This window comes from Triticum urartu, chromosome 6A (assembly GCF_056163025.1).
Source record: "Triticum urartu cultivar PI428250 chromosome 6A, HENAU_Tu73, whole genome shotgun sequence".
NCBI classification, from domain to species: domain Eukaryota; kingdom Viridiplantae; phylum Streptophyta; class Magnoliopsida; order Poales; family Poaceae; genus Triticum; species Triticum urartu.
In genome coordinates, this window is record NC_141878.1 from 514845915 (window position 1) to 514918003 (window position 72089).

General features: G+C 46.3%; 2 protein-coding genes across 2 annotated transcripts; one reads left to right on the forward strand and one right to left on the reverse strand.

Moving 5' to 3' along the window:
* Positions 1-437: 437 nt before the first annotated feature.
* Positions 438-1139, reverse strand: LOC147966006 (uncharacterized). The gene has a single exon (XM_087530689.1). It carries the CDS (start codon positions 1137-1139, stop codon positions 438-440), a length of 702 nt encoding a protein of 233 aa, XP_087386815.1.
* Positions 1140-11201: 10062 nt separating this feature from the next.
* On the forward strand, positions 11202-18860 carry LOC125514557 (microtubule-associated protein 70-2). The gene is made up of 11 exons (XM_048679895.2): positions 11202-11598; positions 11718-11803; positions 14203-14268; positions 14343-14513; positions 14674-14844; positions 14943-15098; positions 15198-15344; positions 15875-15946; positions 16037-16567; positions 16650-16837; positions 18354-18860. Exons 1-11 carry the CDS (start codon positions 11427-11429, stop codon positions 18391-18393), a joined length of 1800 nt encoding a protein of 599 aa, XP_048535852.1. The 5' UTR covers positions 11202-11426; the 3' UTR covers positions 18394-18860.
* The last annotated feature ends 53229 nt before the right edge of the window (positions 18861-72089 follow it).

Sequence of the window (72089 nt, forward strand, 5' to 3'; positions counted from 1 at the left end):
TTGCAGTTTTTAAAAAAGCCAGAAATTCTAAAAACGTTATTTTTTTTGGAAATTGTCCACAATGTTTTGAAAATATTTACTTTTCCTAAAAGATGCGTCTAATATTTAGTAATAATTAAATTTGATAAATTTTCCAAAAATTGCTAATATTTTATATTAATGTTTTTTCTAAAAACTGAGAAAATATTTCGAAAATATTTTTTAATTCTTGAAACTTTTTAGAATTTCAGGATTTTCCCCAAAAACTAGAACGTTTTTATAAATAATTCTAAATTTTAAATACTTTTTGTGAACAATTTTTTTTCGAGGAACCGGCAAGAGCACTGCCTTTTCATTACAGACGAAAAAGAGGGTTTATGTACAAAGATGACAGGTTTTTCCAGGGAAACCTGACGAAACCCCTATAAGGACCGTTGTGGTATGCTAAGTGAACCAAATCACCCAATGTCAGTCGCCACTTGTGCCCTGCCAAAGGCGCAAGCCTGCATTCTTATGTCGTCGAGCGCGATGGCCGCCACCTCCAGGTGAGTGAGGCGGGTGCCGATGAATATCCGACGGTTGCGCTCCTTCCAGATATTCCAAATGGTGTAGAGGAAGTGACCGCTACGCTGGCGTCTTTCGTCCTTGGACAGGGGACATATGAGCCGATCCCACCAGTCGGAGACTCCCATGGGAGGTGGAATTGTCATCGTGTTCGTCGGCGCCTCCCCGTTCCATGCCTGAACATGCGACCAAAACGCAATCGCTAATGGGCAGTCTTTGCAGAGGTGAGTTGCCATCTCTGGTGCTCCCAGACACAACGGGCATGTAGGATCGTGCGGCCATCCGCGAATAGCGAGCATGTCGATCGTGAGGATCTTGCCATGGAGCACCAGCCAGGAAAAGAGCTTGCATTTGGGTTCCGTGTGTGCCTCCCAAATCTTCGTCGGCGAGAACCTGGGGAAGGAGCCGGAGAATTGGGTTGTATATGCCGAAGCCGCGGAGTAGATTCCATTTGTAGTCCAACGCCAGGAGATGGAGTCCTCCCTGTCCGTAGACAGTGTAACCTGGGAGATCAGAGATGCTATTGAGATGAATTCCTGCAGGTGAATGGGGGACTGAAGGCGGGCGACCGTTCTAATCCAGTTATCCTCGTGCATCTCCTTGGACACTATTCTCTGCTTCTTGTGGCGATTTTGTATAATCCGGGAGCCAGCATCCTTAGGGGACCCTTTTCGGTCCAGTCATCATGCCAGAACAGAGCTTTGTGGCCGTTACCCAGCACGATGGAGGTGGAAGCTCTGAATAGCGCCATATCCGAGTCATCGCAGGGTAGGGCAGAGCCCATCCACTGACGGTCAGGGTCGGTCCACATTAGCCATGGCCAGCGCAAGCGGAGAACCCGACCAAACCTCTCTAGGTCTGTGATTCCCAGCCCACCTAGGGCCTTCGACCTGCACACCGTCTTCCAGTTTACTAGGGAGTGCCCTCCGGTCGCATTCTCGGAATTGTCGCCTTGCATATGAAGTTGCGAGATATCTTGCTAAGTTTATGGTTGGCCCACGCCGGAAGAGGGAGCGCAATGAGATTATGTGTGGCCATGGCGCATAGCACAAACTTTGCCAAGGAGACCCTTCCCAGCCTCGCAAGGTTCTTCCTCTTCCATCCCGGAAGTTTGCCCATTGCTTTGTCTATGAGAGGTTGCAGATGAACCCATTTGAGCCTTGAGGTATGCTGGGGAAGGCCCAAGTACTTAGAAATCCGCAATTTTTAAATTTTTCTAGACATTTGTTATTTTAGCGATCTTTTAAACAAACGGCCAGAAAACCAGTTGTACGTAAAAAAACAATGCAGAGCGCTAATGGGCCAGCCGAGTCGTTGATATGCTCTGTGCGTTTGCCGGTGATGATGCTCACTGACTGGCCGGTGGATTCTTCTTCTGCTTGCTACAGCGCTGGTCATTGCTCGTCTCTGCTATCATGGACGGTGGCTCACATGATTTTGAGCTGCCACTGCTAGCTAGTGGCCGGAGAAGTGGGGGTTCCTTTGCTGCACCTATCATATGTTGATGGAGTTGTCTACGCTGGCTGGCCGGTGCCTTTTGATCGATGGTGCAGCAGTGGTCGTGGGTAGCTTTGCCCCAGTCGGGAGACATGCACGTATCACGTATCCATCCACTCAAACCTTCACAACAACACTTCCTCGTGTGAGTCTGGTGATGACTAGCCACGCAAACACTCCTGCATGGCGCATGCATATAACATTCCGGCTATTGGTTAACTTCAAGCACAACTGCACAAGCATATCATGGTAAGCTTGTGTTCAACCGCAAAAGAATAAATAAATAAATGGTACGCTTGTGTTTTATTTTTCCGACGAAACACAAGTACATCGTGCGTGATGTGTCCAACTTCCCATCTCTCTTTTGTTTAAGTTATTATTATCACGTTGCTTGGGCCCACCTATGACAACACTGGATTATTAGGGAGCTGGAAGAATGTGGTTTTGCTGTCACTAAGGACTGATTCGTGGTTTGTGCTGTCACTAATGACTGATTTGTGATGCCAACTGTCCTACTGGCTTAAACTTTTGGTGCATGTGGCTAGCTACCTAGCTAGCTAGGGAGTGGGTAGTCCCATCACGTAGGGGGCCACGCAATCTAAGAGCAAAGCGATCTACTATCAAATTCTAATAATAAGAGAAAAGTTGCTTACCAAACAACTAGTTTTATCATTCCATTGTGTATTATTACGTGAGTATTGTTCAGACAAAGAGCCAACGGCTTTAATTCTTGGCGAACTTTTGGGAGTAGAAAATGACAAGTTGAGAATTTGGTGGCGAGTAGTACCGATCACCAGGGTGTGCAGCCAAACACGGGCCAACAACGGTAACGTGCAGCTGAAAGATCTAGGGCAGCGACCACACTAGCTAGCATGGCACGTATATATGTTGATTTCACGGGTAGCTTAGGAGGTGTTTAGTTCCAGGAACTTTTTTATGTTGGGACTAAAAAAAATCCCTAGCAAACCAAATGAAAATTCTACACTTACGGACTGAGCCGTACGGGCAGCACTTACAGGCAGATGTGTCGCCGAGTTAATGCCTCTTCCTCCGTGATTTTCAATTGTGGGGCCCGGTGCTGCCCAGTCAATTATTGCCATGTCATCCTGTTACTTGCAATCCCGTGAACTTTGCCTGTAAGTGTAGCAAAGCTCCAAACCAAATAGGGTGGGACTTTTTTAAGACTTTTTGCTAAAAGTTCTTAGAAGCACCTCCTTAAGAGTCTTTTTTAAAAAGTCTTAAGGACTAGAAAAAGTCCTAGGACTAGACAACTAAACACCATCTTAGATAGTTGGATATATCTGACAGATTGATTACAGATTGTCCCAAAATATTCTGAGATAACGTCTCACTTTAACCTGGCTATGCCTATGCATGCAAGGGATGATTGGGTGGTACTCTTCCGATGATGTGATTCCATCCTGCTTTTGCCGTCCACGCCTCGGATTCTCTTGCTCCGAGCTGGGCAGCTCGACGGATCGATCGTCGTTGTTGCACGGGTCCACGCGGGATGCCCGGGTGGGCACTTGCATTTTATGCTTTGGGGAGCTTCAGTTGTAGTAACTTGAAGCAACAGACAAGATTTTATTTTGTTGCTCTCAGTAAATTCGCAACGTTCTGCTAATTTACATGCCTTTGGTAAACAATCATGTGCCTCAAAATTTTCGAAGCGGCGGTCCATTTCAGCTTTTCCCTGGGCGCGAGACGGGGAGGCCGCAGACTCTCTACGGTGACTGCAAGTCGTGAATGGGCCGGGACCGGCGACGCCGCGGCGAGCCATGGCATGGACGGCGGAAGCGAGTCTGAGTTTTGACTGTTCGGGTTGGGGTGTAGGGTCGTCGCCAACGCTGTAGACGAGGGGGGGGGGGGGGGGTGTTAGAGGGATGGCCGCGGGCCCGCGGCGACAGCAACATAACGGTGGACAAGGGGCTGAGGCGAGCGCGATAGCGCCAGAGGCCATGGAAAGTGGGAGCAGGAGGTTAGGCCAGTGTCTGTTGACGGCACCGGAGAGGAGGAGGAGGAAGAAGAAGAAGAACAATGCATGGTCTGTTGGTGGACGTTGAATGAAGATCTAATGCTCCAAAAAAAATTGAGTAAATTCTGGTTTTTACCCTCTATTCTGACATTTTTGACACTAATTACCCTATGTAGCGAGATTTTGTCCGTTTTACCCCATTTAGCAAAAGTTCTGCCAGAATTTACCCTGTTTAGCGAGATTTTGTGTTCTGACCGACAAGTTTCAATTGTCTGGTCCAGCTGGCATGCCACATCAATGATTTTTTATTGCCTATTTTTCTCCCTGCCGAACCAGTCCTCGTAGCTTCTACCGACCAGGACAGCCTGATGGTGATCACTTGCATCGCGTCCAATGCACAACGTGCGAGTTGGCTGAGCGGCGAGCGCCATGCTCGCCTCTACTCGGTTCTCGCTTGCGTTGCTCGCCCCCAATCGTTGCTCAGGATTGTCAAGCAGTGGCGACGATGACGGCGACGGTGGCGGGTGCTGAGGTCCTGGCCATGCGCTTTCATACCTCCTCGGGCCGGGCTGTATGGCCACAACATCATGGCAAGAAATGACCTCGTGGAATCCGATGGTCCCGTCAAGTTCGCTGACGTCGGCGTAGTCTTCTGAATTTGATATACTTAAAAAACTAATCATGTATGTGACCGCATCAGGTTGTGCTTAGTTCTTCTTCCTACTTTGGCGACATAGCAGGGACCCTATTAGTCTGTGCTCAGTTGATGGCGGTTCTATGGCGACGTCTGGTCCAACAAATCAGCGATGTTGGTGAACAAATAAGCCCTCTCAGTCATACCCCATTCCACGTGATTTTGACCATCTCTATTACAGCAATTTGTGTATTCTAAAATTTTCCTGACTCATGCATTTGCTGGTTAGGCGTTTAATTCGGACAAAATTAAGATGCTTATTAGAAGATCATGTCTATATATATCACCCTTCTGTAATTGAGGTACATTGATTTAAAGTGTTTTTCAACATTTTGAATATTGGAATTCTTTTACTTCTTCAGTTTGATAAACCTTTATCAGAATATATTTTAGAGTAACCCAGATCTCCTTCAGTGGTTGTAAGGCGCATAGATGGAGGATGATTTTTGTGGTTTGTGACAGCTCCTGGAAGTGATGGAGGACAAGATGATGTTAGCATCCTAGATGGAGAGCTTTGCAAGGTGTAGGAGCTAAGAAAGGTGAAGACTGACAAGGTGTATGTGCCACTTCTACTGTTTGGTGTATTCTGAAGTTTCTGCAGTTGTGAACTAGTGAAGCTATCTATACATGTGATGTTATTCAGCTGTACTATAAGGTCCTGGTGCTATCTATAAATGGGAAGCATCATTCAACCTGTTTTCAACATGTGAACCCGGAGCAATCTGTAGTCTATATTAATAAATTTTGATAGTAGTGTATTTCCATGATCTGTTGCAAATAATAGGAGAATGATCTGATTTATAAATAATAGAAGAATACCATCAACTCCAAAAATATCAAACATGGTAACACAATTGGACCAGCGTGTCAGAATGCTCATAAAATATTAAACTGGGTAAACTGTGGCAACACTTTTGCTAAATTGGGTAAAACGGATGAAATCTCGCTAAATGGGGTAATTATTGTCAAAAATGTAAAGATAGGGGGTAAAAATCAGAATTTACTCAAAAAAATTCAAGCATCTAACCAATAGGTAGAGGTCCCCATCTACATGTTGCTGGGCATGCAAAACCTGCATCTGATCATCTAAAACCCGGCCCTTTCCGCAAGAAGGCAAACCCTCCCAACTGAACAGGCCCTCGATGTCGGTTCGATCGATGAAAGTAGCTGCTTGATCTTGAAATTAAGCAAGGCACAAAGACATGTGCTTACTCTCACTCCATCTGAGTTTGTACTACAACCCGGGTCCTCAATGATTAAGCGTTTGTGCGATCGATCGATCCATCGGTACCAGGCGCCACCCGTTTGCCGGCGACGACGTCCGAACCGTGACACTTTAATTCCTGGTTGCGATCCGCTCTGCCTGGCTCGCTCGCTCGCTCGCATGGCGCGCGAAGCATCATGCATGCGAGGTCGCCGACGTGCATCAGGCCGCGGCTCTAGACAGCGGCGACGGCCACGGCGAGGTGCCGCAGGCCGCCAAGATGCGAAGCATATGTACATCATTTACAGTTGGATTTGTCAAATCCGCCCCTTCAAACACCCGTGGACGTGACCGGGCCCGTGGACGTGACCGGGCGCGTCTTCAGATACTGACCAGTCACGCCTCAAATTTGCTCCTTTATAACCGAGTTTTTTATATTTCAGTTCCTAGATCCATACAAATTATGAAAAATAAATCTACGTACTACAACACCCTAACTACGATTTGTCGTCGGAGATGTCCACGTTGTTGGTGCGGGGCGCCGGGTCGACGGACGCGTAGGAGGGCTCCTGCTCCTCCTCCTCGACCTCATCCATGTACGCAAGCATCTCCTCCTTCTCCGAGGTGTGCTCTGCCTTCATCTCCTGCCGTCGACGGCGTCTGGCCTCTGCATCCGACTGCGAGCGGAGGGAATCAAGGATGACCTGCTACTCCGCCTGCAAATCTGTGTCCCTAACGTCCCCCACATCCTCCTCCGGCTCCTCCTCAACCTCATCCCCCTCCTCCTCTAAGTCCTCCTTCAGATCCACTACATCCGGAGGTAGCCCCGCGGCGATTTGGGTTCGCGCCTTGCCCAGATCCGCTCAAGGAGCCGCAGTTGGCGCTCCGGCGTTAGATATGATAGCTCTGTACCCGGCGGTGTAGAGCATGAATACTAGTGGTGGCGGATGTGAAGTGAAAAGTGGCGGTGTCAGCGGACGGGTGGGGCAAAATGTGCACGGATAGGGTTTCGATGCCGGCGATCGGTTTAAATAGTCGGGCTTAGGCACTACGCGGTCCGCCGGAGCATCTCCACATGACGCCCTCGGTCCGACAGAGGAGACGAGTTTCGGACCACCGGGTTTTGAAGTCTTTTCCTGTGAGATCCCAGCGTCAATCCGTACGAACACCCCGTATTCACTTCAAATTTAAACTGAATATGAGGGATATCGGTCAATCCGGATATTTGAGCCGGATTTGAGGCGCTCGGATATAGGTGCTCTTACCGGAAACAAGGCACGGCGGGGTGTAGCAGATGCGGATGCCATACCAGCGGACAACGGGACAAGAAGTCAATATGCCATCACGCGCGCGAGCTGAGCCAGCCAGAATGTCAGACGCACAGCTAGCTGGTACGTACATGCGGATCTGAGCAGCAACTAGCACATGCACACACATATGGCATAACGTACACCGGCGGCGACGGCGGCGGCGACACCCGTGTAAATGCGGCGGGGGGCATAACCGGCGTGCTTGGACCATGCATGCCGGGCGATCGATGCGGCTATATTACGTGCAACGTACCACGTACGTACGGGGAACGGATCGGGAGGTCCCGCGCGCACGTACGTGGTTACGGTCTTACGGTACGGCGTCGGGACGTTATGCTGGTTCGCCCGGCATGAACGGTCTTATTATTCGCTCCCTAGCTTTAGCTACATCCTCCCCTGGTCCATGCATGCGGCATGCAGGACCGCGCGCGTCGCCCACGGCAAACAGGAAGAACGGATCTAGCCATCCATCATCGCAGGCTCAGCCTATCAGGCACAGCGCCCACGGCCACGGCCGACCCCCCTTGTCGCCTCCCTCCCCGGAACGAATTCATGTGATCGGCAGAGCTGCCTGCCATTTTGCTTTGGCATTGGCCCGGAGCTTGACGAATAACGACGTAGGCAGTCGATCCAGGGAGTCGTGTCGGTTGATAACTTGATACTATGGTGCAACTTTTCAACCGGCAATCTCTGATCGGCTGGGCTGGGTTGGGGTGGGGTACTGGGGTGGATAAACGCTTTTGTCCACGGGCTCCCGCTGGCCTCGCTAGCTTTTTCTCTCCTCTCCTTCTCGGGCGCTGGAGGCCGCGCTGGGGTGCTCTGGTTTCTCAAGTATCGTGCCCATGTGTTGCACTGCCTGTGGCCGACTGGCTGGATGAGACGAGCATCGTGTCTTTGAAGTTTTTAACTTTCCTTGTATCCTAAAGTTGAGTGTAGCTTAGATGGTTAGATTTCTTGTGATGCAACTAGCCCTTCAGTGTTCAAGTCTTTGATCCACTTGGCACTAATATTCATATTTTTTTGAATTTATTTTAACTTTTCGGCGATGTTTGTTCATTATTGTTGTGTCGGTTCAATCCGAGATACTCATAGGGGGGTGGTGTGTACATGTGTGCGTTTATAAGGATGAGTGTATGTGGGCATCTGCGTTGTGCTGTGTTGAAAAAAAAATCAATCTCTCGTTTTCAAGTTGTCTCGACCAGCCTTTCACAATTTCTTGAGTCACTCCATCGACCCGACTTAATCCCTCAGGTCCTTTTCCCATTTGATAACCACCTTAATCAATTGTGCGGACCAATGGGACGCTAACAAGCCGACATGATCCCGCTAACCCTGACATATACTACTAGGTAGCCATGCCCCATGATGACGATATTATTATCGATAATGGGAAGTCCGGGCGTTCATCAGACGGTGCTTATGGAGTAATTAACGAACGACAAATCAAATCACGAGTGCGCCATCACTGCCAGTGCCATCTTTGACCTAGTTTATAGGCTTTCCTTCCCTACGAGCGTGTCTTGAGCAGCACACAACCTCCATACCATACGCGGCTAAACACGCATCGACAGCAACACGCGCACAACAACGTACCCACGCCACCACAGTGCACACCCAGGGTCGCTTCCGCTGCACACTAGCTAGCTTTTTTTAACACGGTATAGACACTCCCTATAAGCTAAGCATCTCCAAGAGACTGGGCCGATATATTTATAAAGTCACCGTAGACAATTCGTAGTTGGCGAAAACGTCTTCTCCCGTTTCCACTAAACGCGTGTTGCCGAAATTTCTAAAATAATACATGGTAAATACGAGCATCAAGATTTAAACTCTGATGAACTAAGGATACTACAGTGCACCCTAACCATCCAACTACGGATTGGTTCGCCTGCACACTAGCTAGCTCGCCGATCTTCCCGTTCCTTCCGACATCGTCAACACCAGACACACCACCACGGCCGTGACACCAACGCCTGTTTGGCACGGGCGAGCTCCCAGCCGCTGCAATAGCCCGGCCCTCTTGCGTTGAGAGGGACGACTGGACCGGTGCTGCACCACGTCGCTCTCCGACGCCCACCGGCAAGGCAACATGCGCGCCAAAAAGCCATGGCTGCCACATGACCGCCCTCGTTCACGCTCATTCATTGGCGATGGCAATGGCGCCTCCTTTTCTTTTTTCCCTTCGAAAGGGCGCTCACAGGTGGGTTCGAATAGTGGTGTGAGTGCTACTGCTTGGCAGTGTGTGATGTGGTGCCGGCAGACGTGTTTGCCAAGTGCGAGCTCGACCTACTGCTGGCTAGAGAGATCCACATCAATCGCTAGGTGGCTATGCCGGGGTGTGAAGTGTGATCGATATGGGAAGACCGCGGAACAGTGATCCCAGATACGTGGTACCGATGACACTGACAATAGCATTAGGTGCATGCATGGTATAGCTGCATGCCGACGGAAAAGGCAACATGAGAGTGTTTATTCAGAGGGCCAATAATCATTCTTTCCATAGAACCGCCACACTTAACAAATGGAATTTTGATACTCCCTCCGATTCACTTTTTATAAGATGTTTGGAAAATTTAATATAGACTACATACGGACTAAAATAAGTAAACAAACACACTAAAATGTGCCTATCAGAAAAAAAGGTACAATTGATATGGATAAGAGGAGTAACATCTATAAAAGTGAACAAATGGAGTATTAATTAAAGAGATACTACTAGTTAGAGAAAAATGCAAGACAGCTCACAGATAAATTTTAAAGATTTCCAAAATTTATAGGAATGTGTTGGACTACTTTTTACAAACAGCGTCGTTGAAAATTTACAATGTAAATGAATTGTAGTACTACTAGTTCGGGCAAGGATGTCACACGAGTATGTGTGTGTGACTGCACGCGGTATTGATATATGCACCCAAAAATTCCATAGAAATCATGCAACATATATTTTTTCTGAGGCAATGCAACAGATATATTTAATACTATAATACTATATATATTGTGTGGCCTATCAAATCAAACTAACAATGTCATTTATGGCACATGGAAACAAAACTTGTGCTAAACACTAAGGGCCTCTTGATTCATAGCAAGGAAGAGTGGAAAACAACATAAACTGTGGTTTTGTTTGTTTGTGACACTATTCGCCCATTTGATTGAAAGGAATGTCATATGGTAAAGTGAGGAGAGTTTCATTTGGTTTGAGTTCCGAAGGAACAACAAAGGAATCGCAATCCACCCAACCCTCAACCACATTGGCTATGCACAAAAAAGACAAAGGCAAAATGCCACAAGTTTTTACACTGTGTTTTACCTATTCATACGAACCAAACACCAAAACCTGGAAATCCTCGTGTTTTCACAATCAAATACTTTGCACATGCAATCCTGCCCCCATGTATATGTTTTTCCTATTCCCATTCTTCGGAATATTCCAAACAAAAGAAGCACCTACTGGGTCCTTTTATTTAATGAAATTTCATAGTTTCTTTTGGAGGATCTAGATCCCTAGGCATTTCCCCCTATGTAGACTGTCTGCGTAGTAGGATTGGGACCCTTAGGAAAATTCGTAGGGATCGCCTAGAACTTTATTTTGAAGGAATGTTTTAGCTGTTCAAACCTTTTACATTTCTTTTATTTTCTCCGCGAGGCTGAACACTTTTTGATCTCCTCCTGTAGGATTTAAGAGGACATGCCATTATAATTATGTGTTTTTCCTATAACTTGTTTTAAAAATCCTGCAAATCAAAGAGACTAGAGTGTAGTAACATTTACTTTTGTTTTCCTTTGTACTGATGTTCATGTGTGATCTCCCCCCACCTTATATTCCAAACCTTGAGATTCCAACGCCCTCCCCTCCTCCTCTGCTCTTGTCCAGTCCTCACACTGACCAGTAACCACCTCGATGGCCTGATTAGCTCAACGGTTAATTAGCTGCTAATCACTCGGAAAAGCCGACGCTTTTAAATCCCCCGAGCACCTCCCCCCTCACCCTCTCCGCTATTCAAACACGCTGCCGTCCTCGCCCGAGCAAGACAACAAACAAACACCACGCGAAGCAAAGCAAAAGCGAAGCGGAGCGCCCCAACCCGAGCCCCGACACCGCGAGCGGCTAGGGTTCCCCACCGGACGGCATTGCGGCCGCCGGCGGTCCCGGGGGGCGCGCGATTTGGATGGTGGGCTGAGGCGCCGGGGCCCAGATCTGAGATGGCCGACGGCGGCGGCGGCTGCGAGGAGGGGAATGCGCCGGCGCACAGGGGCTCCGCGCGCAGGCGCGGGGCGGCGCAGCTGGGCCTCGACGCCGACGAGCTCCTCACGCTGATGCACGGCTCGGATCCCGTCAAGGTCGAGCTCAACCGGCTCGAGAACGAAGTCAGGGGTGAGTTGGTTCCTGGGTCCTGGCTCGCCGTAGCTCTGGCTCCCGCTCGTGTTCGGTGGATTGCCGCCGCCCTTCCGAATCTGACGGCGGAATGGTTGGTGCTTTTTGCGTGGTTTTAGATAAGGATAGGGAGCTGGGCGAGGCGCAGGCGGAGATTAAGGCGCTGCGCCTGTCGGAGAGGGCGCGGGAGAAGGCCGTCGAGGAGGTAAATCCCCAAGCTTTGCTTCTGATTCTTGTCTTGTTTTTCTACGACCATTTCTTCCAGTTTCGAGCTTGGAACAGTGTCGGTGCAAGAGAATTCATAGCCAAATAGGAGAGTTTGGGGGCGTATTTGCTCGATGCGGAGGTGATTTTGGCCGAGTGTCAGGGCCAAGACAACAATCTTCCCCTTGTTTTTTGCTGGCCATTATTTTGTGGGATTCATGGATGCGGAGGGTTTTGTCTATCCATTGCGGCATGCTGAAACTCTGAAAGTTCAACACAAGCTTAATGTTTTACTCAACATGTTTATTTCCTGCTAGGTTGTGTTTTTTTTTACTTTCTTTCTTTTTGGCTGATCTTATACTCTGGTTGTCTTGTTCATTGGGAGAGGTACTAGTGAATCAGAGTGTTATGGCCGTTCATGTAGGGCTATGAAGTCCCTGTCTTTTGCAGTAGTTTTTCAAGATATGTTTGAGCTAAACTAACTTAAAAAATGTGTCAGGTCGCCAGGATGGCAAGAGCTAAATAAAGCTGCCCCGGTCTTAGTTCATAGAATTGATTCCCATTACCCTTGTTCTGAAGCTGTACTTTTACAAGTGCTAACGTCTGTGGCACTCAAAGCTATTTTGATGCTGAGTGCTAATAGATATTTTGATGTTCAGTGCGTCAGTCCTGGTTGCAATTTATCTGGTGTGTAGTTTGCATGTTTGTTGAGCCTGCTCAGTGTCCACTCAGATTTCTTAGTATGCACAAGGGGTGAATACGATGTACAAATTGCTCTCGATTTGATGAGCAAACTGCAATAACCAATACTTGGAGGTATCAAGGATTCAACGCTAATTCGTTGATCCAATTTTCAGAATTCCTTAGGTGCTGCCACGAGACAAATATCCTGTCAGTGGAATTTAACTTCATCTTATTATTGTCATAATGTCAGGAAATCTCACAATCTTAGTCTTTAAAAAATGTATCATTTTGAAAACATGGATTTGAATACTCCCTCCAATCCATGTTAATTGACGCACATTAAGTGTGCGTCAATTAATATGGATTGGAGGGAGTATAAAATTTTAATTGGAGGCGTGTGAATTTATAATCGCTAGTTATTTGGATTTTTTAGTTTCCTTTTTTTTAAAGATTTGATGATGAAAAAATGACGATTACATGATTTCACCTAAATGATGGTTAATTTGGAGTAGGCATATATGTTTCCTATTATAATTTAGGTAATTTTACATCTTCAAGATGCTTGGATATTTAGTTCAAATAAATGATCTTTTGCGAAAATAGTATGTTGTTTTCTTACAGTTAATTTTGAAAATCGGGAGACATTTTATTATAACTTCAGAAGTATTGAACAGCTACAAATTTTGTAGAACTACGGAAATTTTGGCTGCTGGCTTGGGGGATCCCACATGACAGCTATGTATATCTTTCAGACTCCGTTTCATACAAACGAACTGATGGATGTGAGGTGTATTGAAACGTTTATGTAAATTTTCTTTGGAATGTAAACTTAAATGTTTACTCATATGATTTGTTATGAAATTTACTTGTTCTTTTAAGGTCCTTGATTCCTTTTTCCCCCTTTGCAACTCAACTTGCAGGCTTCTGAACAAATATGTATCCTATCCTAACATGCTTTTTAAATTGCCAAACGAAGTAGCTCCTGGAAAAGTGAGCGACCCAAGTTGTGTTGTTCAGATCAACTAAAGATCCTTTAACCGAGCCTTTTTTTTCAGTTAGATATTGGTTGATCCTTAGTGCATCTCTGGTTGCTGTGTTTGCTTTAATGATGTGTCTGCCTTTTCTGTACCTGTTGGCCATGTTAGTGCTGTGTATTCTATTGCCCCTGCATTTGATCAACTGAGTCTGACTGTTTCTTCATAAATGAAGTAACTGGGCATGCTAAAAACGGGAAGTAACATTTGAATCTGATTTGCGAAGCTTAGAATCTGTATCTGCTGAAGGTGATTGTGCCATTTTGTATGGCAGTATGAGATACCTAGGCATGAGCAATGAATGACATGTTGAGTAAAGCTTGTTTGTTTTGATATGTCAGATACTGCTTATTTGTCAAATGAAAGTTATCTTACTATGCTCATTTTTATTTGATAATAAGCTATCTGTGTGGCCCCCTTTTGACTATTTCTGATTGAAGTGTCCCTCAGGCAAATTTTAACCCAGTACTTAAAATCACTAAGGTTTGTTAAGATGACCTGACACACATACCAACACTAGCATCAATGCATATGTTACTTTTGCTTGTTGTCATAATGCAAATTGGAATGTTCCCTTGAACAGAACTAGGGAAAACCAAGCAAAAACATTTCAAGTTTTAAAGATCAATGTTTGTTCTCCGTTTGTCAACATGATTGCTGATTTGTTACATTGTGATGGCAGCTCACTGATGAATTGGAGAAGCTGGATGAGAAGCTCAAGTTGACAGAGTCTCTCCTCGATAGCAAAGTATATTCCCGACCTCTTTTAGCCCCCCTTCCCTCCCGACTGCTCCCTCATAAGCATTTGTTCTATTTTTGCAGAATCTAGAACTGAAAAAAACAAATGATGAGAAGAAAGCAGCTATGGCAGCCCAGTTTGCAGCAGAAGCAACACTGCGTAGAGTACATGCAGCCCAAAAGGATGATGATATGCCACCTATTGAAGCCATTCTTGCACCACTTGAAGCTGAGTTAAAGCTTGCTCGGCAAGAGGTATGCTGTGTTATCCACATCTCAACTCTCTTGTAGACTGATGAAATTGTCATATTTTTATCCTACTTTGCACCCAGCATATCCACGGATCCAAGCCCTTGTGTCCACTGGATGCATGTTTGGTATATAATTGACAAAAACTTAATTTGGTTCTTTTTAGATTGCAAAGCTCCAAGAGGACAACAGAGCATTAGATCGTTTGACAAAGCAAAAGGAGGCAGCACTGCTAGAAGCAGAAAGGACTGTACAAACTGCATTAGCAAAAGCTGCTATGGTTGATGACATGCAAAACAAGAACCAAGATCTGATGAAGCAAATCGAGATCTGCCAGGTATGAGATATCTTGTATTTTCCAAGCTTGTTGGGAGAAAACAACTCTGTCAAGTTATTCAAATATAGCTGCTCAAGTGGTTTCATCCCTGATTGCAGGAAGAAAATAAGATTTTGGATAGGTTGCACCGCCAAAAAGTTGCGGAAGTCGAAAAGCTTAGTCAAACAGTCAGAGAGCTTGAAGAGGCTGTCCTTGCTGGTGGTGCAGCTGCTAATGCTGTTAGAGATTACCAGCGGAAAGTCCAGGAAATGAATGTAACATACTACCATTCAACTGTTGTATTTTCTTTGAATCTTCATTGATTATTTATGCAAAAAGATGACCCATGCTATTTTGTGATCATGACACACCAGGAAGAAAGAAAAGTTCTTGACCGTGAACTTGCTCGAACAAAAGTTACAGCAAACAGGGTTGCTGTTGTAGTTGCAAATGAGTGGAAAGATGGCAATGACAAAGTAATGCCTGTTAAACAGTGGCTTGAAGAGCGCAGATTTCTGCAGGTAAGATGATTAAAGCTTTCTTTATTTACCGAGATACCCCGCGCGTTGCTGCGGAGTTGGACATATAGAGTATTAATCCAGTCCTTACGATTTAAATTATGTGAGACATTTCTGCATAAGCAAAAATGAATCTTAACATGAAAAGTTGTGCATGTCACATTAAATGCAATGTGATTCTAAACCCACTAAGAATGCACTAATGCATGTTGCATGGTAGAGTATTCTCATGCGTAGACCGGACAGATGGTAGTGGACCATGCTAGCAAATCTAATGGCTACAACAATTTTGATGATGTGGAAGCAATGACATTTAAAACCCATTAGAATGCACTAATGCATGTTGCATGGTAGAGGATTCTCATGCGTACATCGGACGGATGCTAGTGGATCAAGCTAGTAAATCTAACGCTACAACAATTTTGATGATCTCGAAGCGCATGTTGAGACAATTAGAAGTAGTGGGGCTCACTCTCTTAGGCATATAGGATTCAAGTTTCATGCAATGTTTTTTTTTCCACCATATTCTGCAGGGTGAGATGCAGCAACTTCGTGACAAACTTGCTATTGCAGAACGAACGGCTCGATCGGAAGCTCAAGTAAAGGTAAAGATGTCTGTCATGTTGAATTTGAGCTACACTTTAAGACAAGTTCATCTTTTGTGGAATAATTTCTCATATATTCTCCGGACTCAGGAAAAGTATCAGTGGCGCCTAAAAGTTCTAGAAGATGGATTGAGGGGGCCGCCAAGTGGTTCTAGCCGTCCTCCTACAGAAGGAAGGAATACAAGTGGTGGATCTTCCCGTCGTCTATCACTAGGTGGAGCTGATAATATGTCCAAAGTCTCCCCGGTTGGTGCATTAATGAGGAGATCTCCATCTTTCAATTCGAGGCCCTCTCTTTCTACTGGCAGCAGCTTGGTCCTCAAGCACGCAAAAGGGACTTCAAGGTCTTTCGATGGTGGTACGAGGTCTTTAGACAGGGGAAAGGTCCTTGTGAATGGACCTCATTTACTCAATAGATCTACAGATGCTGTTGGGGACTGCGAGACTACTGATAGCTGGAAGGCTAGTGGAGAAGAGAAAAATACTGAAACCACAAATAGTGATTCAACTGATATGGTCTCTGGTGTACTCTATGACATGCTGCAGAAGGAGGTAGTTTCATTGAGAAAGGCATGCCATGAGAAAGACCAAAGTCTAAAGGACAAGGATGATGCAATTGAGGTATGATGCTTGAGGTTCTGCTTCTTGCATTTTGAGGAGACGCCGTGCTACAATGCTTTTTTACTTACCCCCTCATTTACAGATGTTAGCAAAGAAAGTAGACACCTTAACCAAAGCCATGGAAGTGGAGGCTAAAAAGATGAGGAGAGAGGTAGCTGCTATGGAGAAAGAAGTTTCTGCTATGCGCCTTGAGAAGGAACAAGAGAACAAGGCCAAGCGTCTTGGTAGTTTGAGAGGACCTGGCACAGTTTCTCAGGCCCTTCCCGGAAGGTACACCAAGAATGCCTTACATTTTGAGAACTTGATCTCTTCACATATACCTCCAACACAGATTTTTTTTGTTTAAACTTCAAGTTTGTCATCTGCCCTACAACTCCAAGTATTGTTAACTTGAATTACTCATCATGTTTCCATCAGTACTGCTTAATGACTTTAGGGACCACCTTAGCCTAGGATGGTTCCTCAATCATGGGATCCCACGATTTTTTGTTGCGATAGCCCCCTCATATTTTTAGATGACTTGTACTTGTGAGGGATGAGATGGTGATGGGCCAACTGGTCCTGCTCAAACCAATCAAGTTCTATCTTAATGCATTAAATTGCTGCCCCCTGCATGGTTTCTGAGGAAAAAACAAGCGAGTTAGGTTCGGAGTTTGGATCAGATGTTTCATTCACCGTTTGGCTCCTCAAACCAAACCTTACAAAGTATCATTAGGTGGATTGAGTTGCCTTTATTAGGCTCAACAAATAATGCCTTGTCTAACCATTTGCTTGCTTGTAACCATTGAGCACTGACCCTCCTAATCTTGCTGACATCATTTTCTTAAATATTACTCCCTCCGTTCACAAATATAAGATGTTTTGGATATTTCCAATATGGACTACATACAGATTGAAACGAGTGAACAAACACACTAAAACATGTCTATATATATCCGATTCAGAAAAAAGTTGGACCATCTTATATTTGTGAACGGAGGTAGTAGTTGTTAATGCTACTCCCTCCGTTCACTATTATAAGATGTTCTAACTCTTTTCTAAATTGAATATATGTAGACTCGTTTTAGTGTGTTTGTTCACTCATTTCAGTCCGTATGTAGCCCATATTGAAATACCAAAAACATCTTATAATAGTGAACGGAGGGAGTAGTAGTTATTGCAAACATTATCTGGCACAAAACTAGCATTAGGGCCCGTTTGGAAGAACAGCTTTGGTATTTAGTGTGAACTTGACTGAGGGGGTGTTTGTTTCCAGGGACTTTTTTGTGTAGGGACTAGAAAAAGTCCCTCTTAGAGACTTTTTTACCAAACGGGAGGGACTTTTTAGGGACTAAACTAGGCATTTGGGACTAAATGAAGAAGACTCTCAAGGAGTCTTTTTGGGACTTTTCCAACAATGCCCCTTCATGCACCCATTGGCCCGCCACCCCATGATGTTGTTTGATTGTTATTTTTCTATATACTAGGGGCAACATGGTCATTTAATAACCTCTAGGAAGGACTGAGACTTTTTAGTCTCTGGAAACAAACAGGGAGGGACTTTTTAGAGACTAGGGACTTTTTAGTTGGGACTAGAAAAAGTCCTAGGACTAGAGAACCAAACACCACCTGAAATACCAAAAGTTTACCAAGAAATGGTACTCAGTACCATTCTTCAAAACAGCTAAAGTTTTACCTATTGTTTTTTAGTACTACATAGCCTATGCTTATTTTTGTTGCCCAGATACTATCTTTTCACCGAGACACACCTTACTAATTCACCTTCCATTTTGTTGCTTTGTTGCAGAAGTGCACCACGTGGCGGGTTGTCGCGCAACATCCAATGACGCATCGCACCTCTAACACCAGGCAGCATGAAATTCTTTGATAGGTTCTGTTTTCCCTTCGTGTCCCCCAATTAATTTTGTGATTGAGATTAGCACAGATGACCCTCTGATACCTAGATTGGGGAAAAGAGTAGGCTTTGCATCATCTGACACCGACTCGCTGTAATGTAGTGGTGAAGGTGTAGTAAACCCTTCGGGTAAGGCTTACTTGACCTTGCGGCACACTCTCATTTTGTCAAGGCAGTGCGCGTTGTGGTTGTATAGGCTGGAGGAAGACCGACCCCGCGTCTTCGTGGATCTTCTCTTCTCCCAACTGTAATTTTTTAGCTAGTGTGGTTTCTTTTTACTTGTCCGGGTTGTGGTTTGTGAATATCATTTGTACCCTGCTGTGGTCACCGTCTCCACTATTCGTTTGTTTGTTGTTGCTGGGCTGTAGTTGTTCTTGGAATCAAAGGTGTCTTGCTTGAGGAGCTGAATCAAAGGTGTCACTAGCATGACACCGCAAGTGATCTGCTACACCCATCGGGTAAATAGGAAATGTGGCGAGTTCATTCTGTGCTTTGGTGTTGTGTGGTGCCTACTTGGACCGGGAGCACGTTTCTCTGTCCTAGCATGGCAGGCAGCATCTGTAGGCCGATTCGATTTCCACTACGGTTGTCCTCCGGCTCTGTACCCAGTTCAAGTTAACGGTCCAGCCAGTGAGACTCGAGTGGAGTCCTCCCCGCTGGAATCTGTAGTGGCCCTGGCTGCGTCGCTTTGCTTGCGTGGATTGTTGTTTGGCCCTTTTCGTTGTCGACCTTCCATTCGTCGAATTGTTGTTTGGCCCTTTTCGTTGTCGACCTTCCATTCGTCGAGGGACATGCCCTCTCACCATGTTCGATTCTTTGGCTGGTAGAGACCATGATTTCCCGTCCAAGTGCCGAATCCCTTCTACTTGGGGCATCTCAAATGCGGATCATCAAAGCACCAGCAAATGCCTCGGGCTGCCCGGACGCTTTTAGCCATCTAACACGGGTCACCAAATCGGTCTTGACTGGTTTGAAATGTTGCATCCAGGCCCCAAATCGAAGGGCGCTCCGAGGGACACTTTTAGGAGAGCAACTAGTTAACGAGCGCTCCTTCGGGAGTCTCGGAACGATCAGCGTCACTTGGCGCGCTTTCAGCCATTCGCCACGTGTCGCGTTCTGAACGCTCCCTTTGGATTTTTTTTTATTTTTCCGCACGTGTTTTCGGCTTTTTAAACGGGGTTTTCCGGTTTTTTTTCGACTTTTGGTTTTCCTCCGGTCTTTTTTAGCTTTTCAATCAAAAAAATTTCAATTTTTTTCGCGAAAAAACGCGTTTTTTTTATTTCGTGAAAGTCACGGTTTTTCTTCCGCGAGAGGCACGGTTGTGCTTTAGCGAGAGTCACGGCCGTGCCTATCGGAAACGAAAAAAACGTGTTTTCTGTTTTTTTTCTTTCGCGAGAGTCACGGTTTTGCTTTCGCGAGAGGCACGGTTGTGCTTTCGCGAGAGTCACGGCCGTGCCTCTCGGAAAGGGAAAAACAAGACGCGTTTTCTGTTTTTTTTTCGTTCGTGAGAGTCACGGTTTTGCTTCCGCGAGAGGCACGGTTGTGCTTACGCGAAAGTCACGGCCATGCCTCTCGGAAAGGGAAAAAAATATGCGTTTTCTGTTTTTTTTTTCTTTCGTGAGAGTCACGGCTTTGCTTTCGCGAGAGTCACGGCCGTGCCTCTTGGAAACGAAAAAAAAACGCGTTTTCTATTTTTTTCCTTACACAAGAGTCACAGTTTTGCTTACACGAGAGGCACGGTTGTGATTTTGCGAGAGGTGCCTCTTTCGGAAAGGAAAAAAACCGTGCTCCCGGTTCGGTTTTTTCGCCGGTTTTTTTGTCCGGTTTTTTTTGTGAATTTTTTTTCGTCAAAACCTATTAACATGGGATCTAGTTTTGAAGATCTCAACGCGAGGAATCCAATGGTGAAAACGGTTCGAGATTTGGACGCACGGTTTAAGAGATATAACGTTTTAAATAAACAGATCTACCAAAAAAGGAAAAACTCCCGGGCTGCGACAAGTGACGCTATGCATGTGCGCCACTTGTCGCGACCTGGGAAAGTGGAGTGTTCTTTGCAACGAGTACTCCTTAATTAGTGATTTCGCACTTTTAGCCATCTAACACGGATCACCAAATCGGTCTTGACTGGTTTGAAATCCTGCATCCGGGCCCCATCTAACATGGATCACCAAATCGGCCTTGACTGGTTTGAAATCCTGCATCCAGGCCCAGGTGCTTTGAGGAGTTCGTATGTCTACCACGCCAGACTCCGACATCCATGTCACACCCAAAACCACACCCAAAGCTTGCACGTTTTCATAGTCTTGCCCTCATCTTCCGCTCTCTATCTCGCGCTCCCAAGCAGCCACCATAGCCCCCACCTCGATGCCGCCTAGGCCTCTTCGGACCCTTGCTGATACCGCCCAAGCCTTGGTGGACACCGACGTTGTACTACCCTGGATCAGGTCGTTGTCCGGGTACCCTTTGCCTATGGAGACGCCGTCCACAGCGGTCACTACGCCCAATAGGTGTTTGGCAAATGCCATAATGCAAAAATTCAAAGTTCTCGTTGTTCACTTTGAAGCAAACACGATGGATTAAGACGATGAGTACTTCTACGTTCATCTTCATTGGATGACGAAGATGTGGATGAAACGACGATGAAGATGGTGATTCTTGAAGACACAGAGGAGGATGTTCTTAACTTCAAGGGTTCAACAATGGGACATCGAGTGTTGAACCGGAACATAGCACAGGGGCATATGACTCCGTACAATGACTACTTTGCCCCCGATGTGCTATTCAAAAACTATTTTTGATGTCGATTCCAATTTTTTTTCATGTGCTTCTACGCAGGTGTCCCTATGATGATTACTTCAAGATGGAGAAGGACTGATCATATATCATCGAATGTCTCACAACCACCATTCACACATACACATGTATATATATACAATTACGTATATACAATTTCTCCTACATGTTGGCTTCGGAGCCAGTGGCATTTGCCTTGGTGCCTTCGGAGCACGATGACAATTGGGAGTGGTTCATGAGGGCGGTAGCAGGTAATGGTATTCTCTTTTGGGATCTATGACCTGGTCGAGCAAAAATCCCGCTATTTCCTCTTGAAGTGCTCGTATGCGCTCCGTTGGTAGGAGCTGGTCCCACATCTCATTGAACTTTTCAGAAGGAGATCAATATGCATGTATTAGTTGTGTGATTAGATATCGATAATGATGTAAAAATTGTGAATAGTTTTCTGGCAAACGTACCCATAGCTGTCTATCAGATTTGCTCCTTTCGAACGTCATCATGTGAATGTTCTCACAAACGTAGTATTCACACACTTCAGTCCCCGACGCTTGCTTCAGGGCCTTTACAAGAATAGAGTTTAATCAGATAATAATTAATCAAGCATGATAATTATAATGATATTGAAACAAGAATTAAAGAGATGGTAGCTAGCTAGTACTACTTAATTACTTACCTTGGGTCGAAACCAATACAACTTGATGAACTTTTCCCAAGCCCTGCCCGCCGGCAAAGAAAATGAATAAATGAGTTATTAAATAGTTGATATCAGGAAATGATGAACTAAAGAGGCCGACATATAGTTAATAATTATTGAAATTACCCGTCGACTATCCCCTTCAAGATTGAGTAGTCACTTTGTTTTTTAAGTAGTGAGTCCAGTACTTCAACCGTTCCTTCTTCAACTTTAATGATTAACAAGATCGAGTGGTAACTGCATGCTCACAGGTTTGCATGTCTTAATTAAGCCGGCATGTGCATAACACTCATCAACTATACCCTAAACCCTATACACTTAAATTATTAACAACTAGCTAGCTAGTAAGAAAAACAGAATTTATAGTACAAGACAGTGTGACTCACAAGAAGTTGTAAGGAAGTAGTATATCTTCATTGCTATTGAGGTGCTTCAAGAACTCTAGCATCTTTTTCTCTACATCTGCTTGATACCAATGCAATTTCCATGTGTCTTCATTAATGATATTTAGGTCAATGAATCCAATGCCATAGCATCCAGTTTTTTTCATTTCATACATCTTCATCCTGCATAATACCACAGAAAAGAATATAGTGAGGATAATTACAGGTAATGATCGATCAATGAGCACTACGGCTAGCTTGAGACTTAAATTACAGAAAGAAATCACTTACAGACAATAGCAACTGACGAGAGATTTGTCGAGTGCATCTTGATTGAATAACTGAAATAGTTCTGTATACTCAACGGACAGAGCTAGCACATGGAAGTAATGCTCTTCCTTGACGTTCACCATGAGGGACTCTCGATTGGAACTCTTGGTAATTTTCATGTACCAATCATGCAATTCATACATTCTCGTTGGGAGGTTTTTGACCTCCTCAGGCTTGACCAGAGGTTGGCGGCGGACATATTTCCGTTTTAGCTCCTCCTCTTTAAAAGTTTCCATGGGCTACAAGCCTAGGAGTTGTTTTACAGTGCATCTGATCTCTTCAGCCTGCCTTATATGGTCGTCGATTATTACCAGCTGATTGGCCCGGTACTCGCATGTGTTGGTACAATGAGCGGGGGGGTCGATTGCATCGCCTGTTCTCCCAGTTGGGGAACGGTTTTCCTGCTTTTTTTGGCAGTTGCTTGGCTCGAGCTCGAGCTTGACTTGTTCTTTCGTTGTGCTCGATGTGCCTTTCTAATTTGGCGCTCATAGTATGAGTCAACAGGCTTGGGAGATGGTTTTCTTGCCATATGAATAAAGTGGTCAACGATTTTCTCAAGCACTTTCTCCTTCGGTGGCGGTTCTGGTTTCGGTCCAGAATGGGCATTCACTTGGGCCTTCACTATGGCTGCGTTTTGCTCCTCGGTCATGTCGTAAGGCCTCTGCAGAAGAGGCGTGAGGCTTGGACCATATTGAAATCGCTTGCCTCCGCCTGTACCTCATGTACTACCTCGACTTGTACCGCTACGCACCATAGCTGCGGCGGCTCTCTTCCGATGTTGCTGAGTTGGCAGAGACGGCTGACGTGGCTGACTTGGAGGAGAAGTGGGCTGACGCGGTGCCGGACTTGGAGGAGGAGGAGTGGGCTGACGCGGTGCCGGACTCGGAGTAGGAGTGGCCTGATGCGGTACTGGACTTGGAGGAGGAGGAGTGGCCTGACGCGTTGGCGGACTTGAAGGAGCAGGACTGTGCTGAGGCGGTGGCTGATGATCACTTGGAGGAGCGGGAGATTGCTGACGCGGTGGCGGACTTCGAGGAGGAGTCGGATGACGCGGTGTCGGTGGCCTTGGAAAGATGATGCAATCCTTTCTCCATATGATGATACGATGTTTGGCCTCTCCCAGTGTGTGCTCCTCGTCAGCTCCAGGAATGTCAAGCTCTAGCCCCGAATATTGGTCCATCACCTCATCAACCATGACACGAGCATAGCCAGCTAGAATCGGGTTGCAATGGAAGGTTGTTCAGGGGAGTTTGTATAAGCAACGGCGTCCGACACCTTCATGGATATGTTCTTCATTTTGAAGTGTAGATCGCAATTAGTGCTCTCCATGATGTCATCCACAGGGTATCTATCCAGCAGCTGTGCCTCGCCCGGGGCGAAACCCACGCTGCTTCTCGGCATGGATGGGATGGTGCTATCCAATGCCGGATCATCCGCTAGCTGATGCCGCTGAGACCCCCTTACTTGGCTAAGTGAGTCGATTTACTGCTGCTGCCGTTGGAATTGGAGTGCCAACTCCGCGTGCTTTCATTCTAGGCCTTTAAGGCGTTCTGCTTCCTTCTTCCTCTTCTCCTCCTCCAGCTTCCTCTTCTTCTCCTCCTCCATCTTCCTTCTCGCACGGCTTCTGTAGTCGGCGTTCCAGTCCGCAAACCCCTCATACCACAGAACAACGCCTTTGCCTCGTGTTCTTCCCGGGTGTTCATGATTTCCCAGGGCGCGCGTAAGCTCGTCGTTCTCTCTGTTGGGCATGAACACCCCCGTTCGAGCCTCTTCTATTGCAACAAGTATCTTATCTTCGACTCCTTTAAGACTTGCCCTCTTCAAAACCTTGTCTGTCTTCGGGTCCAATGCCCCCCATGTGCATAGAACCAAGTCCTAACCCTGGGGGCCAGCTCTTAGTAACTGAGTGACCTCTGCATCCAGCATCTCTTGCTCAGACTTATCCCACTTAGGCATTGCCACCGCATAGCCACCTGGCCCCAGCTTATGAAACTGCTCCTTTTTTGCGGCATTGGCCTTGTTTACTCTCGACCGTTCCTTAGATAATTCCGATTCCTTGAATTTCATGAAATCGGGCCAGTGCTCTCTTTGCTTCTCCAGTGTTCCCTTGAATTCTGGAGTCTTCTTTCCTCCTTCGACATACTTGGCCCATATACTTTTCTTGTGGTTGCTGAATGCAACTGCCATCTTCCTAAGAGCAGCTGATACGTCTCCAACGTATCTATAATTTTTGATTGCTCCATGCTATATTATCTACTGTTTTGGACTATATTGGGCTTTATTTTCCACTTTTATATTATTTTTGGGACTAACCTATTAACCGGAGGCCCAGCCCAGAATTGCTGTTTTTTGCCTGTTTTAGGGTTTCGAAGAAAAGGAATATCAAACGGAGTCCAAACGGAATGAAACCTTCGGGAACGTGATTTTCTCACCGAATACAACTCAGGAGACTTGGACCCTACGTTAAGCCAATTAACAGGAGGCCACGAGGTAGGGGGGCGCGCCTGCCCCCCCAGGCGCGCCCTCCACCCTCGTGGGCCCCCTGTTGCTCCACCGACGTACTTCTTCCTCCTATATATACCCACGTACCCCCAAACGATCAAAGACGGAGCCAAAAACCTAATTCCACCGCCACAACTTTCTGTATCCACGAGATCCTATCTTGGGGCCTGTTCTGGAGCTCCGCCGGAAGGGGAATCGATCGCGGAGGGCTTCTACATCATCATCCAAGCCCCTCCGATGAAGTGTGAGTAGTTTACTTCAGACCTACGGTTCCATAGTTAGTAGCTAGATGGCTTCTTCTCTCTTTTTGAATCTCAATACAATGTTCTCCCCCTCTCTTGTGGAGATCTATTCGATGTAATCTTCTTTTTGCGGTGTGTTTGTTGAGACCGATGAATTGTGGGTTTATGATCCAGTTTATCTATGAATAATATTTGTATCTTCTCTGAATTCTTTTATGTATGATTGGTTATCTTTGCAAGTCTCTTCGAATTATCAGTTTGGTTTGGCCTACTAGATTGGTTGTTCTTGCCATGGGAGAAGTGCTTAGCTTTGGGTTCAATCTTGTGGTGTCCTTTCCCAGTGACAGAAGGGGCAGCAAGGCACGTATTGTATTGTTGCCATCGAGGATAACAAGATGGTTTTTTTATCATATTGCATGAAACTATCCCTCTACATCATGTCATCTTGCTTAAGGCGTTACCCTGTTTTTAACTTAATACTCTAGATGCATGCTGGATAGCGGTCGATGAGTGGAGTAATAGTAGTAGATGCAGGCAGGAGTCGGTCTACTTGTCTCGGACGTGATGCCTATATACATGATCATACCTAGATATTCTCATAACTATGCTCAATTCTGTCAATTGCTCAACAGTAATTTGTTCACCCACCGTAGAATACTTATGCTCTTGAGAGAAGCCACTAGTGAAACCTATGGCCCCCAGGTCTCTTTCTCATCATATCAATCTTCATCACTTTATTATTGCTTTGCTTTTTTACTTTGCCTTTTACTTTTCACTTTGCATCTCTATACCAAAAATACCAAAAATATTATTTATCATCTCTATTAGATCTCACTTTCGTATGTGACCGTGAAGGGATTGACAACCCCTAAGCGCGTTGGTTGCGTTGAGCTATTGTTTTTGTGTAGGTACGAGGGACTCGCGCGTAGCCTCCTACTGGATTGATACCTTGGTTCTCAAAAACCGAGGGAAATACTTACGCTACTTTGCTGCATCATCCTATCCTCTTCGGGGAAATCCAACGCAGTGCTCAAGAGGTAGCAGCAGCGGCCTTCACTTTCTGCATATCTGCATCTGTGAAATGATCTGGTAGGGTGTAATGTTCCATGAGAGATTCCCAAAGCAGATCTTTTGCTCTGTCGTCGACCCAAGTAAGATCTGGACGTTCCTTTGCTGGCTTTTTCCAATCTTGCATGGAGATCGGGAGTTGGTCCTTCACAAGTACTCCGCACTGACGAATGAAATTGTTCGCATTTTTCTTAGGCAAGATTGGTTCACCATCAGTTTTGATGGCATCGATGTTGTACTTTACATCCGACTTCAACTTTTTGGTCGGGCCTCGCACTGTCCTGCTGTCAGATTTGCTTGATCCAGAGGGCTGAAAGAAGAAAGATCGATTGGTTAATATATCTTCAAATCATTTAAAACATGCGATGATCACCAGATGCCTACTTATATAAATATACCTCACCGGTCTCTGTCCTTTCAAGATCAACATTTTCTTCGTCATCATCATCATAGTTCTGGACTTCATCAATTCGGTCGTCACGATCGAATATCATATCACCCTCCCCAGTATTGTTCAGATATTGGGAGTCGTCATCTTCTTCATTCTGATCATCTGGCCAGCCAGAGGAGCGTATGATCTGGAACAGGGCCTCTTCTCCTTCTCTGCCGGTATTGTCCACCATAGCTTTTATTTAACTACTCCAGAAGAAATATAAAACAATTTAGTATTCAAATTACAATGCATGCATGCAATCAATAAGGAAAAACTGAATCATAGTACATAATATGCATCATCGAATATAATCTCGAATACATCGTCTCGAATATTATCGAATAATATATATATATATATAATCTCGAATACATCGTCTTGAATAATATATATAATCTCGGATACATCATCTCGAACATTATATATCGAATACATAGCTAGCTAATAAAGATCGAATACTACAGAATAATCTAGTTCACTCGTGGTTCCTGAGGCGTGGGCGGTGGACACCCAAAAAGAAGGAACCATCACAGGATCATAGCACGGGTGAGATCCCCGAAGAACCTGCCACGTATTGGAGAACCTGACGTCCATAGCAGCCATGTAGCGATAGACGTGCTCGTCCTCCTCCCTAGCACGATGACGTACCACCTCCGGCGGGGCCGACTCCCTCCACACCAAAAGTGGCCCACGCGAACGCCATCAAAGGAGCTCAGGGTCGACGACGGGACCTGGTGTCGGGTTCCTCACCAAGCGGCGCGCCCCTGAAGGTAGCACCTCCCAGTGCCAGCTCGACGGAGCCCAGTCCCGGACATGGGTCCTCTGAAGCAGGACGTCGTCGCGAACGGGTCGACAGCGAGGATGCGGGCCGGGCATCGTCGAGAACAAATACTATATGCAAACGTAACATTTTTTAAATAATTGGATTGTGATTTCTTATATACAAATTTAAAAAAATGATATTGTTATGTCAAAATTCTATATGCATCTATAACATCGATCATCGTCTAACAATTTGACATTAATCTAATTCATCTAGCTAAAACTAACATTTCTAAAATTTCTAACATTTCTATAACTAAAAACAGAAAAATTTCTAACATTTCTATAAACATTTATATAACTAAAAAACATAAAAATTACTAACATTCTTATAACTAACAATGTGTATGTGTGTGTGTGTGTGTGGCCATGGCGGGGCAGGAGCTAACCGGCGAGGCGATGGGGGCCGCGACGGGCGGCGACGACGGGGATGGAGATGGGCGGCGACGGGCCGCGGCGGTGACAGGGACGCCGACGACGGGGATGGCGACGGGCGGCGACGGGGACGACACGGCTACGGGCGGCCACGGGGACGGGGGCGGCGACAGGGGGCGACGGTGACGGGGCAGAGGAGAAGAAGCAGAGGAAGAGATGAAAACTAACGAAATTCGTAAGTGTTGTATATATAGGAATGAGCCACCAACCGGTACTAAAGGTCATATTTGACCAGCCCAAGCGGTGGGAAGTGACCCCTTTAGTACCGGGTCATGGCTCCAACCGGTACTAAAGAACCCCCTTCAGTACCGGTTGGAGCCACGACCCAGTACTAAAGGGGGTGCGCTGGCGCAGGTGCGGTGCGGGCAAGTTTAGTCCCACCTCGCTAGCCGAGAGGCACCAGCACCAGCTTATAAGCCCCGCCCCGCATGCTGTCTCGAGCTCCTCTCTATTGCCGGCCTTCTAGGCCTACCTCTGCTTGCATTCCCTGTTGGGCTGTGACGCCCCCGATTCAATCGTACACTAATCATACACACAAACGTGTACGATCAAGATCAGGGACTCACGGGAAGATATCACAACACAACTCTACAAATAAAATAAGTCATACAAGCATCATATTACAAGCCAGGGGCCTCGAGGGCTCGAATACAAGAGCTCGATCATAGACGAGTCAGCGGAAGCAACAATATCTGAGTACACACATAAGATAAACAAGTTTGCCTTAAGAAGGCTAGCACAAACTGGGATACATATCAAAAGAGGCGCAAGCCTCCTGCCTGGGATCCTCCTAAACTACTCCTGGTCGTTGTCAGCGGCCTGCGCGTAGTAGTAGGCACCTCTAGTGTAGTAGGTGTCGTCGTTGACGGTGGCGTATGGCTCCTGGGCTCCATCGTCTGGTCGCAGCAATCGGGTATAGAAAGGGGAAAAAGGGGAGCAAAGCAACCGTGAGTACTCATCCAAAGTACTCGCAAGCAAGGAGCTACACTACATATGTATGCATTGATATCAAATGGAAAAGGGGTAGCATATGTGGACTGAACTGTAGAATGCCGGAATAAGAGGGGGATAGCTAGTCCTAACGAAGACTACGATTCTGGCTGCCTCCATCTTGCAGCATGTAGAAGAGAGTAGATGGTAAGTTCACCAAGTATCATCGCATAGCATAATCCTACCCGGTGATCCTCCCCTCGTCGCCCTGTTAGAGAGCGATCACCGGTTGTATCTGGCACTTGGAAGGGTGTGTTTTATTAAGTATCCAGTTCTAGTTGTCATAAGGTCAAGGTACAACTCCAAGTCATCCTGTTACCGAAGATCACAGCTATTCGAATAGATTAACTTCCCTGCAGGGTGCACCACATTTCCCAACATGCTCGGTCCCCTTTGTCCGAACACACTTTTCTGGGTCATGCCCGGCCTCGGAAGATCAACACGTTGTGGCCCTACCTAGGCACAACAGAGAGGTCAACACGCTGGTCTAAATCCTATGGCACAGGGGTCTGGGCCCATCGCCCATTGCACACCTGCATGTTGCGAACGCGGCCGGCGAGCAGACCTAGCCTCCCTTATACAAGAGCAGGCATTCCAGTCCAACCCGGTGCGCGCCGCCCAGTCGCTGACGTCACGAAGGCTTCGGCTGGTACCACGACGTCGAGTGCCCATAACTGTTCCAGCGTAGTTGGTTAGTGCGTATAGGCCAGTGGCCAGACTCAGATCAAATACCTAGATCTCGTTAAGCGTGTTATTTTGACATAACCGCGGACGCTGACCAGGGTCAGGCCCACCTCTCTCCTAGGTGGTCTCAACCTGCCCTGTCGCTCCGCCATAGTGTAACAGTCGGGGGCCTTCGGGAACCCAGGCCCACCTCTACCGGGATGGAGCCACCTGCCCCTCCATCCCCCAACATCGGAATCACTTGCGGGTACTCAATGAGCCAACCCGACTTTAGTCACCACAGGTATCATATAATATGTATAAGTATATACCCGTGATCACCTCCCGAGTGATCACGACCCGATCGTATAACATGGCAGACGGACAAGAATGTAGGGCCACTGATGATAAACTAGCATCCTATACTAAGCATTTAGGATTGCAGGTAAGGTATCAATAACTGTAGCAACAATGACAGGCTATGCATCAGAATAGGATAACGGAAAGCAGTAACATGCTACACTACTCTAATGCAAGCAGTAGAAAGGAAATAGGCGATATCTGGTGATCAAGGGGGAGGGCTTGCCTGGTTGCTCTGGCAAGAAAGAGGGGTCGTCAACAGCGTAGTCGATTGGGGAACCAACAGCGACGTCAGTCTCATAGTCTACCGGAGAGAAGAGGGGGGAGAAACAATGAATACAATGCAAACAGATGCATAGCGATGCATGACATGACAAGTAGCGGTGCTAGGGGTGCCCTAATGCGGTATGAGGTGATACCGGTGAAGGAGGGAAACATCCGGGGAAATATCCCTGGTGTTTCGCATTTTCGGACAGATGAATCGGAGGGGGAAAGTTGCGAGTTCGCTATGCTAGGGACGCGTGGCAGACGAACGGGCTGCGTATTCAGATTTGTCTTGTCGTTCTGAGCAACTTTCATGTACAAAGTTTTTCCATCTGAGCTACGGTTTATTTTATATTGATTTTAGAAGATTTAGATTAATTTTAGCATTTATTTAATTAATTTAATTCAACATTATCCAGAACAGTGCATGCTGACGTCAGCATGATGTCATCAGTCAACACAGGTGTTGACTGGCCAACTGACACATGGATCCCGTTCATCATTGACTCGACTAACTAATCCTGATTAATTAGTTTAATTAGATGTTTAGTTTAATTAATCAAAATTAATTAAGTTAATTAATTCTTTAATTAATTAACTAATTATTTTTATTTTTATTATTTTTTATAAAACGTTCTCAGGGGGCGTGGGCCATGGCTGTCATAGGGCTAGGGGCCAAACGGGCGCAGGCGCTAGCGGGCGCCGGGTCGTGGGCGCCCGATGGAGGCGGACCCGAGCGGAGGCGCTGCGGGTGGCTCGCCGGAGTTGGCCACGGGCGCAGGGGGCGTGGCTAGAGGTGGTGTTGGCAGGGGAGGCGCTCGACAGCGAGGCCAGGGGTGGAGCGGCGGCGTAGGCGGAGCAGGGCAGCAGCAACTGGGGGCGAGCGGGGGTCGGCCACGACGCGGGCGGGCGTGTGGGCGTGCGGGAGGGGGAGCCACGGCAGCGGCCAGGAACGAGGCGGGGCGCGTGCGTGCGCAAGGGCGGCGTGAGCGCAGCGTGGCGGGGAGCTGCGGCAGCCGGCGGTGTGCGGGCGAGCAGGGGTGGCAGTGGCGATGTGGCTGTGCGGGGGGGGGGGGACGGGAAGATCGTCGGGCGGCGCCGGAGCGGGGTGTGGGGAGCGGCGGCAAGGCCATGCCCGGGCGGAGCAGCAGTTGGCAAGAGCGGGGGCAGGCGCGGCCGGACGGAGGAGGGGCGCCGGCGAGCAGGACAGCGCGCGGGGAGCGGCAGAGGGGCGCACGCGGCCATGGGCGCGTGCGGCTGCGACCGCGGTCGGCGAGCAGGAACAGGGGAAGGAGTGGAGGGGCGCGGCTCACGTCGGGTTCGTAGGGATGGGGCAATGGTGCTCGGGGGGAGGTTGGGGACGACGTGCGTAGGGAGAGGCAGGCCGACGGGGTAGACGACGAGGTGGCCGAGGCGGTGTTCCAGGCGACGACGGACATGGTGGAGGCGGCGGCGGGCGATGGCGGTCCGGGGCGACGGCCTCCTCCTCTCGATCCCGATCCAATCGGGAGAGAGGGAGGGAGATATTTCCGGGGGGGGGGGGGGGAGGAGTGGGGTGTCGGTGGGCGAGTAGGGGAGTGGGGGAGGTTATGGGGTGCGGGGGTGGGCCGGCCCATTCGGGCGGCTGTGGCCAACTGGGCCGGAGCCCAGGGGGTGTTTTCCTATGTTTGTTTTTTGTGTTTTCTTTCCTTTTCTTTTATTTGTTTTCTTTTCTATTTTAAATCATTTTAAAATATTTAGGCAACTTATAAAAATGTGTTTATTACACCATATTTACATATGCAAAATATGGCACCTCCCGTACATTTTTGTTTTAACTTTCGAAAACTTTTATTATTGACATTAATTTGAATTTGAATTTTGAAACGGTTTCGAATCAATGCAAGGTTAACAATAGTAACCGTGGTGACGTGACACCATTAGCGTGGGATTACTGTAGCTTAATTACTCGGGTGTTACAAAACTCCTCCACTACAAGAAATCTCGTCCCGAGATTTTAGGAGGTAGAGGGAAACAGTGCGGGGTATTGTAAGTGCATCTAGTGCCACCCCTAGTTGGTTTTGGAGTATTGACGACAAACCTAGCTGAGGGACTAATGTGTTTGTGAGAATTGCAGGATAACACAGGTAGAAGTCCCTCATTGATTCGGTTTTCCTACCAGAGATGACCCCTAAAAATGTATGAAGACATTGAAGTCAAAGGTGGTGTATGAAGATATTCACATTGAAGACTATGACAAGAGAAGACACTGCATGAAGCCTATGGAGCTCGAAGACTTAGATCTTTCGTAGTTCTTTTCTTCTGTGTTGAGTCATAGGAACCACCGTACTGTTAAGTGGGGTCCAAGAGAACCAGTCAGAATGACTGAAGTGATGCTTAAACAAAACCTATGTCTTCGAGTGAAGACTTTGAGAGCGAATCTTGTCCATAGTCGGACAAGTCAGCTTTGCTTGTAGCCCAAGTAAAGTTGCCGTGTGAGTTTGAAATCTGACCGTTGGAACACGTGTCAGTTCCTTAGTGACCCAGGGTCATTTCGGACAAATCAGGTCGGGTTGCCAAGTGGCTATAAATAGCCCACCCCCTACAACCATAAACGGTTGGCTGCTCAGATTGAGAGTACGGCTTTTGTCGTTTGAGAGAAACCCACCTCGAAGCCTTTGAGAGAGAATTCCTTGCGAGGATAAAGCCCTAACCACCCAGAGCCAAAGAGAATTAGGCATCACTTAAGTCTTCTTGTCTGAGTGATCTGAAGACTTATTACACTTGAGGACTGTGCATCCTCCAGCCGGTTAGGCATCGCGTTCTGAGCATCCAAGAGACATTGTGGATTGCCGGTGAACGAAGTCTGTGAAGGTTTGGGAGTCTACCTTGAAGACTTACCTGAGTGATTGGGCGAGGTCTGTGTGACCTTAGCTCAAGGGGAATACGGTGAGGACTGGGTGTCCTGAGCTGCGTGTTCAGGACTGGGTGTCCGGGACTGTGTGTCCTAAGGTTTAAATACCTAGCCGCCCTAACCAGATGTATAGTTGTCACAGCAACTGGAACTGGTCCAACAAATCATTGTCTTCAACGAGTCACTGGTTTCATCTTCCCTTTCCTTTACTTACTGTTACTCCTTGTGAAGTCATTGTATGATTGCACTGTCTTTTATCTTCACTGAGTGACTGCGTTTTCTGTTTGGCTTCATAATATCTTCCTACCTGATCCTTACTACATTGCTGCTATTAGTCATTGTGCTTTCACTCCATTGAATACTTGACTATGGTTTGCCTGGTGTAGTCTACCTTCCGCTGCAGGGTAATAGGTTTATTTCTATTGTTTGTCTTCACAACTTCACGTTTTGAAGACTTTCATAAAAATCGCCTATTCACCCCCCCTCTAGTCGATATAACGCACTTTCAGGTATTCATCACGCAGGCGGTCCTCGCGCTCCCAAGTGGCTTCATCTTCAGAGTGATGCAACCACTGGACCTTGAGGAACTTGATCGCTTTCTGACGTGTGCGGCGTTCAGCTTGGTTGAGAATGCGGACCGGATGCTCTTTATAGGAGAGGTCCTGTTGCAATTCGAGCACTTCATGATCCACTGCTCGGATTGGATCCTTGAAGCAACGGCGGAGCTGTGACGTGTGGAACACATCATGAACCTGAGAAAGGTTCGGCGGAAGCTCCAATTGATATGCCACTTTTCCACGCCTTTCGAGGATAGTGAATGGACCTATATAGTGAGGAGCTAGCTTGCCCTTGATCCCGAAGCGGTGAGAACCCTTCATTGGTGTAACTCGAAGATAAGCCTTTTCGCCAGGTTGATAGACCATGTCTTTGTGATGACGGTCATACTGACTCTTCTGACGTGACTGAGCAGTCTTGAGATTCTCGCGAATAATGCAGACTTGTTCTTCGGCCTGTTGGATAATATCCGGACCGAAGAGTGGACGTTCCCCAGGTTTTGACTAGTTCAGAGGGGTCCGACACTTTCGTCCATATAATACTTCGAGGGGGGACATCTTCAGACTAGCTTGATAGCTATTATTATAAGAGAACTCGGCATACGGAGGAGATTCCTCCCATTTCTTGCTGAAGAAAATTACACAAGCTCAAAGCATGTCCTCGAGAACTTGGTTGACACGTTCAACTTGTCCTTGCGATTTAGGATGAAACGCGGTACTGAACGACAGATGAGTTCCCATAGCTTCTTGGAAACTTGCCGAGAATCTTGAAGTGAACAAGCTGCCACGGTCCGAACTGATAACCAGTGGAATACCGTGAAGTGAAACAATTCTGGACATGTAGAGAGTTGCAAGCTGACTAGCAGTGATTGTTTCTTTGACAACCAGAAAATGTGCATCTTTAGAAAGCCAGTCAATGACGACAAGAATAGCATCATTACCTTTCTGCGATTTGGGGAATCCAGTGATGAAGTCCATTTCAACATGGTCCCATTTCCATTCAGGAATAGAGATAGGTTGCAGAGTTCCAGCTGGCCTTTGATGCTCAGCTTTGATACGACGGCAAACGTCACACTCAACAACATAACGAGCAATGTCCTGCTTCATATTAGACCACCAGAATCTCTGACGAATATCATGATACATCTTCGTACTACCAGGATGGATAGATAGAGGCGTATCATGAGCTTCTTTCATAACCTCTTTAGTCTGATCCAGGTTTTTCCTCGAACATGGCACCACTAGGCGGCCTTTGAAGTACAAGGCGCCATCATCAGCAATAGTGAAGAATGAGGGCTTTCCTTCTGCGAGATGGCGTTTAATCTTCTGGACTTCAGAGTCATAACCTTGAATAGTCTTTATACCATCTATGAGATCTGGTACGACAACCAGGGTATTTAGGGAACCCATAGTAACAACACGCATATTCATCTTTTGGAACTCTGGGGGAGGGGGAGCGAGTGCTCCAGGGGAGGACAATATGAAGGTTCAGCTTTCTGAATTCTTCAACAAGCGAGGCCTGAACTTTGTGAACCTGGAGGTGGTTGCAGTAATACTTGCGGCTCAAGGCATCAGCCATTACATTAGCCTTGCCTGGGGTATAGGATATACCCACGTCAAAGTCTGCAACAGTCTCCATCCATCGCTGCTGACGGAGGTTCAGGTCTGGCTGAGTAAACAGATACTTCAGACTTTGGTGGTCGGTGAAGATCTCGCAACGATTACCGAGAAGGTAATGTCGCCACTGCCTCAGAGCATGAATGACAGCAGCAAGCTCAAGGTCATGAACTGGGTAGTTTTCTTCATGAGGGCACAGTTGACGAGAGGCATAAGCAATCACTCTGTGCTCTTGCATTAGGACACAACCTAATCCTTGACGGGAAGCGTCACAGTAAATGACGAAGTCCTTCTTAGTATCAGGTGGAGCAAGCACTGGGGCAGAAGTCAACTTGTCTTTGAGTGCGTGGAAACTTTCTTGACATTTGTCTGTCCATTGGAACTTGACACCCTTATGCAACAGATTAGTCAGAGGCCTAGCGATCTTGGAGAAGTTCTCGACGAATCGACAACAATAGCTGGCGAGACCGAGAAAACTTCTGACTTGCTTGACATTCTTTGGAGGAGTCCAATTGAGAATAGCCTGAACTCGTTCAGGGTTGACGACATGCCCAAGATAGGTTACTTCGGGGAGCCAGTATTCACACTTGGAATACTTAGCATAGAGTTGATGCTCCCGAAGCTTTTCCAGCACAAGACGAAGATGCTCGGCATGTTCTTCTTTGTTCTTGGAAAATACAAGGATATCATCTAGGTAAACCATGACGAACATGTCGAGGTAATCCATGAATATGTAGTTCATCAGATGAGAGAAGGTGGCTGGAGTATTCGTTAAGCCGAATGACATGACGGTGTACTCGTATGATCCATATCGAGTCACGAAGGCGGTCTTTGGGATATCCTCTTCACGAACACGAATCTGGTGGTAACCCAACCTCAAGTCGAGTTTGGAGAACACTGATGAACCAGCCAGTTGATCATAAATATCATTCATCCGAGGGAGGGGATATTTGTTTTGAATAGTGGCTTGGTTAATGGGTCAATAATCTTGGACCAATCGGTTTGTCCCATCCTTCTTCTTAACAAAGAGAGAAGGTGCTCCCCAAGGAGAGCAACTAGGGCGAATGAAACCTTTGCTAAGAGATTTGTCAATTTCCTCCTTAAGCTCAATGAGTTCATGCGGCGGCATCTTGTAGGGCCGTTTGGCTATAGGGGTGCTGCCTGGTTTCAAGTCGATGATGAATTCGACAACTCTAGCAGGGGGGATCCCTGGAAGTTCTTCCGTAAAGACGTCTTGGAATTCATGAACGACGGGAATGTTTTCAATGCCCTTGAGTGGTGCAGCGTTCAATGCATTCAAGGCATAAAGTCGTGCCTCGGCATTCTGAACTAGACGAGCATTGTAACTTATTATTTCATCGGAAGGGTGTAGCAGATGGATGGTCTTAGTGGCGCAAACTATAGAAGCAGTATGTGCTTTCAACCAATCCATTCCTAGAATGAGATCAATGCTAGTATGCTACATGACTTCAGTACGATGGGAGAGACAAGGAATTCCAGTCCTTCAATTTCAACGGGAACGTTGTGACTAACCATAGAGGTTTGACATTGGCCCGCAGGAGTGTGTACCACTATCGTAGTGTTCATCTCTTCGTATTTAATGCCATGCATGAATGCAAACTCAGCTGATATGAATGACTGCGATGCTCCTGTATCAAATAAAATGGATGCTGGTACAGAATTTACGAGGAGTGTACTCATCACAGTAGCAGACTGGTCTGGAACTTCAGTCAGATCAACGTGGTTGGCATGAACACGACCATAAGACCTGACATTGTTGTTGCGAGGCTGGTTGCTTCCACGGCCAGCTGCAGGGAGGGCCAGTTGATTCTGGTCCTGGTTGCATTCCCTAGCACGGTGTCCTGGTTGACCACACCTGAAGCACAGACCATTATTGGGAGTGGGAACAGGAGCTCGGGGTGGTGGAGCTGGAAGTCTTGGCTGCCTAGTTGGTGGGGGAGGCAGACACGGTGCAACATAGGATTGCCTTGGAGCAGGTGCAGTTGGTTGGTACATACCATTGGGAATCCATATCCTACACTTCTGCGAGGATGGGCCTGAAGATGAGCCCGTGTCACGGTTGCGCCTATGAGAGCTCTGGTGTTCCCGCGGGCTAGTTTCGACATTGATGGCCTTGTTCACCAAGGTGGCGAAATCAGCAAAGTCATGCACTAGAAGTGCGAGCTTGATGTCAGCTTGAAGGCCATCACTGAACTTCTCCTGTCTAGGTGCATTAGTTGCAATGTCTTCTTCAGCATAGTGGGACAAGTCCAGAAACTCCCGTTGATAAGCTTCCACAATTTTGTTGCCTTGGGTGAGGTTGCGGAACTCACACTTCTTCTGGTCCATGACTCCCTAAGGAATGAAGCGGGCACGGAAAGCAGCTTGGAAGTCTGGCCAGATGATGATTGTTCCTACCGACAAAGTACGCCTGTGGCTGTCCCACCATTGAGCAGCGTGTCCTTTTAGGAAGAAGGAATCAAAGGTGACATAGCTGGCAGGGGCTACATCAGCAGATTCCATCTCATAGGTGATGTCACGGAGCCAGTCATCAGCATCTAGAGGCTGAGTTGAGTGATGACCCACAAGTATAGGGGATCTATCATAGTCCTTTCGATAAGTAAGAGTGTCGAACCCAACGAGGAGCAGAAGGAAATGATAAGCGGTTTTCAGCAAGGTATTCTCTGCAAGCACTGAAATTATAGGTAATAGATAATTTTGTGATAAGATAATTTGTAACGAGCAACAAGTAACAAAAGTAAATAAAGTGTAGCAAGGTGGCCCAATCCTTTTTTAGAAAAGGACAAGCCTGGACGAACTCTTATATAGAGAAAAGCGCTCCCGAGGATACATGGGAATTATCATCAAGCTAGTTTTCATCATGTTCATATGATTCACATTCGATACTTTGATAATTTGGTATGTGGGTGGACCGGTGCTTGGGTACTGTCCTTACTTGGACAAGCATCCCACTTATGATTAACCTCTATTGCAAGCATCCGCAACTACAACAAAAATATTAAGGTAAACCTAACCATAGCATGAAACATATGGATCCAAATCAGCCCCTTATGAAGCAACGCATAAACTAGGGTTTAAGCTTCTGTCACTCTAGCAACCCATCATCTACTTATTACTTCCCAATGCCTTCCTCTACGCCCAAATAATGGTGAAGTGTCATGTAGTCAACATTCACATAACACCACTAGAGGAGAGACAACATACATCTCATCAAAATATCGAACGAATACCAAATTCACATGACTACTAATAGCAAGACTTCTCCCATGTCCTCAGGAACAAACATAACTACTCACAAAGCATATTCATGTTCATAATCAGAGGGGTATTAATATGCATATAGGATCTGAACATATGATCTTCCACCAAATAAACCAACTAGCATCAACTACAGGGAGTAATAAACACTACTAGCAACCTACAGGTACCAATCCCAGACTTAGAGACAAGAATTGGATACAATAGATCAACTAGGGTTTGAGAGGAGATGGTGTTGGTGAATATGTTGATGGAGATTGATCCCCTCCTGATGAGAGGATCGTTGGTGATGACAATGGTGATGATTCCCCCCCCGGAGGGAAGTTTCCCCGGTAGAACAGCTCCGCTGGAGCCCTAGATTGGTTCTGCCTCGTGGAGGCGGAGTCTCGTCCCGAAAGCTTGCTTATGATTTTTTCCTCAACGAAAGACTCCATATAGCAGAAGATGGGCATAGGAGGACCACCAGGGGGCCCACGAGGCAAGGGGGCGCGCCCAGGGGGGTAGGGCGCGCCCCCCACCCTCGTGGCTGGTGAGTAGCCCCCCTCTGGTACTTCTTGCGCTTAGTATTTTTTATATATTATGAAAATAACTTCCGTGAAGTTTCAGGACTTTTGGAGCTGTGCAGAATAGGTCTCTAATATTTGCTCCTTTTCTAGCCCAGAATCCCAGCTGCCGACATTCTCCCTCTTTATGTAAACCTTGTAAAATAGGAGAGAATAGGCATAAGTATTGTGCCATAATGTGTAATAATAGCCCATAATGCAATAAATATCGATATAAAAGCATGATGCAAAATGGACATATCAACTCCCCCAAGCTTAGACCTCGCTTGTCCTCAAGCGAAAGCCGAAATCAAAAAATATGTCCACATGTTTAGAGATAGAGGTGTCGATAAAAATAAAATACGAACATGAGGGCATCATGATCATTCTTAGAACAACAGCTTATATAATTATTGTCATATGATCTCTTATGCTAGAGTAATAATTCAATCACAATTTCAAGTATGAATCATAAACTCCATTGAAAAACTAACAAACTATAATCTCAGTCATTGGAGCAATTGCAATTTATCATAACATAGGAAAGAGTCAATATAAGAGCTTTTTAGCAAGTCCACATATTCAACTATCATATAGTCTTTCACAATTTCTAACACTCACGCAATACTTATGGGTATGGAGTTTTAATCGGACACAAAGAAAGATAGGGGCTTATAGTTTTGCCTCCCAACGTTTTACCTCAAGGGTAATGTCAACAATAATAGTTCATGAAAACTCACATCCAATTAGCCATATATACCAGGATCTTTCCAACATATTGTGCTTGCCAAAAGATAAAATGTAAAAAGGAAAGGTGAAGATCACCATGACTCTTATGTAAGGTGGGAGATAGAAGTAAAAGATAGGCCCTTCGCAGAGGGAAGCAGAGGTTGTCATGCACTTTTATGGTTGGATGCACAAAATCTTAATGCGAAAGAACATCACTTTATATTGCCACTTGTGATATGGACCTTTATTATGCAGTCTGTCGCTTTTATTTCTTCCACATCACAAGATCGTATAAAGCTTATTTTCTCCCACACTAATAAGTCATACATATTTAGAGAGCAATTTTTATTGCTTGCACCGATGACAACTTACTTGAAGGATCTTACTCAATCCATAGGTAGATATGGTGGACTCTCATGGCAAAACTAGGTTTAGGGATATTTGGAAGCACAAGTAGTATCTCTACTTGGTGCAAAGAATTTGGCTAGCATGAGGGGGAAAGGCAAGCTCAACCATGTTGGATGATCCATGGCAATATAATTTATCTTAGATGTAAGAAAACATAACCCATTACGTTGTCTTCCTTGTCCAATGTCAACCCTTTAGCATATCATATTTTAATGAGTGCTCACAATCATAAAAGATGTCCAAGATAGTATATTTATATGTGAAGACCTCTCTTTCTTTATTACTTCCTATTAATTGCAACAATGACCAAAACTATGTTTGTCAACTCTCAACAACTTTTATTCATCATACTCTTTATATGTGAGCTCATTACTCTCCATAAGATCCATATGATCTATTTTATTCTTTTTATTTCTTCTCTTTTATTTTATTCCCTCAAGATCATAGCAAAATCATCAAGCCCTTGACTCAATACTAATCTTTATTATATAGCTCATGGACTCGATTACATAGAGGGATCATAAGGCAAAACTCAAAACTAGATCATACTAAAAACTTTTATTCTACTAGATCAAAATATTATCAAAAGGATCGAACTAAGAAAGACGGTAAAGATAAAAGTGATGGTGATACGATACCGGGGCACTCCCCCAAGCTTGGCAGATGCCAAGGGGAGTGCCCATACCCATGTGATTATATCTCTTTTGCCGGTGAAGGAGTTGGAGTTGTTGATGATGTAGGCTTGTCGTCCCTCTTCCAAGGCATAGGCTCACCATCATAGAAGGATGATCGAGTCTCTTGAGTCCTCAAATCTATAGCCAAACTCATCCTTTTGAATCTATATTCATACTCACAGTTTTGATTTTGCAGGTCATAGATCTGGGCTTGGAGGTGCTCGATTTTCTCATGAAGCTTGACGATGGCCTCCCCAATGTCCTTGACGTCCAACTTGTGGTTGTTGGTGAACTCCGTGATCATAATGCGATTGGAGTCGAGTCCACGCTCCACCATCTCCTGACACTTGAAAACTTGTTGCTCCAATGCCTCGAGCTTTGCCTCCATGCTTCCGGTCTTCCTTGGTCCCTCAACATTGTGGATGTGCAACAACCCCTCACGCATCTCAATGGTTTGAGGGTGTTGCAGCACCTCCGCGAGGTAGGGGTTGATGACCTTCTCGAAGAACTTGTCCTTGGGGGCACTTGAAGACGACATGATGACCTAGATTTGTCAGAAAAACAGCTCGAAACAAAGACGAGAGATATTTGCGTGATACATGAGTCAAAACCTCCGGGAGATTATATAATGAATTTTTACCGACCAAAATACGTAACGTGCAAGAAAACGGAGTCCGGAGAGCGCACGAGGTTCCCACGAGGCAGGGGGCGCGTCCAGGGGGGTAGGACGCGCCCTCCACCCTCGTGGAGCCCTCGTGTCCTTCTCGGACTGCTTCTTATTTTTCTATTTTCTAATTATTCCAAAACGGAGAAAAATTGCCATTAGAATTGTTTTGGAGTCGGTTTACTTACCGTACCACATACCTATTCCTTTTCGGAGTCTGAAGCGTTCCGGAAAGTGTCCCTTATGTATTCCTCCGGGGTTACGGTTTCAATAACATTGGTTTCAACATTTATAGCATTACCTAAGATATAATGTTTGATTCTTTGGCCGTTCACCACCTTCGGATTTGTGCCTTCGAAGTTGTTGATTTTTATGGCACCAGAACGATAGACCTCCTCGATAATGTAAGGACCTTCCCATTTAGAGAGAAGTTTTCCTGCGAAAAATCTTAAACGGGAGTTGTATAGCAATACATAATCACCTACATTAAACTCATGCTTTTGTATCCTTTTGTCATGCCATCTTTTAACTTTTTCTTTAAACAATTTGGCATTCTCATAGGCTTGGTGTCGGTGTCAAAACCGGCGGATCTCGGGTAGGGGGTCCCGAACTGTGCGTCTAAGGCGGATGGTAACAGGAGGTAGGGGACACGATGTTTTACCCAGGTTCGGGCCCTCTTGATGGAGGTAAAACCCTGCGTCCTGCTTGATTTATTCTTGATGATATGAGTGTTACAAGAGTTTATCTACCACGAGATCGGAGAGGCTAAACCCTAGAAGCTGGCCTATGGTATGATTGTATGTTGTCCTACGGACTAAAACCCTCCGGTTTATATAGACACCGGAGGGGGCTAGGGTTACACAAGGTCGGTTACAAAGGAGGAGATATACATATCCGTATTGCCTAGCTTGCCTTCCACGCCAAGTAGAGTCCCATCCGGACATGAGACGAAGTCTTCAATCTTGTATCTTCATAGTCCAACAGTCCGGCCAAAGGATATAGTCCGGCCGTCCGGAGACCCCCTAATCCAGGACTCCCTCACTTGGGTTCTCCATTCATCAAGTGAGCTAATGTCAAATAACCTCTTCTCACCGGCAAGTTTGAAATCATAGTTGAGCTCTTTAGTAGCCCAGTATGCCTTATGTTCTAGTTCGAGAGGTAAGTGACATGCTTTTCCATAAACCATTTTATACGGAGACATACCCATAGGATTTTATATGCAGTTCTATAGTGTCGGGGAACGTAGCAATTTCAAAAATTTCCTACGCACATGCAAGATCATGGTGATGCATAGCAACGAGAGGGGAGAGTGTTGTCCACATACCCTCGTAGACCGAAAGCGGAAGCGTTAGCACAACGCGGTTGATGTAGCCGTACGTCTTCACGATCCGACCGATCAAGTACCGAACGCATGGCACCTCCGAGTTCTGCACACGTTCAGCCCGATGACGTCCCTCGAACTCCGATCCAGCCAAGTGTTGAGGGAGAGTTTCGTCAGCACACGGCGTGGTGACGATGTTGATGTTCTACCGACGCAGGGCTTCGCCTAAGCACCGCTATAGTATTATCGAGATGGACTATGGTGGAGGGGGGCACCGCACGCGGCTAAGAGATCCAAAGGATCAATTGTTGTGTCTATGGGGTGCCCCCTGGCCACGTATATAAAGGAGTGGAGGAGGGGAGGGGCCGGCCCTCTCTATGGCGCGCCCTAGGGGAGTCCTACTCCCACCGGGAGTAGGATTCCCCCTTTCCTAGTAGAACTAGGATCCCTTCCAAGTAGTAGGAGTAGGAGAGAAGGAAAGGGAAGGGAAAAGGAGAAGGAAGGAAGGGGGCGCCCCCTCCCTAGTCCAATTCGGACCAGCCAATGGGGAGGGGTGCGGCTACCCTTTGAGGCCTTCCTCTCCTTTCCCATATGGCCCATTAAGGCCCAATACGAATTCCCGTAACTCCCCGGTACTCCCGAAAATACCCGAATCACTCGGAACCTTTCCCATGTCCGAATATAGTCGTCCAATATATCGATCTTTACGTCTTGACCATTTCGAGACTCCTCATCATGTCCGCGATCTCATCCGGGACTCCGAACTCCTTCGGTACATCAAAACACATAAACTCATAATATAACCGTCATCGAACTTCAAGCGTGCGGACCCTACGGGTTCGAGAACTCTGTAGACATGACCGAGACACGTCTCCGGTCAATAACCAATAGCGGAACCTGGATGCTCATATTGGCTCCTACATATTCTACGAAGATCTTTATCGGTCAAACCGCATAACAACATACGTTGTTCCCTTTGTCATCAATATGTTACTTGCCCGAGATTCGATCGTCGGTATCTCAATACCTAGTTCAATCTCGTTACCGGAAAGTCTCTTTACTCATTCCGTAATACATCATCCCGCAACTAACTTATTAGCTGCAATGCTTGTAAGGCTTATGTGATGTGCATTACCGAGAGGGCCCAGAGATACCTCTCCGACAATTGGAGTGATAAATCCTAATCTCGAAATACGCCAACCCAACAAGTACCTTCGGAGACACCTGTAGAGCACCTTTATAATCACCTAGTTACGTTGTGACGTTTGGTGGCACACAAAGTGTTCCTCCGGTAAACGGGAGTTGCATAATCTCATAGTCATAGGAACATGTATAAGTCATGAAGAAAGAAATAGCAACAAACTAAACGATCAAGTGCTATGCTAACGGAATGGGTCGATTCAATCACATCATTCTCCTAATGATGTGATCCCGTTAATCAAATGACAACTCATGTCTATGGTTAGGAAACATGACCATCTTTGATCAATGAGCTAGTCAAGTAGAGGCATACTAGTGACACTCTGTTTGTCTATGTATTCACACATGTATTATGTTTCCGGTTAATACAATTCTAGCATGAATAATAAACATTTATCATGATATAAGGAAATAAATAATAGCTTTATTATTGCCTCTAGGGCATATTTCCTTCAGTCTCCCACTTGCACTAGAGTCAATAATCTAGTTCACATCGCCATGTGATTTAATACCAATAGTTCACATCACCATGTGATTAACACCCATAGTTCACATCGACATGTGACCAACACCCAAAGGGTTTACTAGAGTCAATAATCTAGTTCACATCGCTATGTGATTAACACCCAAAGAGTACTAAGGTGTGATCATGTTTTGCTTGTGAGAGAAGCTTAGTCAACGGGTCTGCCACATTCAGATCCGTACGTATTTTGCAAATTTCTATGTCAACAATGCTCTGCACGGAGCTACTCTAGCTAATTGCTCCCACTTCCAATATATATCCAGATTGAGACTTAGAGTCATCTGGATCAGTGTCAAAACTTGCATCGACGTAACCCTTTACGACGAACCTTTTGTCACCTCCATAATCGAGAAACATATCCTTATTCCACTAAAGATAATTTTGACCAATGTCCAGTGATCTACTCCTAGATCACTATTGTACTCCCTTGCCAAACTCAGGGCAGGGTATACAATAGGTCTGGTACACAGCATGTCATACTTTATAGAACCTATGGCTAAGGCATAGGGAATGACTTTCATTCTCTCTCTATCTTCTGCCGTGGTCGGGTTTTGAGTCTTACTCAACTTCACACCTTGTAACACAGGCAAGAACTCCTTCTTTGACTATTTCATTTTGAACTACTTCAAAATCTTGTCAAGGTATGTACTCATTGAAAAACTTATCAAGCGTTTTGATCTATCTCTATAGATCTTGATGCTCAATATGTAAGCAGCTTCACCGAGGTCTTTCTTTGAAAAAATTCCTTTCAACCATTCCTTTATGCTTTGTAGAATAATTCTACATCATCTCCGATCAACAATATGTCATACATATACTTATCAGAAATGTTGTAGTGCTCCCACTCACTTTCTTGTAAATACAGGCTTCATCGCAAGTCTGTATAAAACTATATGCTTTGATCAACTTATCAAAGCGTATATTCCAATTCCGAGATGCTTGTACCAGTCCATAGATGGATCGCTGGAGCTTGAATATTTTGTTAGTACCTTTAGGATTGACAAAACCTTCTGGTTGCATCATATACAACTCTTCTTTAATAAATCCATTAAGGAATGCAGTTTTGTTTATCCACTTGCCAGATTTCATAAAATGCGGCAATTGCTAACATGATTCGGATAGACTTAAGCATAGATACGAGTGAGAAACTCTCATCGTAGTCAACACCTTGAACTTATCAAAAACCTTTTTGTGACAATTCTAGCTTTGTAGATAGTAATACTACTATCATCGTCTGTCTTCCTCTTGAAAATCCATTTAATCTCAATGGCTTGCCGATCATTGGGCAAGTCAATCAAAGTCCATACTTTGTTCTCATACATGGATCTCATCTTAGATTTCATGGCCTCAAGCCATTTCGCGGAATCTGGTCTCATCATCGCTTCCTCATAGTTCATAGGTTCGTCATGGTCAAGTAACATGACCTCCAGAACAGGATTACCGTACCATTCTGGTGCGGATCTCACTCTGGCTTACCTACGAGGTTCGGTAGTAACTTGATCTGAAGTTACATGATCATCATCATTAGCTTCCTCACTAATTGGTGTAGTAGTCACAGGAACATATTTCTGTGATGAACTACTTTCCAATAAGGGAACAGGTACAGTTACCTCATCAAGTTCTACTTTCCTCCCACTCACTTCTTTCGAGAGAAACTCCTTCTCTAGAAAGGATCCATTCTCAGCAATGAATATCTTGCCTTCGGATCTGTGATAGAAGGTGTACCCAACATTTTCTTTTGGGTATCCTATGAAGACGCACTTCTTCGATTTGGGTTTGAGCTTATCAGGTTGAAACTTTTTCACATAAGCATTGCAACCTCAAACTTTAAGAAACGACAACTTAGGTTTCTTGCCAAACCATAGTTCATATGGTGTCGTCTCAGCGGATTTAGATAGTGCCCTATTTAACGTGAATGTAGTTGTCTCTAATGCATAACCCCAAAACGATAGCGGTAAATCAGTAAGAGACGTCATAGATCGCACCATATCTAATAAAGTACAGTTATGACGTTTAGACACACCATTACACTGTGGTGTTCCAGGTGGCGTGAGTAGTGAAACTATTTCACATTGTTTTAACTGAAGGCCAAACTCGTAACTTAAATATTTTACTTCTGCAATCATATCGTAGAAACTTTTATTTTTGTTACGATGATTCTCCACTTCACTCTGAAATTCTTTGAACTTTTCAAATGTTTCATACTTGTTTTTCATCAAGTAGATATACCCATATCTACTTAAATCATCTGTGAAGGTCAGAAAATAACGATACCGCCGTGAGCCTCAACACTCATCGGATGGCATACATCAGTATGTATTATTTCCAATAAGACAGTTGCTTGCTCCATTGTTCCAGAGAATAGAGTTTTAGTCATCTTGCCCATAAGGCATGGTTCACAAGCACCAAGTGATTCATAATCAAGTGATTCCAAAATCCCATCAGCATGGAGTTTCTTCATGCGCTTTACACCAATATGACATAAATGGCAGTGCCACAAATAAGTTGCACTATCATTATTAACTTTGCATCTTTTGGTTTCAATATTATGAATATGTGTATCACTACGATCGAGATCCAACGAACTATTTTCATTGGGTGTATGACCATCGAAGGTTTTATTCATGTAAACAGAACAACAATTATTCTCTGACTTTAATGAATAACCGTATTGCAATAAACATGATCAAATCATATTCATGCTCAACGCAAACACCAAATAACACTTATTTAGGTTCAACACTAATCTCGAAAGTATAGGGAGTGTGTGATGATGATCATATCAATCTTGGAACCACTTCCAACACACATCATCACTTCACCCTTAACTAGTCTCTGTTCATTCTGCAACTCCCGCTTCGAGTTACTACTCTTAGCAACTGAACCAGCATCAAATACCGAGGGGTTGCTACAAACACTAGTAAAATACACATCAATAATCTGTATATCAAATATACCTTTGTTCACTCTGCCATCCTTCTTATCCGCCAAATACTTGGGGCAATTCCGCTTCCAGTGACCAGTCTCTTTGCAGTAGAAGCACTTAGTCTCAGGCTTAGGACCAGACTTGGGCTTCTTCACTTGAGCAACAACTTGCTTGCTGTTCTTCTTGAAGTTCCCCTTCTTCCCTTTGCCCTTTTCTTGAAACTAGTGGTCTCGTCAATCATCAACACTTGATGTTTTCCTTGATTTCTACCTTCGTCAATTTTAGCACCACGAAGAGCTTGGGAATTGTTTCTGTTATCCCTTGCATATTAAAGTTCATCACGAAGTTCTACTAACTTGGTGATGGTGACTAGAGAATTGTGTCAATCACTATTTTATCTGGAAGATTAACTCCCACTTGATTCAAGCGATTGTAGTACCCAGACAATCTGAGCACATGCTCACTGCTTGAGCTATTCTCCTCCATCTTTTAGCTATAAAACTTGTTGGAGACTTCATATCTCTCAACTCGGGTATTTGCTTGAAATATTAACTTCAACTCCTGGAACATCTTATATGGTCCATGACGTTCAAAACGTCTTTGAAGTCCCGATTCTAAGCCGTTAAGCATGGTGCACTAAACTATCTAGTATTCGTCATATTGAGCTAGCCAGATGTTCATAGCGTCTGCATCTGCTCCTGCAATAGGCCTGTCACCTAGCCGTGCATCAAGGACATAATTCTTCTGTGCAGCAATGAGGATAAACCTCAGATCACGGATCCAATCCGCATCATTGCTACTAACATTTTTCAACTTAGCTTTCTCTAGGAACATATCAAAAATAAAATAGGGGAGCTAAACGCGAGCTTTTGATCTACAACATAGATATGCTAATACTACCAGGACTAAGTTCATGACAAATTAAAGTTCAATTAATCATATTACTTAAGAACTCCCACTTAGACAGACATCCCTCTAATCTTCTAAGTGATCACGTGATCCATATCAACTAAACCATGTCCGATCATCACGTGAGATGGAGTAGTTTCAATGGTGAACATCACTATGTTGATCATATCTACTATATGATTCACGTTCGACCTTTCGGTCTCCGTGTTCCGAGGCCATATCTGTTATATGCTAGGCTCGTCAAGTTTAACCTGAGTATTCCGCGTGTGCAACTGTTTTGCACCCATTGTATTTGAACGTAGAGCCTATCACACCCGATCATCACGTGGTGTCTCAGCACGAAGAACTTTCGCAACGGTGCATACTCAGGGAGAACAATTGTACCTTGATAATTAGTGAGAGATCACATGCAATCAAAATATGTGACATGATATGGCCATCATCATCTTGTGCCTTTGATCTCCATCTCCAAAGCATCGTCATGATCTCCATCGTCACCGGCATGACACCATGATCTCCATCATCTTGATCTATATCAATGTGTCGTCACATGGTCGTCTCGCCGACTATTGATCTTGCAACTATTGCTATCGCATAGTGATAAAGTAAAGCAATTATTTGGCACTTGCATCTTATGCAATAAAGAGACAACCATAAGGCTTATGCCAATTGCCGATAACTTCAACAAAACATGATCATCTCTACAACAACTTATATCTCATCACGTCTTGACCATATCACATCACAACATGCCCTGCAAAAACAAGTTAGACGTCCTCTACTTTGTTGTTGCAAGTTTTACGTGGCTGCTACGGGCTTTAGCAAGAACCGTTCTTACCTACGCATCAAAACCACAACGATAGTTTGTCAAGTTGGTGCTGTTTTAACCTTCACAAGGACCGGGCGTAGCCACACTCGGTTCAACTAAAGTTGGAGAAACTGACACCCGCCAGCCACCTGTGTGCAAAGCACGTCGGTAGAACCAGTCTCGCGTAAGCGTACGTGTAATGTCGGTCCGGGGCGCTTCATCCAACAATACCGCCGAACCAAAGTATGACATGCTGGTAAGCAGTATGACTTATATCGCCCACAACTCACTTGTGTTCTACTCGTGCACAACATCAACGCATAAAACCTAGGCTCGGATGCCACTGTTGGCAAATGTAGCAATTTCAAAAATTTCCTACGCACACGCAAGATCATGGTGATGCATAGCAACGAGAGGGGAGAGTATTGTCCACGTACCCTCGTAGACCGAAAGCGGAAGCGTTAGCACAACGCGGTTGATGTAGTCGTACGTCTTCATGATCCAACCGATCAAGTACCGAACGCACGACACCTCCGAGTTCTGCACACGTTCAGCCCGATGACATCCCTCGAACTCTGATCCAGCCGAGTGTTGAGGGAGAGTTTCGTCAGCACGACGGCGTGGTGATGATGTTGATGTTCTACCGACATAGGGCTTCGCCTAAGCACCGCTACAGTATTGTCGAGATGGACTATGGTGGAGGGGGACACCGCACACGGCTAAGAGATCCAAAGGATCAATTGTTGTGTCTATGGGGTGCCCCCTGGCCACGTATATAAAGGAGTGGAGGAGGGGAGGGGCCGGCCCTCTCTATGGCGCGCCCTAGGGGAGTCCTACTCCCACCGGGAGTAGGATTTCCCCTTTCCTAGTAGAACTAGGATCCCTTCCAAGTAGTAGGAGTAGGAGAGAAGAAAAGGGAAGGGAAAAGGAGAAGGAAGGAAGGGGGCGCCCCCTCCCTAGTCCAATTCGGACCAGCCCATGGGGAGGGGTGCCGCCACCCTTTGAGGCCTTCCTCTCCTTTTTGTTGGGGAACGTAGCAGAATTTTAAAATTTTCTACGCATCACCAAGATCAATCTATGGAGTCATCTAGCAACGAGGGAAAGAGGAGTGCATCTACATACCCTTGTAGATCGCGAGCGGAAGCGTTCAAGAGAACGGGGTTGATGGAGTCGTACTCGTCGTGATCCAAATCACCGAAGATCCTAGCGCCGAACGGACGGCACCTCCGCGTGCAACACACGTACAGAGCGAGGACGTCTCCCGCGCCTTGATCCAGCAAGGAGGAGGGAGAGGTTGAGGAAGAGGGCTCCAACAGCAGCACGACGGCGTGGTGGTGGTGAAGCTGCAGTACTCCGGCAGGGCTTCGCCAAGCTCTTACGGAGGAGGAGAGGTGTTGGGGAGGGGAGGGGCTGCGCCTTGGATGTTGTGTGCAACCTTCCCCTTGCCCCTCTATTTATAGGGGAAGGAAGAAGGGGGGCCGCCCCCCTCTAGATGAGATCTAGAAGGGGGGGGGGCGGCGGCCAAGGGGAGGGGGCGCCCCCTTTAGGGTTCCCCCCCAACCCTAGGCGCATGGGCCCAAGGGGGGGATGCGGCCAGCCCATGTAGGGCTGGTTCCCTTTCCTCTACAGCCCATTAGGCCCTCCGAGAGAGGTGTCCCCTCCCGGTGGACCCCCGGAACCCCTCCGGTGGCCCCGGTACAATACCGATATGCCCCCGAACCTTTCCGGTGACCGTATGACAACTTCCTACATATAAATATTCACCTTCGGACCATTCCGGAACTCCTCGTGACGTCTGAGATCTCATCCGGGACTCCGAACAACATTCGGTAATCACATACAAGTCTTCCTAACGACCCTAGCGTCACCGAACCTTAAGTGTGTAGACCCTACGGGCTCGGGAGACATGCAGACATGACCGTGACGACTCTCCGGTCAATAACCAACAGCAGGATCTGGATACCCATGTTGGCTCCCACATGCTCCTCGATGATCTGATCGGATGAACCACGATGTCGAGGATTCAATCAATCCGTATACAATTCCCTTTGTCAATCGGTACGTTACTTGCCCGAGACTCGATCGTCGGTATCCCAATACCTTGTTCAGTCTCGTTACCGGCAAGTCACTTTACTCGTACCGTAATGCATGATCCCGTGATCAACCACTTGATCACATTGAGCTCATTATGATGATGCATTACCGAGTGGGCCCAGAGATACCTCTCCGTCATACGGAGTGACAAATCCCAGTCTCGATTCGTGCCAACCCAACAGACACTTTCGGAGATACCTGTAATGTACCTTTATAGTCACCCAGTTACGTTGTGACGTTTGGCACACCCAAGGCACTCCTACGGTATCCGGGAGTTGCACAATCTCATGGTCTAAGGAAATGATACTTGACATTCAGAAAAGCTACAACAAACGAACTACATGATCTTTAAGCTAAGCTTAGGATTGGGTCTTGTCCATCACATCATTCTCCTAATGATGTGATCCCGTTATCAATGACATCCAATGTCCATAGTCAAGAAACTATGACTATCTTTTGATCAACGAGCTAGTCAACTAGAGGCTCACTAGGGACGTGTTGTGGTCTATGTATTCACACATGTATTACGATTTCCGGATAACACAATTATAGCATGAACATTAGACAATTATCATGAACAAAGAAATATAATAATAACCATTTTATTATTGCCTCTAGGGCATATTTCCAACAGTCTCCCACTTGCACTAGAGTCAATATTCTAGTTACATTGTGATGAATCGAACACCCATGCAGTTCTGGTGTTTATCATGTTTTGCTCTAGGGAGAGGTTTAGTCAACGGATCTGCCACATTCAGGTCTGTATGTACTTTACAAATCTCTATGTCTCCATTTTGAACACTTTCACGAATGGAGTTGAAGCGACGCTTGATATGCCTGGTCTTCCTGTGAAACCTGGGCTCCTTGGCAAGGGCAATAGCTCCAGTGTTGTCACAGAAGAGAGTCATCGGGCCCGACGCATTGGGTGTGACTCCTAGGTCGGTAATGAACTCCTTCACCCAGACTGCTTCTTGTGCTGCCTCCGAGGCTGCCATGTACTCCGCTTCACATGTAGATCCCGCCACAACGCTTTGCTTGCAACTGCACCAGTTTACTGCCCCACCATTCAAAATATACACGTATCCGGTTTGTGACTTAGAGTCATCCAGATCTGTGTCGAAGCTAGCATCGACGTAACCCTTTAGGACGAGGTCTTCGTCACCTCCATAAACGAGAAACATTTCCTTAGTCCTTTTCAGGTACTTCAGGATATTCTTGACCGCTGTCTAGTGTTCCATGCCGGGATTACTTTGGTACCTTCCTACCAAACTTTCGGCAAGGTTTACATCAGGTCTGGTACACAACATAGCATACATGATAGACCCTATGGCCGAGGCATAGGGGACGACACTCATTTTTCTCTATCTTCTGCCGTGGTCGAGCATTGAGCCGTGCTCAATCTCGTACCTTGCAACACAGGCAAGAACCCCTTCTTTGACTGATCCATTTTGAACTTCTTCAATATCTTGTCAAGGTACGTACTCTGTGAAAGACCAATGAGGCGTCTCGATCTATCTCTATAGATCTTGATGCCTAATATATAAGTAGCTTCTCCAAGGTCCTTCATTGAAAAACACTTGTTCAAGTAGGCCTTTATGCTTTCCAAGAATTCTATATCATTTCCCATCAACAGTATGTCATCCACATACAATATGAGAAATGCTACAGAGCTCCCACTCACTTTCTTGTAAATGCAGGCTTCTCCATAAGTCTGCATAAACCCAAACGCTTTGATCATCTCATCAAAAGGAATGTTCCAACTCCGAGATGCTTGCACCAGCCCATAAATCGAGCGTTGGAGCTTGCACACCTTGTCAGCATTCTTAGGATCGACAAAACCTTCCGGCTGCAACATATACAATTCTTCCTTAAGGAAACCATTAAGGAATGCCGTTTTGACGTCCATTTGCCATATCTCATAATCATAGAATGCGGCAATTGCTAACATGATTCAGACGGACTTCAGCTTCGCTACGGGTGAGAAAGTCTCATTGTAGTCAACCCCTTGAACTTGTCGATAACCCTTAGCGACAAGCCGAGCTTTATAGATGGTCACATTACCATCCGCATCTGTCTTCTTCTTAAAGATCCATTTATTTTCTATGGCTCGCCGATCATCGGGCAAGTCAGTCAAAGTCCATACTTCGTTTTAATACATGGATCCTATCTCAGATTTCATGGCTTCCAGCCATTTGTCAGAATCCGGGCCCGCCATCGCTTCTTCATAGTTCGAAGGTTCACCATTGTCTAACAACATGATTTCCAAGATAGGGTTGCCGTACCACTCTGGTGCGGAACGTGTCCTCATGGACCTACGAAGTTCAGTAGTAACTTGATCTGAAGTTTCATGATCATCATCATTAACTTCCTCTCTAGTCGGTGCAGGCACCTCAGGAACATTTTCTTGAGCTGCGCCATTTACCGGTTCAAGAGGTAATACTTCATCAAGTTCTACTTTCCTCCCACTTATTTCTTTCGAGAGAAACTCTTTCTCTAGAAAGGACCCATTCTTGGCAACAAAGATCTTGCCATCGGATCTGAGGTAGAAGGTATACCCAACAGTTTCTTTAGGGTATCCTATGAAGACGCATTTTTCCGACTCGGGTTCGAGCTTTTCAGGTTGAAGTTTCTTGACATAAGCATCGGATCTCCAAACTTTTAGAAACGACAGCTTAGGTTTCTTCCCAAACCATAATTCATACGGTGTCGTCTCAACGGATTTTGACGGAGCCCTATTTAAAGTGAATGCGGCAGTCTCTAAAGCATAGCCCCAAAATGACAGCGGTAAATCGGTAAGAGACATTCGGACACACCATATCTAATAGAGTGCAATTACGACGTTCGGACACACCATTACGCTGAGGTGTTCCAGGCGGCGTGAGTTGTGAAACTATTCCACATTTTCTTAAGTGTGTGCCAAATTCGTGACTCAAGTATTCTCCTGTAACACCCCGGATGTAACTTACCCAATTTGTACTCCAACTCTTGCCGTTTTCGGTGTTAAGTTATTTTATTTTCTCGGGTTCGGGTTTTTGTCTCCGTCTGTTGTTATCATTGTCATGCATCTCATATCATGTCATCATGTGCATTGCATTTGCATACGTGTTCATCTCATGCATTCGAGCATTTTCCCCGTTGTCCGTTTTGCATTCCGGCGCTTCGTTCTCTCCGGTGGTCATTTCTAGCTTTCTTTCGTGTGTGGGGATTAAACATTTCCGTATTGGACCGAGACTTGCCAAGCAGCCTTGGTTTACTACCGGTAGACCGCCTGTCAAGTTTCGTATCATTTGGGCTTCGTTTGATACTCCAACGGTTAACCGAGGGACCGAAAAGGCCCCGTGTGTGTTGCAGCCCAACACCTCTCCAATTTTGCCCAAAACTCACCAAAACCCTCTCCATCGTCTAGAGCGTTCGATCTCGATCGCGTGGCCGAAAACCGCACCTCATTTGGACTCTCCTAGCTCCCTCTATGTCTATATAAAGACCCCCCCGAAATTCGGATCTCCTTCTCCCCCGAAACCCTAAAAACGCCCCGCCACCGACAGACATGTCCGCCGCCGCCCGCAGCCAGTCGTAGGCTGCCACGTGGCACGCCGCCACCCACCGCCGCCATGGCCTGCTCGGCCCACGGGGAGCCCGCCCCGCGCCGGATCAGGCCCGAGCCGCCCCGCGCCTCGCGCCTCCTCCGTCCCCGCGCCCGGTGGCCGGCGCCGCCGCGCGCCATTGCCGGCCTCGCCGCACCGGCCGGTGACCGCCACCCTGCAACTCGCCGTCGCCCCGCCACTCGCCGCCTCCGCCGCCAAGCTCGACGCCGGCAGCCCCGCGCCCCGCGACGCGACGCTCCGCCTCCGTGAAGCTCCGGGCGACCGCCTCCTCGTCGTCGGCGGCCTCTCCGGCGAGAGATCCGGCTACCGCGGCTCCTTTTTTTCCGGCGATCCTCGAGCTGCTACAGTGCCCCGACCATGCCTCGGTTTGCGTGCCACCGAAACCCTAGATCCGGAGGTTGAATTTTCTTCCAAGTCCCGGAGATTTCCTAATCCATGTGCTCCTGTTCATAGCCTCGTATCTCCGCATCCGTAGCTCCGATTCATGCATATAGCATATCAAAATGTTCGTCTCAGAGAGTACATCATTTCATTCATTCGCATCATTTTCATTTGAGTTCATCTTGATGCCCGAAATGCTGTTAGAAGAGGGCTACTTGAGTTAATTGTCAGATCTGCTACTCCATTTAGACATTTGTCATTTTTGCCATGATTATTGTGTGCATGATATGCCCTGATGCTCTACATATGTTTTGTTAAGGGTTTTGTCATCTTTCCAGAGGTGCAACCCGTGTATTTTTGTGATGTGTGTGGTGACTAGTGCAAGTTTGCAAAGTGGTGCACTTGGTAACTCTGTTTTCAGGGACTTGGCATTTCCACTAAGTCATTGTCCTGTTTATCTCATGTTGTCATATGTTCATGTTGTTTCCTAGTGATCCGTGCCTCTTTTGAGGATGATCAGTAAGGATGTTTTATTAATCTTGTAGTGCTCTATCCATCCGTGTCTTTGTTTGCAATTATGGAGCACCCTAGCTTGAGTCAATCAAGCTCTACTTTTGCTAGTTTGTGAATCTGGGCAGATTGTCAACTTGTTTGCAATTTTGCCGATGATGTTGTAGTTGATCCGTGCATGCTATGTTTTTGTTCTTCCCATGTCTAGCTTGAATTTTGTGAGTTCTTGATAGATGTATGCTTAGATATTCATGACTTGCACCGTGGTGAGTGCATCGAGCTCGGAAACATGCCTACTTGAGTTGTGTTTCAGCTTGTGCCAGTTTTCACTAAGTCTGAAAACTGATTATGTTTTTGCTATGTTCATGTGCTTGTTGGTATATTTTCTGATCCCTTTTGGCTCAAGGTCACTAAGGGACTTTTGTTAAGCTATTTGAGTAGCTCCATGCAATGTTTTACTTTTCCATGTTCAGGTCCTGTAGAATGTTGTTTCGTTGCTTCGAAGAGTGCTACTTGGTCTGAAATTCCAGACAAGTGTTAATTTCACTAAGTCTGAGATCTGTTTACCATATGCATTTTTGCCATGCTTGTTTGAACCTGTTAATGGATGATTTGGCCGTAGCTCAGTGCTAGGCTTTTGTTAAGCATCTTGAATGCATCCCTTCCATGTATTTTTTTGCCATGTTTGGGTGCTGTAGCATGTCCATTTCGTTGCATTTAGATGGCTACTTGCTGTAAATCGCAGACCGGTGTCATATTTGAATCGCTTGCCATTTCCAAACCGTAACTCCGATTCCGGCGTTCTTTATATCGTTTTCAAGAGATTTCATCTCATCTTTCCAGTGGAACACTTGGATTCCCATGTTGAGGCTAGGTTCATGCATTTCCTGTCACATCTTGCATATGCATTCCGCATCGCATCCCGCATAGCATATCATCATTGCATCATATTGTTTGGTCCTTGCACGTGGTTGATTGTGTCCTTGTTGCTTGTTTTTCTTGTTTGGGTAGAGCCGAGAGACGAGTTCGCTAACGAGGAGCCCGTTGAGTTTGATTTCGAGGATCCAGTCAACTCTGACAGCTTTGCAGGCAAGATGATCATACCCTTGAAATCACTACTATCTTTGCTATGCTAGTTTGCTCGCTCTTTTGCTATGCCAATGCTACGATGCCTACCATTTGCTTTCAAGCCTCCCAAATTGCCATGTCAAACCTCTAACCCACCATGTCCTAGAAAACCGTTGATTGGCTATGTTACCGCTTTGCTCAGCCCCTCTTATAGCGTTGCTAGTTGCAGGTGAAGATTGAAGGCCGTTCCCTGTTGGAACATTTATTTACTTGTTGGGATATCATTATATTGCCATGTTATCTTAATGCATCTATATACTTGGTAAAGGGTGGAAGGCTCGGCCTCTCGCCTAGTGTTTTGTTCCACTGTTGCCGCCCTAGTTTTCCGTCATATCGGTGTTATGTTCCCGGATTTTGCGTTCCTTACGCGGTTGGGTTATAATGGGAACCCCTTTATAGTTCGCCTTGATTAAAGCTTTTCCAGCAATGCCCAACCTTGGTTTTACCATTTGCCACCTAGCCTCTTTTTCCCTTGGGTTTCCGGAGCCCGAGGGCCATCTTATTTTAACCCCCCCCCCCGGGCCAGTGCTCCTCTGAGTGTTGGTCCACCTGTCAGCTGCCGGTGGCCACCAGGGGCAACTCTAGGCTGGCCTACCCGTACCTAGGACAATCTGAGTGTGCCCTGAGAAAGAGATATGTGCAGCTCCTATCGGGATTTGTCGGCACATTCGGGCGGTGTTGCTGGATTAGTTTTAACCTGTCGAAGTGTCTTGAAGAACTGAGATACCGAGTCTGATCGGAACGTCTCGGGAGGAGGTCTATTCCTTCATTGACCGTGAGAGCTTGTCATGGGCTAAGTTGGGACTCCCCTGCAGGGATTTGAACTTTCGAAAGCCGTGCCCGCGGTTATGGGCAGATGGGAATTTGTTAATGTCCGGTTGTAGATAACTTGAACCTTAACTTAATTAAAATGAATCAACCGAGTGTGTTACCGTGATGGCCTCTTCTCGGTGGAGTCCGGGAAGTGGACACGGTGTTGGAGTAATGCTTGCGCAGGTTGTTCTCTAGTTTCTCGCTCGCGCTTTGCCTCCTCTTCTCGCTCTCTTTTGCGAATAAGTTAGCCACCATATATGCTAGTCGCTTGCTGCAGCTCCACTTATATTTACCTTACCCTACCTATTAAGCTTAAATAATCTTGATCGCGAGGGTGCGAGATTGCTGAGTCCCTGTGGCTCACAGATTACTATTACACCAGATGCAGGTCCAGATGATTCCGCTCCAGGTGACGCGCTCGAGCTCAAGTGGGAGTTCGACGAGGACTCTCAACGTTACTATGTTTCCTTTCCTGATGATCAGTAGTGGTGCCTAGTTGGGGGTGATCGGGACCATGTCGCTTGTTGGGTTGTCTTTTATTTTGGCGCCGTAGTCGGGCCATAAGTGTTTGGATGATGTATGTTATTTATGTACTTGATTGACGTGGCGAGTGTAAGCCAACTATGTTATCCCTTTTCATTATCTATATATTACATGGGATGTTTGTGATGATTGCCTGACTTGCGACATACGCCTTCAATGCGATTATGCCTCTAAGTCGTGCCTCGACACGTGGGAGATATAGTCGCATCGAGGGTGTTACAAGTTGGTAATCAGAGCCTTCCCCGACCTTAGGAGCCCCATTGCTTGATCGTTTTTAGTAGCCGAGTTGTGTCTAGAAAAATGTTTTGAGTCATTTGGGAATTATATATCGGAGAGTTTAGGAATTCTTTTTACTTCCCAGTCTCCTCATCGCTCTGGTAAGGCATCCTGACGTAGAGTTTTGACTCTTCTCTTCTCAAATTTCACTAAAAAAAATTTAGGATCACGCGGGTATCTTGGAATCGTTCTGATGGTTTTATGATGAGAACATTGTCTTGGTGCCTCCTATCAGGGGTTTAGTGGAAGTGTCCCGGGGAGTTGAGCTCTGAGGTGTTGTCGTCATAATTTTATCGTTACAGTTCTGGAATACCTGAGTTTAGTACGCCGACATCGAAAATCTCTTTTATGCAGTTCGTTGGTGAGATAACCTCGACGCCACCCAGTACTGGGGCGGGAGTTCGGGAGTATCGCCATAACTTGTATAACGGATGCCTTTCGAAGGTTAAGGTAGATGATTTCTGAAGGTTTCTTGGTTATGTGTTGAAGGATGGATACAGCTGGATGTAGGATTTGCTAGTTTGGGTGAGATATTATGCTTCCCCTGTATCCCCAACACCTGATTGCATAACCGGAAAGGTTCGGGGGTTTCATAGGTGGCAATTCTCGTAGCTCTAGTTTCTTCTTCCACGGATATTGGTTTGAGATTGGGATTTCTTACCGATTATTCGTTCTTGATCCGTACCTTGTTGATTTATTTCTCTACCTTAATTCTACGTGGCTTATCAATTTATGGATATGTGACCATTTCAAGAGGAATGCATTCGTTCATTTTGTTCGGATGTGAAGACTATATGTTGCAATTTTCATTCCGTTGGATTCAGCTTCAATATTTATCTGTCGTTGTGCTAACGGTGGTCAACCTCTTCAGGATGGCTCCCGCTAAGAGCACCAGTCAGAATCAGAATCAAGATCCGCCACCACCTCCACCTCCTCCGGAGGCATGGCAAGCTGTGATGGCTGCAACCAATGCAAACACACAGTTGATCATGCAAATTCTCCTAGAGCGCAATCAAGGCAACCAAGGGAATCAAGGCAACAATCAGAATCACTTTGCTACCCTCAACCAGTTCCTTGCTAATGGGCCAAAGACTTTCAGCAATTGTGTTGAGGCAACCGATGCTGACGATTGGCTCGTGGATCTGTGCAAGCATTTCGAGTGCAGTAACGTCAGGCCTGAGGATTTCGTCAAGTTCGCTTCCTTCCAACTCAAAGATCAAGCTGCAGAATGGTTCCAGTAGTACAAGGACTCCAGAGGTGGACGTGTGATCACTTGGGATGAATTCCGTCAAGATTTCCGAGATCATCACATTCTGCAGAGCGTGGTTGAAAGTAAGCGTGAGGAATTCCGCAACTTGAAGCAAGGCTCTTTGTCTGTCTATGACTACAACAAGTTGTTCCAGAAGCTCGCCCGCTTTGCCAAGCAGGATGTCCCTGATGAGAAGAGCATGATATACCAGTTCAGGGGTGGTCTCAGAGAAGAAATTCAGCTAGCTCTTGTTCTCTTTGAGCCCTTGAGGTACGATGAGTTCTACAACATGGCACTGAAGCAAGAGGCTGCTCAGTTGAGGTGTGATGCTTCCAAGAAGCGAGTCAGAGATGTTACTCCTTCTTCCTCTACTCAAGTGGCCAAGCAGCAGAAGTATTGGCTTCCTCCTCCTCCGTTCCGTCAGCTGTATCAGCAGAAGAGCAAAGGTGGCAGTGGTTCTTCCCACCCACAAAACCCTGGCTTTCAGAAAAAGACTTCATCTCAAGCTCCAAGGTCGAGTGCTCCGTACCACCGTCCGCTTTCAGAGGTCACGTGCAACAAGTGCCAACAGAAGGGTCACTATGCCAACAAGTGTTTCAACCAAAGGCGTCTTCCCCCCCTCCTCCTGTGAGATCGGCAAGTACAGCTGTGGTCAAGCATAACCCCAAGCACGCCAAGGTCAACTTGATGAACGCAGCTCAGGCAGAGGACTCGTCAGATGTCATTATGGGTAACCTTCCTGTTAATGATATTCCAGCTAAAGTTCTTTTTGACACTGGTGCATCGCATTGTTTCATCTCGAGACCGTTTACATCTAGGCATGAATTGGTTTCACAAGTTTTGCCTAGTCCATTAGCAGTTGTCTCTCCCGGTAAGCGCATGCATGCTAACTCCATCGTTCCGGATGTTACTATCACCTTGGGTGACTACAAGTTTCTAGCTTCTCCAACGGTTCTTGGTGACTCGGATATTGATCTTATTCTCGGAATGGATTGGCTTACTAAGCACAAGGCACATCTTGATTGTGCAGCCAGGCAGATTCAATTGGCTCATTCGTCTGAGGATGTAATTGTCTTTGCCGCTCGTGATGATACCATCCGTCTGTTTTCTCTCAATGAGAAGGGTGAACTAGATGCTATCTCGCAAATTCCAGTCGTTTGCGAATATCAAGACGTCTTTCCAGAAGAGCTCCCAGGAATGCCCCCGCACCGGCCAGTTGAATTCGTTATTGATCTTGAGCCTGGCACGGAACCTGTGTGCAAGCGTCCTTACAAGCTCGGACCTGAAGAGTTGAAGGAGCTGAAGAAGCAACTCGATATTCAAGAGAAAATGGGTCTCATTCGGCCTAGTTCTTCTCCGTGGGGTTGTGGTGTTCTTTTTGTGAAGAAGAAGGATGGAACGGACCGACTTTGTGTTGATTACCGTCGATTGAACAAGAAGACCATCAAGAACAAATACCCACTTCCCAACATCAATGAGCTATTCGAACAACTCAAAGGTGCCCAAGTATTCTCCAAGCTTGATCTCCATATGGGTTATCATCAGATTCGAATCCGTGAGCAAGATATTCCCAAGACGGCTTTTAGGACAAGCTATGGTTCATATGAATACACTGTCATGTCTTTTGGTCTCATCAACGCTCCTCCGACGTTCTCTCGCATGATGAACTTCATCTTCAACGCCTACACCAATGACTTCGTTTTGGTCTATCTCGACGACATTCTGGTTTTCTCGAAGAACAAGGAAGATCATGCCAAGCACTTGCGTTTGGTACTCGATAAGCTCAGAGAACACAAGTTCTACGCCAAGTTCTCCAAGTGTGAATTTTGGCTCGATGAGGTTCTTTATCTTGGTCATATCATCTCTGCCAAGGGCATTGCCATGAATCCTGAGAAGGTGTCTGCAATTGTCAATTGGGAACCTCCTCAGAACATGAAGCAACTCCGTAGCTTCCTCGGTCTCGCAAGCTATTGTCGAAGATTCGTTGAAAACTTTTCTAAGATCGCGAAGCCTCTCTCAAATCTTCTCCAGAAGCACGTCAAGTACATTTGGTCTCCGGAGTGTGACATTGCTTTCAACACTTTGAAAGAGAAATTGATCACTGCTCCAGTTCTGACTCCGCCTGATGAATCCAAACCGTACGAGGTCTTTTGTGATGCCTCTCTCCAAGGTCTAGGCGCAGTATTGATGCAAGAGAAGAAAGTTGTTGCTTATACATCTCGCCAATTGAAGCCCAATGAGAAGAACTACCCCACTCATGATCTCGAGTTGGCGGCAGTTGTGCATGCTCTTTTGACTTGGAGACATCTTCTATTGGGAAGAAAAGTGGACATTTTCACTGATCACAAGAGTCTCAAGTACATCTTCACTCAGCCTAATCTCAACCTCAGGCAAACTCGATGGGTCGAAATGATTCAAGAGTATAATCCGAGTATCGAGTATACTCCAGGCAAGGCCAATGTGATTGCTGACGCATTGAGCAGGAAGGCTTATTGCAACAGTCTGATTCGTAAGCCTTATCAGCCCGAGCTTTGTGAAGCTTTCCGCAAACTTAATCTACAAGTTGTTCCTAAAGGTTTCCTCGCCAACCTTCAAGTCTCTCCTACCTTGGAAGACCAGATTCGCCAAGCTCGGCTTCTTGATGCTATGGTGAAAAAGGTGAAGATTGGGATTGCCAAGAGCCAACCCAAGTACAAGTGCTACCGCCTTGATGACAAGGATACTCTCTTCTTCGAGGATCGTATTGTTGTGCCCAAAGGTGACCTTCGTAAAGTGATCATGAACGAGGCTCACAATTCTCTCCTCTCCATCCACCCTGGGAGCACGAAGATGTATCAGGACCTCAAGCAGGCTTATTGGTGGACTCGAATGAAGCGAGAGATTGCTCAATTCGTGAATGAATGTGATGTCTTCAGAAGAGTGAAGGCAGAACACCAAAGGCCAGCTGGTCTCCTCCAACCTCTTGCCATTCCAGAATGGAAGTTTGACCACATTGAGATGGACTTCGTGACTGGATTTCCAAAGTCCAAGCGTGGCAATGATGCTATATTCGTTGTCATCGACAAACTCACCAAAGTGGCTCACTTTCTGCCTATCAAAGAGTCGATGACTGCAGCTCAATTGGCGGAACTCTATACCTCTCGTATTGTCTCTCTGCACGGTATTCCTCAAGTGATCTCTTCAGACCGTGGCAGCATCTTTACCTCCAAGTTTTGGGATTCTTTTCAGAAAGCCATGGGCACCAACATCCGCTTCAGCACAGCTTTCCATCCTCAAACTAGCGGTCAAGTCGAGCGTGTCAACCAGATTCTTGAAGATATGCTCAGGGCTTGTGTGATCTCCTTCGGCATGAAGTGGGAGGATTGTCTTCCTTATGCTGAATTCTCCTACAACAACAGTTTTCAAGCAAGTTCGGGCAAGGCCCCATTTGAAATTCTGTATGGCAGGAAGTGCCGTACCCCTCTCAACTGGTCTGAAACCGGTGAACGTCGGCTTTTGGGTAATGACTTAATCACAGAGGTAGAGGAGATGTGCAAAGTCATTCGTGATAACCTTAAAGCAGCCCAATCCCGCCAGAAGAGCTACTATGATAGTAAGCACCGTGATTTGGCTTTCGAGATCGGAGATCATGTTTCACTCCGTGTCTCTCCTATGAAAGGTACTCGCCGCTTCGGTATCAAAGGGAAGCTTGCCCCCAGATACGTGGGACCTTTCAAGATTGTCAGCAAGAGAGGCGATCTCGCCTATCAACTCGAGCTTCCTTCAAACTTTGCAAATGTTCATGATGTGTTCCATGTCTCTCAGCTCTGAAAGTGCTTCAAGACTCCTGACCGCACCGTCAACTTCGAGGACATTGAGCTCCAAGAAGATCTCTCCTATCGTGAGCACCCAGTTGCTATTCTTGAAGAGACTGAACGCAAGACTCGCAACAAGTCAATCAAATTTCTCAAAGTCAAGTGGTCACACCATTCCGATCGTGAAGCTACCTGGGAATGCGAGGATCACCTCCGTTCTGAGTACCCGGCGTTCTTTCAGTCCTAGATCTCGGGACGAGATCCTTTCGTAGTGGTGGAGTGTTGTAACACCCCGGATGTAACTTACCCAATTTGTACTCCAACTCTTGCCATTTCCGGCGTTAAGTTATTTTATTTTCTCGGGTTCGGGTTTTTGTCTCCGTGTGTTGTTATCATTGTCATGCATCTCATATCATGTCATCATGTGCATTGCATTTGCATATGTGTTCATCTCATGCATTCGAGCATTTTCCCCGTTGTCCGTTTTGCATTCCGGCGCTTCGTTCTCCTCCGGTGGTCATTTCTAGCTTTCTTTCGTGTGTGGGGATTAAACATTTCCGGATCGGACTGAGACTTGCCAAGCGGCCTTGGTTTACTACCGGTAGACCGCCTGTCAAGTTTCGTATCATTTGGGCTTCGTTTGATACTCCAATGGTTAACCGAGGGACCGAAAAGGCCTCGTGTGTGTTGCAGCCCAACACCTCTCCAATTTGGCCCAAAACCCACCAAAACCCTCTCCATCGTCTAGAGCGTTCGATCACGATCGCGTGGCCGAAAACCGCACCTCATTTGGACTCTCCTAGCTCCCTCTATGTCTATATAAAGACCCCCCCCCGAAATTCGGATCTCCTTCTCCCCCGAAACCCTAAAAACGCCCCGCCACCGAGGGACATGTCCGCCGCCCGCGTCGGACGCCTCTCCGCCGCCGCCCGCAGCCAGTCGTAGGCTGCCACGTGGCACGCTGCCACCCACCGCCGCCGCGGCCCGCTCGGCCCACGGGGAGCCCGCCCCGGGCCGGATCGGGCCCGAGCCGCCCCGCGCCTCGCGCCTCCTCCGTTCCCGCGCCCGGTGGCCGGCGCCGCCGCGCGCCATTGCCGGCCTCGCTGCACCGGCCGGTGACCGCCGCCCTGCAACTCGCCGCCGCCCTGCCACTCGCCGCCTCCGCCGCCAAGCTCGACGTCGGCAACCCCGCGCCCCGCGATGCGACGCCCCGCCTCCGTGAAGCTCCGGGCGACCGCCTCCTCGTCGCCGGCGGCCTCTCCGGCGAGAGACCCGGCCGTCGCGGCTCCTTTTTTCCGGCGATCCTCGAGCTGCTACAGTGCCCCGACCGCGCCTCGGTTTGCGTTCCACCGAAACCCTAGATCCGGAGGTTGAATTTTCTTCTAAGTCCCGGAGATTTCCTAATCCATGTGCTCCTGTTCATAGCCTCGTATCTCTGCATCTGTAGCTCCGATTCATGCATATAGCATATCAAAATGTTCGTCTCAGAGAGTACATCATTTCATTCCATTGCATCATTTTCATTTGAGTTCATCTTGATGCCCGAAATACTGTTAGAAGAGGGCTACTTGAGTTAATTGTCAGATCTGCTACTCCATTTAGACATTTGTCATTTTTGCCATGATTATTGTGTGCATGATATGCCCTGATGCTCTACATATGTTTTGTTAAGGGTTTTGTCATATTTCCAGAGGTGCAACCCATGTATTTTTGTGATGTGTGTGGTGACTAGTGCAAGTTTGCAAAGTGGTGCACTTGGTAACTCTGTTTTCAGGGACTTAGCATTTCCACTAAGTCCTTGTCATGTTTATCTCATGTTGTCATATGTTCATGTTGTTTCCTGGTGATCCGTGCCTCTTTTGAGGATGATCAGTAAGGATGTTTTATTAATCTTATAGTGCTCTATCCATACATGTCTTTGTTTGCAATTATGGAGCACCCTAGCTTGAGTCAATCGAGCTCTACTTCTGCAAGTTTGTGAATCTGGGCAGATTGTCAACTTGTTTGCAATTTTGCTGATGATGTTGTAGTTGATCCGTGCATGCTATATTTTTGTTCTTGCCATGTCTAGCTTGCATTTTGTGTGTTCTTGATATATGTATGCTTAGCTTTTCATGACTTGCACCGCGGTGAGTGCATCGAGCTCGTGAACATGCCTACTTGAGTTGTGTTTCAGCTTGTGCCAGTTTTCACTAAGTCTGAAAACTGATTATGTTTTTGCTATGTTCACGTGCTTGTTGGTATATTTTCTGATCCCTTTTGGCTCAAGGTCACTAAGGGACTTTTGTTAAGCTATTTGCGTAGCTCCATGCCATGTTTTACTTTGCCATGTTCAGGTCCTGTAGCATGTTGTTTCGTTGCTTCGAAGAGTGCTACTTGGTCTGAAATTCCAGACAAGTGTTAATTTCACTAAGTCTGAGATCTGTTTACCATATGCATTTTTGCCATGCTTGTTTGAACCTGTTAATGGATGATTTGGCCATAGCTCAGTGCTAGACTTTTGTTAAGCATCTTGAATGCATCCCTGCCATGTATTTTGTTGCCATGTTTGGGTGCTGTAGCATGTCCATTTCGTTGCATTTAGATGGCTACTTGCTGTAAATCGCAGACCGGTGTCATATTTGAATCGCTTGCCATTTCCAAACCGTAACTCCGATTCCGGCGTTCTTTATATCGTTTTCAAGCGATTTCATATCATCTTTCCAGTGGCACACTTGGATTCCCAAGTTGAGGCCAACTTCATGCATTTCCTGTCACATCTTGCATATGCATCCCGCATCACATCCCGCATAGCATATCATCATTGCATCATATTGTTTGGTCCTTGCACGTGGTTGATTGTGTCCTTGTTGCTTGTTTTTCTTGTTTGTATAGAGCCGAGAGACGAGTTCGCTAATGAGGAGCCCGTTGAGTTTGCTTTCGAGGATCCAGTCAACTCTGACAGATTTGCAGGCAAGATGATCATACCCTTGAAATCACTACTATCTTTGCTATGCTAGTTTGCTCGCTCTTTTGCTATGCCAATGCTACGATGCCTACCATTTGCTTTCAAGCCTCCCAAATTGCCATGTCAAACCTCTAACCCACCATGTCCTAGCAAACCGTTGATTGGCTATGTTACCGCTTTGCTCAGCCCCTCTTATAGCGTTGCTAGTTGCAGGTGAAGATTGAAGGCCGTTCCTTGTTGGAACATTTATTTACTTGTTGGGATATCATTATATTGCCATGTTATCTTAATGCATCTATATACTTGGTAAAGGGTGGAAGGCTCGGCCTCTCGCCTAGTGTTTTGTTCCACTGTTGCCGCCCTAGTTTTCCGTCATACCGGTGTTATGTTCCCGGATTTTGCGTTCCTTACGCGGTTGGGTTATAATGGGAACCCCTTGATAGTTCGCCTTGATTAAAGCTTTTCCAGCAATGCCCAACCTTGGTTTTACCATTTGCCACCTAGCCTCTTTTTCCCTTGGGTTTCCGGAGCCCGAGGGTTATCTTATTTTAACCTCCCCCGGGACAGTGCTCCTCTGAGTGTTGGTCCACCTGTCAGCTGCCAGTGGCCACCAGGGGCAACTCTGGGCTGGCCTACCCGTACCTAAGACAATCTGAGTGTGCCCTGAGAAATAGATATGTGCAGCTCCTATCGGGATTTGTCGGCACATTCGGGCGGTGTTGCTGGATTAGTTTTAACCTGTCGAAGTGTGTTGAAGAACTGAGATACCGAGTCTGATCGGAACGTCTCGGGAGGAGGTCTATTCCTTCGTTGACCGTGAGAGCTTGTCATGGGCTAAGTTGGGACTCCCCTGCAGGGATTTGAACTTTCGAAAGCCATGCCCGCAGTTATGGGCAGATGGGAATTTGTTAATGTCCGGTTGTAGATAACTTGAACCTTAACTTAATTAAAATGAATCAACCGAGTGTGTTACCGTGATGGCCTCTTCTCGGCGGAGTCCGGGAAGTGGACACGGTGTTGGAGTAATGCTTGCGCAGGTTGTTCTCTAGTTTCCCGCTCGCGCTTTGCCTCCTCTTCTCGCTCTCTTTTGCGAATAAGTTAGCCACCATATATGCTAGTCGCTTGCTGCAGCTCCACTTATATTTACCTTACCCTACCTATTAAGCTTAAATAGTCTTGATCGCGAGGGTGGGAGATTGCTGAGTCCCTGTGGCTCACAGATTACTATTACACCAGATGCAGGTCCAGATGATTCCGCTCCAGGTGACGTGCTCGAGCTCAAGTGGGAGTTCGACGAGGACTCTCAACGTTACTATGTTTCCTTTCCTGATGATCAGTAGTGGTGCCCAGTTGGGGGTGATCGGGACCATGTCGCTTGTTGGGTTGTCTTTTATTTTGGCGCCGTAGTCGGGCCATGAGTGTTTGGATGATGTATGTTATTTATGTACTTGATTGACGTGGCGAGTGTAAGCCAACTATGTTATCCCTTTTCATTATCTATATATGACATGGGATGTTTGTGATGATTGCCTGACTTGCGACATACGCCTTCAATGCGATTATGCCTCTAAGTCATGCCTCGACACGTGGGAGATATAGTCGCATCAAGGGTGTTACATCTCCCCCACGATCTGATCGCAAGAACTTGATTTTCCTGTCACGTTGATTCTCAACCTCACTCTGAAATTCCTTGAACTTTTCAAAGGTCTCAGACTTGTGTTTCATTAAGTAGACATACCCATATCTACTCAAGTCATCAGTGAGGGTGAGAACATAACGATAGCCACCGCGAGCCTCAACACTCATTGGACCGCACACATCAGTATGTATGATTTCCAATAAGGTTGTTGCTCGCTCCATTGTTCTTGAGAATGGAGTCTTGGTCATTTTACCCATGAGGCATGGTTCGCACGTGTCAAATGATTCGTAATCAAGAGACTCTAAAAGTCCATCTGCATGGAGCTTCTTCATGCGTTTGACACCTATGTGACCAAGGCGGCAGTGCCACAAGTATGTGGGACTATCATTATTAACCTTACATCTTTTGGTATTCACACTATGAATATGTGTAGCATTACGCTCGAGATTCATTAAGAATAAACCATACACCATCGGAGCATGACCATAAAACATATCTCTCATATAAATAGAGCAACCATTATTCTCGGATTTAAATGAGTAGCCATCTCAAATTAAACGAGATCCTGATACAATGTTCATGCTCAAAGCTGCCACTAAATAACAATTATTCAGGTTTAAAACTAATCCCGTAGGTAAATGTAGAGGCAGGGTGCCGACGGCGATCACATCGACCTTGGAACCATTCCCGACGCGCATCGTCACCTCGTCCTTCGCCAGTCTCCGCTTATTCCGCAGCTCCTGCTTTGAGTTGTAAATGTGAGCAACCACACCGGTATCAAATACCCAGGAGCTACTACGAGTACTGGTAAGGTACACATCAATTACATGTATATCACATATACCTTTCGTGTTGCTGGCCTTCTTGTCCGCTAAGTATTTGGGGCAGTTCCGCTTCCAGTGACCACTTCCCTTGCAATAAAAACACTCAGTCTTGGGCTTGGGTCCATTCTTTGGCTTCTTCCCGGCAGCTTGCTTACCGGGCACGGCAACTCCCTTGCCGTTCTTCTTGAAGTTCTTCTTACCCTTGCCTTTCTTGAACTTAGGGGTTTTATTCACCATCAACACTTGATGTTCCTTTTTGACTTCTACCTCTGCTGATTTCAGCATTGAATATACCTCAGGAATGGTCTTTTCCACCCCCTGCATATTGAAGTTCATCACAAAGCTCTTGTAGCTCGGTGGAAGCGACTGAAGGATTCTGTCAATGACCGCGTCATCCGGGAGATTAACTCCCAGCTGAGTCAAGCGGTTATGCAACCCAGACATTTTTAGTATGTGCTCACTGGCAGAACTATTTTCCTCCATCTTACAGTTGAAGAACTTGTCGGAGACTTCATATCTCTCGACCCAGGCATGAGCTTGAAAAACCATTTTCAGCTCCTCGAACATCTCATATGCTCTGTGTCTCTCAAAACGCTTTTGGAGCCCCGGTTCTAAGCTGTAAAGCATGCCACACTGAACGAGGGAGTAATCATCAGCACGTGACTGCCAAGCGTTCATAACGTCTTGGTTCTATGGGACGGGTGCGTCACCTAGCGGTGCTTCTAGGACATAATCTTTCTTGGCAGCTATGAGGATGATCCTCGGGTTTCGGACCCAGTCCGTATAGTTGCTGCCATCATCTTTCAGCTTGGTTTTCTCTAGGAACGCGTTGAAGTTGAGGACAACGTGGGCCATTTGATCTACAAGACATATTGTAAAGATTTTAGACTAAGTTCATGATAATTAAGTTCATCTAATCAAATTATTCAATGAACTCCTACTCAGATAGACATCCCTCTAGTCATCTAAGTATAACATGATCCGAGTTAACTAGGCCGTGTCCGATCATCACGTGAGATGGACTAGTCAACATCAGTGAACATCTTCATGTTGATCGTATCTGCTATACGACTCATGCTCGACCTTTCGGTCTTCTGTGTTCCGAGGCCATGTCTGTACATGCTAGGCTCGTCAAGTCAACCTAAGTGTATTGCGTGTGTAAATCTGGCTTACACCCGTTGTATTCGAACGTTAGAATCTATCACACCTGATCATCACGTGGTGCTTCGAAACAACGAACCTTCGCAACGGTGCATAGTTAGGGGGAACACTTTCTTGAAATTATTGTGGGGGATCATCTTATTTAAGCTACCGTCGTTCTAAGCAAATAAGATGTGAAAACATGATAAACATCACATGCAATCAAATAGTGACATGATATGGCCAATATCATTTGCTCCTTTTGATCTCCATCTTCGGGGCTCCATGATCATCGTTGTCACTGGCATGACACCATGATCTCCATCATCATGATCTCCATCATCGTGTCTTCTTGAAGTTGTCTCGTCATCTATTACTTCTACTACTATGTCTAACGCTTTAGCAATAAAGTAAAGTAATTACATGACGTTTATGTTGACACGCAGGTCATAAATAAATAAAGACAACTCCTATGGCTCCTGCCGGTTGTCATACTCATCGACATGCAAGTCGTGATTCCTATTACAAGAACATGATCATCTCATACATCACACATATCATTCATCACATCCTTTGGCCATATCACATCACAAAACATTTGCTGCAAAAACAAGTTAGACGTCCTCTAATTGTTGTTGCAAGTTTTTACGTGGCTGCTATAGGTTTCTAGCAAGGACGTTTCTAACCTATGCCAAAACCACAACGTGAATTGCCAATTTCTATTTACCCTTCATAAGGACCCTGTTCATCGAATCCGATCCGACTAAAGTGGGAGAGATAGACACCCGCCAGCCACCTTATGCAACTAGTGCATGTCAGTCGGTGGAACCAGTCTCACGTAAGCGTACGTGTAAGGTCGGTCCGGGCCGCTTCATCCCACGATGCCGCCGAATCAAGATAAGACTAATAACGGCAAGCAAATTGACAATATCTACGCCCACAACTGCTTTGTGTTCTACTCGTGCATAGTAACTACGCATAAACCTGGCTCATGATGCCACTGTTGGGGAACGTAGCAGAATTTTAAAATTTTCTACGCATCACCAAGATCAATCTATGGAGTCATCTAGCAACGAGGGAAAGAGGAGTGCATCTACATACCCTTGTAGATCACGAGCGGAAGCGTTCAAGAGAACGGGGTTGATGGAGTCGTACTCGTCGTGATCCAAATCACCGAAGATCCTAGCGCCGAACGGACGGCACCTCCGCGTTCAACACACGTACGGAGCGAGGACGTCTCCCGCGCCTTGATCCAGCAAGGAGGAGGGAGAGGTTGAGGAAGAGGGCTCCAACAGCAGCACGACGGCGTGGTGGTGGTGAAGCTGCAATACTCCGGCAGGGCTTCGCCAAGCTCTTACGGAGGAGGAGAGGTGTTGGGGAGGGGAGGGGCTGCGCCTTGGATGTTGTGTGCAGCCCTCCCCTTGCCCCTCTATTTATAGGGGAAGGAAGAAGGGGGGCCGCCCCCCTCTAGATGAGATCTAGAAGGGGGGGGGGCGGCGGCCAAGGGGAGGGGGCTTGCCCCCCAAGCAAGGGGGGCGCCCCCTTTAGGGTTTTCCCCCAACCCTAGGCGCATGGGCCCAAGGGGGGATGCGGCCCTTTCCTCTACAGCCCATTAGGCCCTCCGAGAGAGGTGGCCCCTCCCGGTGGACCCCCGGA

Excerpts from the sequence above, each read along its gene's own strand:
- LOC125514557 (XM_048679895.2), top strand. The coding sequence starts at position 11,427 with ATGGCCGACGGCGGCGGCGGCTGCGAGGAGGGGAATGCGCCGGCGCAC. Across the intron at positions 14,845-14,942 it reads AGCAAATCGAGATCTGCCAG|GAAGAAAATAAGATTTTGGA; the intron begins GTATGAGATATC and ends CCCTGATTGCAG. Across the intron at positions 15,345-15,874 it reads AAGAGCGCAGATTTCTGCAG|GGTGAGATGCAGCAACTTCG; the intron begins GTAAGATGATTA and ends CATATTCTGCAG.
- LOC147966006 (XM_087530689.1), bottom strand. The coding sequence starts at position 1,139 with ATGCACGAGGATAACTGGATTAGAACGGTCGCCCGCCTTCAGTCCCCC.